General features: G+C 36.6%; 5 protein-coding genes across 5 annotated transcripts; 1 reads left to right on the top strand and 4 right to left on the bottom strand.

The window, feature by feature from the left end:
• Positions 1 to 703: 703 nt before the first annotated feature.
• Positions 704 to 4,171, bottom strand: LOC143560143 (zinc finger CCCH domain-containing protein 14-like). Its single transcript, XM_077048516.1, has 3 exons — positions 3,995 to 4,171; positions 2,193 to 2,250; positions 704 to 1,642 (listed from the first exon to the last, which is right to left on the bottom strand). Exons 1-3 carry the CDS (start codon positions 4,053 to 4,055, stop codon positions 832 to 834), a joined length of 930 nt encoding a protein of 309 aa, XP_076904631.1. The 5' UTR covers positions 4,056 to 4,171; the 3' UTR covers positions 704 to 831.
• A 1,447-nt stretch (positions 4,172 to 5,618) lies between these two features.
• Positions 5,619 to 9,229, bottom strand: LOC143560141 (non-structural maintenance of chromosomes element 4 homolog A-like). Its single transcript, XM_077048514.1, has 7 exons — positions 8,979 to 9,229; positions 8,812 to 8,892; positions 7,628 to 7,862; positions 7,442 to 7,532; positions 6,832 to 7,045; positions 6,659 to 6,750; positions 5,619 to 6,094 (listed from the first exon to the last, which is right to left on the bottom strand). The coding sequence occupies exons 1-7, from the start codon at positions 9,121 to 9,123 to the stop codon at positions 5,852 to 5,854; spliced, it is 1,101 nt and encodes a 366-aa protein (XP_076904629.1). The 5' UTR covers positions 9,124 to 9,229; the 3' UTR covers positions 5,619 to 5,851.
• Positions 9,230 to 10,568: 1,339 nt separating this feature from the next.
• LOC143560142 (uncharacterized) lies at positions 10,569 to 12,461 on the bottom strand. Its single transcript, XM_077048515.1, has 2 exons — positions 11,946 to 12,461; positions 10,569 to 11,275 (listed from the first exon to the last, which is right to left on the bottom strand). Exons 1-2 carry the CDS (start codon positions 12,232 to 12,234, stop codon positions 10,605 to 10,607), a joined length of 960 nt encoding a protein of 319 aa, XP_076904630.1. The 5' UTR covers positions 12,235 to 12,461; the 3' UTR covers positions 10,569 to 10,604.
• A 28,851-nt stretch (positions 12,462 to 41,312) lies between these two features.
• Positions 41,313 to 44,386, top strand: LOC143560133 (uncharacterized). Its single transcript, XM_077048510.1, has 3 exons — positions 41,313 to 41,635; positions 41,717 to 42,200; positions 43,482 to 44,386. Exons 1-3 carry the CDS (start codon positions 41,313 to 41,315, stop codon positions 44,220 to 44,222), a joined length of 1,548 nt encoding a protein of 515 aa, XP_076904625.1. The 3' UTR covers positions 44,223 to 44,386.
• Positions 44,387 to 53,184: 8,798 nt separating this feature from the next.
• Positions 53,185 to 53,676, bottom strand: LOC143560132 (uncharacterized). The gene has a single exon (XM_077048509.1). The coding sequence runs from the start codon at positions 53,674 to 53,676 to the stop codon at positions 53,185 to 53,187; it is 492 nt and encodes a 163-aa protein (XP_076904624.1).
• Positions 53,677 to 60,948: the final 7,272 nt, after the last annotated feature.

Below are 60,948 nucleotides of genomic sequence, written 5' to 3'. Positions count from 1 at the left end.
AAGTGAAAGCTTTTTAAAAGGTAACCGGAATAACTCTCACGCAAACATGCTTAATCACGAAGTTCTCCTTTTACCGTAGCCGAATCCAAATAATTATCCAATGCATCCAAAAGCATTTGTGGTATGAGACTGGACTTTATAATTAACTCAACACCTCTTCTACTATGGGGGAATGTGGGATTTGCCCATCATTACAATCATCCCTTGTTGATTTCCGTCGCTTTTGATGTTTGCTACGGATTCACCTAAAGGTTCCCCCAAACACCCTCGAGGACTTCTCGATGGGCTTATTATCCTCGATGAGGATTGCTATACCGTCTTGATAACTCGTAAAATGTGTCCAACCATTACATGGGCTGATACATGGGTAAAAACAACTTATTGTAGTTTTTAAAGACAGCATTCTAAAAAATAATGGGTACATATCACTTGCACTTAATTCAGAAAGATTAACTTACATACCAAAACAAACAAAACAGTGTTTGCCGGTCCATCAAACCTAAAGTTACCTATTTTGACCCGTTAAACACAATCCATTTTACCATCTATGCATAATTATAACAAGTGATAGGTACACACTACCAATCAATTGCGAATTCATACCACTTGTATGCTTGAATTTGACTGTTGCATAAGCATCCTTTCTGCACTAAATGAATACAATTCAACAAACCTAATAGTTTCATAACAAAAACCGCAAACATTGTACCAATATAGAGTGTTTGCACCAATATAGAGTTCGGTTATCACATACCACTAATTCTTGATAAAACAGTTTATAAAAAAACAGGAATCTTCACTACAAGGAAAAACCAAAATTTTGTTAGCATCTCACACACCCGTTTTCCTTAACTCGGTCTCACCATGTGCAAAATGACACTTGTCGCCAAATGTGCAAGACCCCTTTGCGAAATTCTCACACAGTTTCGTCTTTATGCTGTCTGTTCGTTTAGCTTGTGGTGGTTGGGCCCCATGATGCATGGCCAATGGTGGTCTCAGTGTGGTTGATCTGAGACTGATATTAGATATAAGCTCTCGAACCATAGCACTCGCTTCCTTAATTTGATCAAACGTGCCTTCAAGTTCGATATTTCTAAGATTTGTATCACTTTCATGATCCCGAATTGACAATTTTGCCCCCGTTACTCGGCTTATTTGTTTGGAGTTAACGCCACCATGTCCAATTATACCACCGGCAAGGGAGGCATCGACGCTGATTTTGGCAGTGGCTGAGGCGCCAAAGCTGGCGGCAGCGGCGGGTGGTACGTGGCGGTTAGCCAGTGGCAGTAGGGCTCGTGGGTCCTCATTGAAAGGATTACCAAAGGCGCCAAAGCTGGTGGCAGCGGGCGGTATGCGGCGGTTAGGGAGTGGCGGTGGAGCTCGTGGGTCTTCATTTACATTCTTACTAAGCTCGTGATCTCCATGTGCGAAGTGACACTGGTCACCAAATTTGCAGCCTTCAGCAGTGGTGTAGTTTTTGCAGAGTTTAGATTTGGCGGTGACGGTTGAGAATAATCCGGTTTGAGTGACAGCTGGGGCGGTTGAGATTGGCGTGAGATTCATTAACTGGGCAACCGCGTTGTAACCGCCAGGAAAGTAATGAAGAAAGTGACAGCTTTCCCCATATTGGCAGCCATCCATGCTATAAAAAAGACAAATTCATTGGTTATAAATTAACTAACTATGAAAATTCAAAATTCAAAAGAATAGTAACATGGTTTCATTTGTTTGCAAAAAACAAGAACTTTTTGCATGGTTAGTGATTTGTGTTTTTCTGATGTTATAGTGTCATCCAACTACAAGTTGACACGTGGAATACTTTATCAAATCAAATAGTAAAATAAGCGATTAGGCAATTTACACCATGTTTGGTATAACTGAGTAAAACGTAAGGGGACTCCTCTCACAATTTTTGTAGCTTGGTGACAGTGTGACACATTTAAGACCTTTTCATACATCACTCGAATTGTTGTATATTATCGCTTAAATATATATGCAAACGATGAACTCTTAAATTACTCGTCCCAGATTATGCAAACTTATAAGTTATAAAAGTGTATCATATTTAAGGTAATAACTTGTCGAATCATTTTACTTATAGGTTCCAACTAAATTTGAAATAATAAATGTTGTTCTTGACATAATATAATTAATTATAGAATTTGTTAACTGAGAAAAGGAAGAATTTAAACCTGAAATACTTCATGCAAGGCTTCGTTTTGCCTCTTACACCACCTGATAACTCTGATTCTGTTACAAGACATTAGGTGTTTTCTCTTAGTTGGACTTCTCTATAATATGCAATTAATCATAGGAAGTTTTAACTGGAATATGCAGTTTGATATAAATTTGTGAGGCTCTCTATTTGGCCCATTATCACAAGCTTATGTAAGGGATACATGTTGCAAGTGACTAGAGTATAGCGTTTGAAATGCTCAAGTTACATTAAAGATTTTTAAAAGTTATATCTGCATTATTACCATTCAGTAAACATATTAAATGAAGAAAAGGTCCACAAATTTTTACGATTCAGTGCCTTTTTTTTACTTTACAGTATATAAAGGTTAACAAGGGTTGGTTTTGTTTTTTACAAAATTTTAAAGGTTATATTCGCAATCCAGCTTGTTCTTTTTTTTTCTTTTGAATTTGGTATTACGAAACCAGATACATATTTGGATGGCATATAAAGTAGTTTTAAAAGTTGGGTGGATTCCTTATACATTAACCCTTTGCTTCCAAACAAACCACAGGCAATTCAAAACAACTGGTTTCTTATAAAAATAAAGTCAAAAAAAGAACTTGAAGCAAAATTAAAACTTGGGTTGTTATCGGTTAAAAGTTGAAACTCTTACAAAAAATTTAATCTACACATGTAAAAATGGTAAAACTTGGTTAAATTTAGTGGTATTCTAGCTATTAAAGACACAAGACTAAACTTCACACGCACACGCACGCCATTGAGTTGCACATGTTTTGTTTGAGCTTTGGTATGAGTCCTTGTACATGAAAAAACCCTTTTTAATTTTATGAATTATCCATATAGGACAGATGGACTATTGACAATGTTTGTAGTCGTTGAGACATTAATTTCAGTTATCTAAGATTTTCATCTAACTGAAGCATGTTTATGTTCTTTAAGCATGGTTTTGTTTGCAGACACTACTTTTCTAATAACTCATGATGTTTCGTTTGTATAAACTCGATATAAACGTTTAAAGTCACAGAGTTGGTAAAGAACTGTAAAGAAGCTAAACACAAATCCACAGAAATTTTCTTTTAAGGGGGTGTTTGGCCTAGCTTTTTTAACAACGCCTATAGCTTTTTTAGCTTTTTTTTTACAAAATAAGCTTAACTTGGTGTTTGGTTTAGCTTTTAAAGCTTATGCTTATGAGCTTTTATATAAGCTAATTTGAAGAAACTTATTTAAAGATGGTTTTTTAGCTTATTTGAAGAAGCTTATTTGTGTAAGGGTGTAGGTTACTCATTTGCCCTCGAATGGTGATGGATTAATAATTATTGAAGCAACTTATTACTATAACATATTAAAAAATGGTGGATTTAACAAGTTATTAAGACGCATAATCAACTTGTAGAATATAAGCTAAAGAGCTAATCAAATAATAAAAAATAAGCTATAAGCTATTTTAAAATATTAAAGCATAAGCCAAAAAAATAAAAGTGAACAACTTTTTATATTATAATTTCTCAACAACAGAACAGAAAGCAACCAGAAATAACAGAGATAATATGAACTTAGAAACCTAACAAGCCGAGCTCGAGCCTAATCGGCTCGTTTTACACCGCTACGTAAATGCTAACTTTCTCACTGATAAATGACCAAATTGTAAACCCTAATTCATAAGGCAGCTACTATAACACAATAATACTACAAGATATGAACCTAATTTTATAAAATTAATCCATAAATCAAACAAAATAGACGAAATTCAACCGTACAGAATGAATTGACGAATAAACAACTAAATTAACTAACCTGACTTGAACTTCTTGGCGGTGCCGTTAACATGAGGTCTTCCTCTCTTTCGATAATCCATTGATCGATTCAATTAACCAAATGGTGAAACCCTAATTTGCGAGTGAATGAAAGAATGAAACAGATTTAGACAACAAAGGGTTTTGGCGTAACTCAAAGTCTGAAAGGACTATTTAGATTATTAACACTTTTAACGAGGCGCGTAGGGGAGAAAATGAGCCGAGCTGCTAAACGACGGTTGGTGAAAAAATTTGGTCGAGTTGAGGTTAATCGAGCCCGAGCTTGAGCTTGAGCTGAAAACTAAGCTCATTTAATAAACGAGCCCGAGTCCAAGTTTCACTTATCGAGCTCGAGCCGGCACATGGGCCTAAACGAGCCTGACATTTTTTTTTATAATTTCAATATATATAATGTTATAAAAAGTAACAAAATAACATATATTATTTTATATATTAAATTATAATTGAAAATAAATATAAAAATATAATTATAAATTAATAAATAGTAACGAGTCGAATTCAAGCCGAGCTCGAGCTTGAAAATCTACTCACGAGGCAAGCCGGGGCTCGGCTCGGCTCGGCTCGTTTGCACCCCTGGAGGCAATTGTTCTCAAACGTGAATCCTTAAATATACGATTCTATACGCCAATAAGTTGTCGACACATACATGAGTGATCGTTTGAAAAGTAGAGGGCTATGATTTGACATATAGAACACGTGCAAATGGTCATTCAAAAATTACGCAAAGGTTGTGTGAAAAAGTATGTAAACAAGCATCTGGTGAAACCTTAAATAATCGTCAGATAGCGCTGTGAGATTATATGTCAAACTGCGTAGGTATAATCGGGCCCTTTAAAAATTGCTCAAGATCCCAACTTCTATTGTTGTCTCTACTCTCTAAGGCTATAAGCCTATCATAGTTGAGCAATGCACATAACCATATTAGCTCAAAAACACACGTACACCATTACGGGTGCGCGTTTTAAGCACACCCATAGGTCAAAACAATGGTGTGGAACAGAAACGGGTTTTCTTTTTTTAATTAGTTCATTTTACAAGGCCAATTTAACTGAAGCACATCACCCTTGATTAAATTTTATTTTTCATGTAAAACCGATACACACTTAGGTAATTCTGGACATTTTTCTAAACAAAACATCCCAATAACATGACAATGTGCTTTTCACCTTTTAGTGAAATTATTATGGATATCCTAACAATCTCTAAGGTGCACAGTCCTTTCTTTGTGATTTTATCGGTTGCATGTTACAATTTTTTTCTATTTAACAAGTGAGTTTACACATCTGTCTGTATTTGTACATTGTAGTTTTTGTTATTAGGAAGTACCGAAGGTTAGAACCATCGTATCTAGATCAAAAGACGACACGACAAAGAGAAATGGCATGCTTGATACATGTATGAATGAGCGAGCCTTATAACAATTAAACATTTGAATCACCCATAGAATATAGCATAAAAGTAACTTCACGTCGCTCTTATGACGTGACATAAGACATGTAAGTAAAATCGCCTGCGATTTTTGCCTCAAGTTCAAAATCCAAGTGTCAACTGTCATTATTTGACAAAGTGGCATCACAAGCAAAATGTCAAGCTAATCATCAGCCTCATTTTAAATAAAACTACCATAAATAAAATGACATATCAGCTGATTATAACCACCATAGTGTCTTCACATAAGCCACATCTGAACATGATCTAATCCAACAAGCCGCTGAACGTAATCAAAATACAAAATTCGCAATATCCCTACAAATCTAGTTAGCAAGTTAATCCTAAATTATACATATACTAATATTACATTACTCAATAAAACACCATTTTCCAAAGAATAATCCCCTTACCTAAACTTCCGCTTCCGACGAACCCCGCCACCTCGTGAACTAGAGTCACCACTTTCAGGAGAGTCCTCGACAACCGTTTGTTCTTGTAAAACCAGACCACGGTTCCTCGATAGCTTTCTAATCGGTGTTGTAGGCAACACCGTTTCATTCTCGGTTCGTTGAAAGTTGGCGGACATGTCACCAGGTGGAGTCCTATGTGGCATGAGTTCATCTCCTTCGGTAACAGATTCCAACATCAACTGTAGAAAAACAAAACATTAGAAGTGTTGTTGAAGATATTACAAAGTTTCAAATTACTTTTTGTACGATATATACTGTCTTACTTTATTTTAAAGAAATGATCCACAATTTTTAATTAATATATGAGATACTGCTTTTAGACCAGTTAAAAGTATACTGCTTTCTATGCCCATCACATTGTTCTTCACATTACTTTTAACTGGTTTCAGCTCAGTTTTACTCTCTCCATGTTCAATTAATTTTGTCCGTTTACATTCGTGAAAGTTTCATTTATATTAACAAGCTTAAACAAAGACAAACATGCTCATTTTCTTGACAGCAAACAAGAAAACCCTGTTCGCTTAATTGTTCGTATATGCTCGTGTGTTCAATTAAAGTTAAACAGAAACACAAACATGCTCCTTTGGTGTTCGCTTGGTTCGTTTGCATGCCTAGCTGCTTTAAATAAGCAATTTGAAGCTTGCATTTCCAAGCAACAAATAAGCAGATATATAATTAATCCAAACAACCAGTAATAGATATTATATTTAACATATAATTTCAAATTATATTTAAAAAATAACCTTCCAATCTCGAAAATCAAATCGAAAGATAAAATGTGTGTATGCCACCTCCTTTGAAGCTACTGCATTTGCAGCCGGAGCATTTCTTGGCGCTAAAAAATTATACAAACAAAAAGTGTTAATAATAAATTAATGATTTTTTTAAAAACAAAAGTTAATTTGAAATGACTTACAAACTAAATGATGTCCTTCGTTGACTTTGACTTCAGCTCGGCCATCTTTAACAAGAAAAGACAATGCAAACAGATTTTCAACAGTTTGTGCGAAAGAGCTTCGGTTCAATACTAAGTTTTCTAGCTTGGCATTTCTGTTCTTTCTCAAAACACTAAACATGGTTGCCATGTTTTTATCCGTGTCTGTTTTTTCTTCTGTAGAGCTTGCAGCAAGCTGCAAAAGTCAATGAGATTGTATTAGCTAAAATAATAAATTAGTTTATTGATTTTTGAAACAACATATATTCAGCTTGGCGGTAGTAAAAAACAGGTTAAACAAGACCTGTTTAACCCATTTATCTAAACATGTCAAACGGGAACGTGGGTAATAATCAAGTATAGACATGTTAATCAGCTTGGAGGGTTGTAAAAAGCGATAACACGGGCCACAAATGGGTTTAGCGGGATCCCCGTTCAACTAAACAGGTCAAACATATCAACCGAATCACGACCATTTTAACACTTTAATATGCCAACCCAACATCTCTTTTTTCTTTCATGTTCAGGGCACCGTGTTGAAATCGCCAATTTGACCAATAACAAAAAATAGACCAAATAAATGCAACATTACCTCTTCAGGACGAGCCTTTTCAGTTGGTCTCGATTGCTTTCTTTGCACAGTAACCTTTCTTTGCTTGAGTTCAGACTTCATTGGCCCGATCCTACAATCAAAATTGATTAATTCAAACATAATGAACATCTAAAGCTACAATATTACAGCACACAGGTATATATAAAGTTGTAAAACAGTATTTACATTGTACAACAGCCATCACCCTTGAGAAACACGTGAGACACAACAGAACCAATATCCTTCCACTTAACAGAATTCCTTTCATCACCGCCAAGCTGACCAAAGTTCTTTAGTAAACAAGACACAAAATCACCAGATGTCAGCCCTTCACCACTTTGTGCCTTGACAGAAGTCATTAACGTGTTAGTGATATCTAACAATGCTTCTGCATCTGCTACTTGCTCTCTAGGCTTCTGCACTGTAAACCCCAAAAAGATCACTTGTTAGCAAGTCTGTAAATGAACCAAACATCAAACAATAGATTTTGTCCGATTAACTAAATGAACTAACATGCACAAGGAATATGTACACGTTCAATTGCGTCCATTTACATTCATTAATTTTGTTTGTTCATAAAAGGTTCTTAGTCGTTTTAATGACTTTTCTAAACTATCAATTAGTCTTTAGCAAAATTAATAACCATAAATCTGAAACGATTGTAATCTTTACGTGATTTATTTATATGTAAAATTAACATTTGAATATGAATGGTAAAAAACACTAATAGAAACTTGGTAGTTGCAGAAAACCATAGACACTAACCATTCTCGATTAGCCAAATCAAATAAAACATAGCGTTTGTTCATGACAAGCATGAAGACAAACAAGAAATTCCTTTAAGTAAGGTGTTCATATACAGTTTGCTTCTTCGATAAAAGCTTAACGAACAAACATGAACAAGACCTTGTTTGGTTATCTATCATCACAAAATCATGTTTTATATCCAAGATTATAACTATCACCATATATCCAGTAAATAAACCGAAGTTTCAGTGAACTGTTTGTTAGCCATTCAACATGAACTGTTTAAAATTCGGGCCTATCGGGGTTGGTTGGCCACCCCGATAGGCCCGAATTTTAAATTTTTTAAAAATTATATATATAACTTTCCAATTCGCCGATCTTTTTTTGAAAAAAAAATTTGTATCTTTAATTTAAACCCAATTACTCAACTAATTTAAAAAACAAACAAAAATGAGCATACTTCACTGAGCTACTTCAGTTCATTTACAGGCTTAAAAATTGTTAGTACTTTTCAAATTAAAAAAAACTATAATAATTTCTTAAAAAATTACAAATTCAAAATTGAACACAATAACAACACAATCAACAACCATAGAAAACCATAAGCATCAAAACTAAATTACCTAGCTGATGCAATGACTCAACTTCATCAACAATAGTCATAAACTTATCCAAATCATTCTTCGCAATATCATCTCTCTTAACTGCACAACCAAACAAACACAAATCCATCAAACACAACCAATAATTATTAACCAAAACCCTAACAAATTATTAACCAACACATTACCACTAATCAAATTCTTCACGGCAAGATACCGTGACCGAAGAACCCGACGCTCGGCTCCATTTCCGTGAATCACGTCATCACCGTCGTTAACGCCGTTAACGTTGGCGTTACTACTGCTCGGTTCGCCCTTAACGGTTCGAACCATGGTTGAATTGAATGAAAGTAAACCCTAGGGTTTGTGATTTAGGGGTGTATTGAATTGAATTGAATTTAATGGAAATGAACTGGGAGGAAATTAGGGTAATTGAGAAAGTAAGAATTGGGGGAAATATTATTATTATTAATATTATTAAAGTATTTATGGAATTGGGTCGAAATTGAAATTCGGGCTCGAAGATTTCAAAAATTTTGATGAATATTTGGGCTCTAAATATTTCACCCCCTCAAAGTTTGCTTTATTATTATTTTTGTTTACTTTACCGCATGCTTCAAACCACCTGCTAGAAAACTCTCACCTAAAGTTAATGTTCGTGAACACTCGCCCAAAGGATCGGAATTGCAATAAAATAACATTTGTTCAGTTCAAATATCTAACTAGTGAATGTCACATACTCGTCTAGTTTCCAATCTTCACTCTGGCGCCGCTAAAATTAAATGTTAGGGACATGTTAGGATCGAACCTAGGTCACATGGAACACCAAGTTTTTGTTTTCTTATTGCTCCATCACCAGCTCATTGTCGATAATAACAATAATAATGAATATATTTGAAAGTTGTAATTTGCATGTTTTAGCAAATTAACGAATATACCTGATATTTGATGGCTGTTGGACGGATCCTAGAGTATGAGATACGATTTTACAATCGAATATAAAATTATATTACCAGTAATCCATGTCTTTGGTTTAATTGCGACTGTTGTATAAGAGGGATTAACACATGAAAAGAAAAAAAAGGCTAAAATGCTCTAGACCCAAAAACATTTTGCCCAATAAAGATTGAATACAAGCATATCGCATCTTAAAAGGTCTGCTTTAAAAATATATGTAGCTATGAACTTATAAGCCTAATGATGTTTTATAAATAGGTTGTGGTTTTTTTATTTAGTTGTTCTCTATATAGAACAAAAAACATTTTGCCAACAAAGATTGAATACAAGCATTGTCTAGTTTTACACTTGATTTTCATTGAATTTATTTGTAATCAACATTAGGTTCATAACCAAACCAAGTTACATGACGCTTCTTAGGGTCTCAATCACTCAAAGACTCTATCACTCGATCCGATTTCAACACACTAAATAAAAATGAATTAGAAATTTTAAAAAGATACATTATAGTGACATTAGCATAATCAACTTCAACAATGCCAAATTTTTAACTCATATCATAATCAATCAAAACCTCCAATTATGCTTAATTTAATCAAACATAATGAGACACGATTCCAACAATTATCAACCCGGTTTTAAAAACCCTCAAGAAAAACAAGATCGGAACAAATTCATATTCATAATTTACTAAATAATTTGAAAAATACATTCAAAAGTGACCTTACTATATAACCACATCAACAATTCAAAACTTAACTTATTAATCAACCAAAACCTAAATTTTGATTAATTTAACTTAATTTAATTTAATCAAAACATAATATAGCCAACCCTTCAAAGTTCAAACCATTCAACTATTCATCCTTCACCACCTCATCCTCATTATTATTACCATTAAATTTAACGACGTTAGTCCCAGACTTAACCGCGGTAAATTCACCCTTCAAATTATCCAAAGCTTTCCTTAACATCCCATTCTCCGTTTGTATAATCTCCAACTGTTTCTTAACCCCTAAAAACGCATCCGCCACGTCACCAGATATCGGACCCACTTTACTCACACCCCTACAATCCCCGCGCGCCACATGTTCGATCCCAATCTTGTTAATCAGCAAAACCGGAAGCTTCGGGAACGGAACGTCAACCATCGATTTATTACTGTTACTACTACTACTATTACTCTTTTTCATCAAAAACATCGATGTTTCATCCGTCTCATTCGCCGGAAGTCTAACTCCCCACCGAAGATTCAACCGAGCGTTTTTCCGCAACGGCACACCAGTCGTGGCGGCCAATTCCACGTCGGATAACACGCTCTTAACAACTCCGGCAGCCGGAGAAGTTAACGGTGAGTGTGTAAACTTCTTACTAGAACCAAACATATCCACAACGACCGGAGCGTCGTCATCAGAACCACCTCCGGTGCCATTAACTTGCTTTCTAAACACCGACGATTGAGTTTTTTTAACCGAGAAGTCACCAAACCGCGGTTTAAAGTGGACGAAGAAGCTAGGGTTTTGACTTCCTGTAAGATAATGAAAAATACCCATTTCATTCAATAGTGTGATTAAAACATATAAACATGAATTGCAAACTTTAAAAACCTAAGATGGGCGCATATGGGCTCACACTAATAATACATAATGATATAATCTAATACTCCCCTGTAATTAGGAGAAAGGAAACCAAAAAACAGGAGGTGCGGTTTCGTTGCGGTTCTAGGCTAAAATCAAACCGAAAATCAAAACTTCGGTTTTTGAATTTTTCAAACCGTTAGTTTTTGGTTTTCTGGTTTTCGTTTTAGTTTCGATTAGGTTTCGGTTTTTCAATTTTGCTATTTAAGCTTGAAAATTTCAGACCGAAAATAATGAATTTAGATATGAATAATTTGGTTAATTGTTAACTAATAAATTATTATATATTTGAACAAAAATCTTTAAGTTACACATTTATTTAAATCTTATAAATTATATAAAAATAAAAAAAATTGGAATTCAATTCAATTCGGTTTTTCGGTTTTAAAAAAAACATAAACCGCATTGTCGGTTATGGTCGGTTTTTGTTTAGGTTCGATTTTTGAGGGTTCGGATCGGTTTTTTCAATTTCCTGCACACACATAGTGCTTCAATCGACTTAACAACCCAAAATTTTGCCAACAAATCCATCTTTTACTTGATTAATAATAATAATAATACCTCCGATATAACTAAACTCAGCACTCATATTTAAAGCACTCGAAACCGGAGACCCAAAGCTTCCAATTCCGGTTTTGAACACGAGACTAAACGGATTGGACGCATCATTCGGACGATACGCGACCTTCACGGATGGACCGGATTCGAAGAACGTTGCGAGGTTCAACGACAGCTCTTTTGATTCTCCGGCAACGATGCCGGATTGGAACGGCAAGCCGAGAATGTTGACCGGCACTTTTGCTCTCAACAGTGGCTTCTGATCTTCTCGAAACTTCATTGAAGCTTTCATGGCTGCCGGAATGTATTCAAATTGATCGGAATTTAAGGTTTTGACGGTGGTTAGGGTTTCTGTTATTTTTCCGGCGATTGTTTGGGGCTTATTATAATTTATATAAAACACCTATGGGAAATATGTTGTATATTTTGTCATTATGTTAAATGTTTATTGACTATAAACACCTTTGGAGTTGTATTGGTATGGAAAGATGGGTTATGATATTTTGGGGGTATATGTGTAATTGTGTGATGAGGTGGCAAATTATAATTTTTGAAGTTTTGAATTTTGTTAACGTTTTGGTAGGTTTAAATTTAAATATTTGGTTAATGAAACTGTAGATTTGGAAGGAGAGTTTGAGGAAGTATTTTGTATATTTTGTCATTATGTTAAATGTTTATTGACTTTAAACACCTTTGTATTGGTATGGTGGATGTGAGATGATGTTAAATGGTTATGATATTCTGGGGGTAAAAGTGTAATTTTGTGGGTTGAGGTGGCAAATCAATTTTCTTTTAAATTTTGAGTTTTGTTAACGTTTTGGTAGGTTTAAATTTAAATATTTGATTAGTGAAACTGTAGATTTGGAAGGGGGAGTTTGGGGAAATATGTTGTATATTTTCTCATTATATTAAATGTTTATCGACTAAAAACACCTTTGGATTTGTTACTTATTTGTTATAGAAAATGTTTTATGATATTTTGGGGGTATAAGTGTAATTGCGTGGTATGAGGTAGCTAATCAGAAATTTTAAATTTTGAATTTTGGTAAGGTTTTGAAGCTTGGTGATTTGGGGTATTATAATTTTTGAATTGTAATTTTTCACAATTTCGTTTTGGTGACACCGGGTAATGATGACATATTAGGTGATTAGGTGGCATTCACTAGTTGAATTGTTGAATTTAATAGTTTTATTTCACTGCAATTTTGTGTCTTCGGGCGAAAATTCACATGTGTTGGCCATAGGTAAGGGTTTTTCCCAGATCGAAATGCGAGTAGCCAGTAACTCATTTGAAATAATCGTTGGACGTTAAAAAAATAATGTTTTTTAATTGTGCTGAATTTGTTAACGTTTTGATTGGTTTTCATTTAAATATTTGATTAAAGAAAGTGTAGATTTGGAATGGGAGTTTCAACTAAAAATTCAAATTCATAAAAGACTTTTTCTTTTGTTAGGTTCAAAATTCAAATACCACTTTGAAAGAAACGTTTTTGATGGTATTTTTATTTGGTTTTATAGATCATGTGTATGGGTAGATCATGATAGGCATGCATTGATTTAAAACGATTGTGACAAATAATATGCTTAAGGTAGATCATGCTTATGGGTGCATCATAGATGCGTGATTTAAAACGTGAATGAACAACAATAGATTGAAATTAGGATAAATATAGAACGAGAATAATATTGTTACTAGTCATAATAAGTTTGTCTTAATTTAATCGGATTGATCAAGTCTAGTATGGGTTTGTGCGCAGCAGTTAGGTATTTTTCATTGTTTTATACATTTTGGGTTGTGGTTATGTTTGGTTGGTTTGGTTGTTTTTTTTAATATTTTTGGGTGGATTGGGGGCACAATTATACGTGGATGAGGAGGGTTGGTTTGCTCGTGTTGTGATCCTATCACAACGTATTTTTAGAGGCTTTTCGTCGTCATATCTATTGCATCAATTATAGTTCCTCCTTGTAATATGGTTTGTGTTGCCACAAGAATTCCTTCATCACTAGTTCTTGCTCAATATATGTCAATTTCAGCACATACTTAAGTTTTATTAGTTTCCCATCATTTACTTACATACGTATAATGAGGCATCTGTGGGGGTATTTTTTGCCCATAAGAAACCCGACAAATATTTATCCTATATGGGTTATTACTATTTATTAATAATAAGAAAAGAAATAAAAATAAAAAGTAAATGGTTTTGCTGCATACGTAAGCAAATACCAACTTTGGGTTGGTAGGTTTTTCTTTGGCCCATGACCACAGTTTGGTGTGGTAATATTTTCTGGATGGGCTTGGCTTTGGAGATACGTAACAAAAGAAATATATATGGTTTTATGTTTCTTTTGTTTTGGAATCCAATTCTGCCAACAATACATACATACATTACGAATTATATATTGTGGGGTATTTTGGGTTCTTTTTGCTACTGTCGACATCAGAGACGAAGGAAACAAGAAAGTTTTGGTGTTTTATTTCTTTGGTGTTTTGAGAAGATAAGAGATGTTCCAGAGGTCGATTTATTATCTCGTTGGTGACACCTCTTATTCGTATTCCTTTGTAGTTTGGTTCCATATACTTGATGTTAGTCTGTACCAAGTATATGATGATTTGTGTATGCCTCTAGTTTTACCTAGAGAAAGAACTTTTGTATTGCTCAATATTGGTGATAGTGAATTTGAAGCGGCTCTAGTAGTCCCGTGGTTTTTACTCTCGTCTTGAGAGGTTTTCCACGCTAAAATTTATTGTGTCATATTTACTTTTAGATTACCCTATTTGTTTGCATCCTCATTGGTTCATTCGGGTCGGGAAAAGTTTAGCCAAACGAAGTTTAATTCCGCATTTTTGTTTACCGTTCATGGCTAGGTGGTCGTTTTTCCCAACAGAGTGGTATCAGAGCTTCGACTCTTGTTCTTGGGTTTAGACTTGTTTGAACGATGGAAGCTAATACAGGTAGGATGGTGAGTTTGAATGGTTCTAATTATCATGTTTGGAAAGGCAAGGTGGAAGACCTTCTTTATGTGAAGGACTATTATTTGCCTGTTTTTAGTACCGATAAACCTGAAAATAAAACTGATGAAGAATTAAATATTTTGCATCGGAATGTTTGCGGGTATATTCGGCAATGGGTTGATGATAATGTTTTGAACCATATTAGCGGGGAGAGTCATGCTCGTACTCTATGGACCAAGCTTGAAGAGTTGTATGCTCGGAAGACTAGGAACAATAAGTTGTTCTTGATTAAACAGTTGATAAACTTGAAATACCGTGATGGAACTCCTGTTACTGATCATTTGAATGTTTTTCAGGGTGTTATTAATCAGCTTGCAGGTATGGGTATTAAGTTTGAAGACGTGATACAAGGTTTATGGCTTCTTGGTACTTTACCGGATTCTTGGGAGACTTTTAGGACATCGTTGTCCAACTCCACAGCTAACGGTATTATTACTATGGAATTGGCTAAATGTAATATTATAAATGAAGATATGAGAAGAAAGTCACAAGGTTCTTCTTCACAGTCAGATGCCTTAGTTACCGAAAGTAGGGGGAAAAGCCATAGCAGAGGTCCGAGTAATAGAGCAAAGCATCGCAGTAAGTCCAAAGGGAAGTTTGAAGAATATGAGTGTCATCATTGTGGTAGAAAAGGACACACAATAAAATATTGTAGACAACTGAAAAGGGAGAACAAGAAGGCTAATTACAACAATAAAAAGAATAACTACAAGAAAGATGACGGTGATGAAGGTACTTCTGAAACTAACTCTGCCACCGAAGAGTTTTATATTTGTTGTGATTATGATACGGTGAACATTGCACGTGATGATTCGAGTTGGGTTGTTAACAGTGGTGCTACTTGTCATGTGACATCACAAGGGGATTTTTATTCGTCTTATACTCCTGGTGATTTTGGGAATGTCAAGATGGATAATAATGGGCTATCAAAGATCGTTGGTGTTGGGGATGTTTGTTTGAAGTTTGATAATGGGATGGATTTGGTTTTACACAATGTGAAACATGTTCCGGATATTAGACTTAATTTGATCTCCGCGGGCACATTAGATGATGATGGTTTCCACAGTACCTTTGGTGGTGGAATTTGGAAACTCACTCGTGGTTCGTTGATCGTGGCAAGAGGTGAAAGAACTTCAAAGTTGTACATGGCACATCCAAAGATTTCCAGAGACTCGATTAATTCATTGACGAATTCTGATGCGACTGATGTGTGGCATAAGAGACTTGCTCACGTGAGTGAAAATGGGATGTCTATTTTATTGAAGAAAGATGCCTTGTCCGGTGTGAAAAATGTTCATTTGAATGAGTGTTCTCATATGAAGGGTAAGCAAAAGAGAGTTTCTTTTCATAATCATCCGCCTCATAGAAAAGAAAGTATACTTGACTTTGTGCATTCAGACGTATGTAGTCCTATGAAGACTAGAACACTTGGGGGCTGCTTATATTTTGTCGTATTTATAGACGATCATTCAAGGAAGGTATGAGTTTATACTTTAAAGTCTAAATATCAAGTATTTGATGTGTTTAAGCAGTTTCATGCCCTAGTTGAGAGACAGACTGGGAAGAAGCTCAAGTGTGTTCGTACAGATAATGGAGGTGAATACATTGGTCCTTTTAATGCTTATTGTAGAGAGAAGGGTATTCGACACCAAAGGCCACCTCCTAATACACCACAGTTGAATGGTTTAGCAGAACGGATGAACAGAACTTTGGTTGAAAGGTTTAAGTGTTTGCTCTCACATGCTGGGTTACCTAATTCTTTTTGGGGAGAAGCCTTACTTACAGCGGTACATGTTATTAATCTTACTCCTTGTATTCCTTTGCATAATGATGTTCTATACAGGGTTTGGAGTGGCAAAGAAGTTTCGTATAGTCATTTGCGGGTCTTTGGATGCAAAGCATTTGTGCATATTCCCAAAGATGAAAGATCAAAGCTTGATGTGAAGTCTAGACAGTGTATATTCCTTGGTTATGGACAAGATGAGTTTTGATACAGGCTATATGATCCGGTTTCAAAGAAGCTTGTTAGAAGTCTTGATGTTGTGTTTGTGGAAGACGAGAGTTTGAAAGATATTGAGAAGACACAGGTAGTTCCTCAGTATATTGATGATCTCTTTGATTTGGATCCTATTCCTACTCAGCAATCTGAGCCACAACACGAAGATGATATTCAAAATGACGAACAACATGGCACTGAAAATGTTGATAATCAAGAGTAGGTGGATTTGGATGAGGATATTCATCCCGAGTTACCAGTAGATATGCCTGCATTTGTCCCACTCAGGCGGTCTACGAGAGATCGTCAACCTTCTACTCGTTATTCGGCTGGTGAGTATGTCTTACTCACTGATGGGGGAGAGCCCGAGTATTATAAAGAGGCCATGGAACATAAGCATAAAAGAGAGTGGTTTGAAGCCATGCACGATGAGATGAATTCCTTGTATGAGAACAATACCTTTGAGTTGGTGAAGTTGCCCAAGGGCAAAAGAGCTTTGAAGAACAAGTGGGTCTACAAATTGAAGACTGAAGAGCATACCTCACGGCCTAGGTACAAGGAAAGATTGGTGGTCAAAGGGTTCAGTCAAAGAGAGGGTATTGATTTTGATGAGATTTTTTCTCCAGTTGTGAAGATGAGTTCCATCAGGGTGATCCTTGGTTTAGCTGCTAGTCTTGATCTTGAGGTTGAGCAAATGGATGTCAAGACAACATTCATTCACGGTGATCTCGATAAGGAGATCTATATGGAGCAACCTGAAGGTTTTCTGGTTAAAGGTAAGAAGATTATGTTTGTAAACTTCATAAAAGCCTTTATGGGTTGAAGCAAGCACCGAGACAGTGGTACAAGAAATTTGAGTCAGTTACGGGGAAGCAAGGCTACCGAAAGACTGCGTCTGATCACTGTGTTTTCTTTAAGAGGTTTGGTGATGATGATTTCATCATTTTATTGCTTTATGTTGATGATATGTTGATTGTTGGCAAGAATGCAGAAAGAATTATCCAGCTGAAGAAAGAATTAAGCAAGTCGTTTTCTATGAAAGACTTGGGACCAACTAAGAATATTATTGGCATTCGGATTACTAGAGATAGAGCTTCTGTGACACCCGGTAAATTCCCAATCCCTTAAACTAAGTAATCAACCTAATAATCAGGTGATTGTAAATATTATGCGCGCCATGTTAGTCAGCGCGTGCATTTGTTATGTGCGCCCTGCGCGAGCGCGCCATGTTAGTCAGCGCGTGCATTTGTTATGTGCGCCCTGCGCGAGCGCGCCATGTTAGTCAGCGCGTGCATTTGTTATGTGCGCCCTGCGCGAGCGCACCATGTTAAGAACCAGCGTGAGCATATGTTATATGCGCCATGCGCGAATGTTTTGGCTTTATGTTTTCATGTAACTTAACGTTATGTTGTCTATGGGTTGACCATCCCGCATGATGCTAAGGCGGGTGCATCCTAAATCGTTTATGCGCGTGCGGAAGGGAACTAACCTCCCCGCATGGCGGGAACATTGAGAGCCAGTTTGTCTGAAGCTCCAAGTAGGGATGGCAAAAAAACCCAAACCCGATGGGGAAAACCGAAACCCGCCCCGAACGGGGCGGGTTCGGGGACACTTAATCGGGGACGGGTCCGGGTTCGGGTTTTCCCCGTTTAAGTTAATCGGGTTCGGGGCGGGTATGGTATAGCCTGTACCCGCCCCGTATACCCGCCCCGTATACCCGTTTAAAACCCGTTTAATTAAATATAATTTTTATATTTATATATAATATATTATTTATTTTCCCAATAAGGCTGCCTAACCCATTTTCCCGTATACCCGTTTAAAACCAGTTTCCTACTTTCCCATTTGGCCATTTACCCTAACCCTAGAACAACCTCCGAGGCATATTGCCAAACTATTGAATATGATTGTGACGATGGTATTGAGGTAATACATATATATATGGTTTATCGTTTACATTTTAATATGGTTTAACATTGATTCTTATATAGTTTCCAATTAATATGTTAATGTTTGATTATCATAGCAATCCGGCGTGACAAGTGTTTGAATGGTTGAATGGGTGCGGTATGGACGTGTAAGAAGGATCAATCATGAAGTTAATTTCCGTTGTGATGGGAGAAATAAACATTTTTATGTATTAATAATGTCTTTTGTATGTGTAATGTGTTTGGATATTGAACTTTTTGTGTATTAATATTGTATTGTAATTTTGTATCATTTTCTTACAATCGGGTTTTAAACGGTGAACCCGACGGTTAAATGGGGATCCCCACGGGGAATTTAGCCCGTTTAAAAACCATTTATGCTAGACGGGTTCCCCGAATACCCGCGGTTTTCCCCGAATCCCCGATGGGGATTCCCCGTTTAGTCCCCGCGGGTTTTTAGACGGTTTTGGTAATGGGTTTTATAAACCGGGGCGGGTATGGGATTGGCATTCCCCGCCCCGAAACCGCCCCGTTGCCATCCCTAGCTCCAAGATGGAATTGACTTCAACATAACTGATCACTATGTTGAAATACCAAGACCACCTGGAGAATCTACAAATGAAACTCAATGTCCCTAACTGCGAGAAGGTTACGCACCTACCCGCAGCAAAGAAATGTCCTTCACGCAGAAAGCTATGCGCACAAAGTGATGCGCACAGAACACTTAGTCTATTCTCCAGACATAAGGAGATTACTCCCGCCCAAAAGGAAACAGTGGCGTGTTTCAGAGATTTTCCACTTTTTACTGTACACTGACAAAAGTACCTGAAAAAGCACACTGTAACATGAAAAGTCAACTGTCAGCCACCCTATTCTCACCAACCCCAGACCTGCATGTCCTGTTCAAATCAATTCAAGATCTTTTGTCCACTCCTCCACTTTTAAGTAAACAATAAACAATAATAATTTCCATACTTTATCATCATTACACCTAGATATGAAAAGATTTCAATCCCCTAAAGCAAGGGATTGTGTTCCCTTGAGTTTGCCTATAAATATGTAACCTAAATTATCACTCAAAACACACTCCAAAGAACTGCAAACTTGCACTAATCATCTCCCGAGCATCCGTTATTTTCGATTCCGTTCCAGTTACTAGGTAAGCCGAGGTTATAAACTTGAGATCTACTTTCCAAACCTTATATTCTCCTATTTCTCGATCTTAATATATATACTTCTTGTTATTTAATCGTATTCTAGACCTTCGATTCCGGGGCTAACACCAAGAAAACCCGAATCTCGATTAATCCCTTAACAAGAACCACAGGTGAGTCTCACAGCCCCTATTTTCACTATTTTCACTATTTTTAAACTGTTTTCGGGGCGAGGGACACGTACTTAAATAATGTTTTATCACGGTATACTTACAAGCTATGCAAGCGATTATGTGTTTAAGTTATGTTTCATGATGAGCAATGCAAACGGTTATCTCAGGTTTACGATGTATGTGCGCTAGAACTCGAGTAAGTGATCACTTTACCATTGGAACTCTAAGGGTAGGGACTGCTGGTTTGATCCACCCACTCGTAGGGGTCGCACCTCTTTGCATGGACGAGTGCCTAGTATGGTCATGGGGCAGTACTATGGGTTTGAACCCGCTCGTAGGGGTCGCGCCTCTTTGCATGGACGAGCGCCTTGTTTTCCGGCACAACGTCCGCGCGTAACCCGCGGGACGGAATTATTATTTTAGCTCGTAGTGGCAGCGCCACTTTGCATGGACGAGCACATGTTCCTGAAACGTTCGCGCGTAACCCGCGGGACGGTATTACTTATTTTAGCTCGTAGTGGCAGCGCCACTTTGCATAGACGAGCACGGTTCCCAGAAATGTTCGCGCGTAACCCGCGGAACGATTTTATCAGAATATGTTGATATAACTATGTCTTACCAAGCATGTGTTTTAATGATGCTATCAGAATTATGTTTCAGAATGATTTGTATCAAGATTATGATGCAATACGATTTATCAAGTTACTAAGACTTGTGAACTCACTCAGTTTATACTGATTCAAATGTTTTTACGTGTCTTTCAGGAGATAACTAGGTAGCGCATGGAGTCACACTTAGAGCACCTCACGCTGAACATCTAAACTAGCTTTTTGGAAGATTTTAGTTCTATCCCTTCGATGCGCGTGGTTGTTCCCGCCGCGCATGGGGATATGGCGTGGAAATCTTCAACAATTTTTATACTTGGATGTTTTTATGTAAATTTTAAACAATGTAATGTATTTGTATTAAACTTTTCATGCGCAATGAAAATCTTACTTTGAATGTTTGCAATGGCCCGTGCTTAAGTATCAATCCCCACTCGCGCGCGCCCGGCTGTTTCCGCCGCTCAGGGCCGGGTGTGACAGATTGGTATCAGAGCACTGGTTATAGCGAACTAGGAAAAGAAGTTTTAACCTAGACTATAACCGTTGGGGAATCGCATGAAATATTTTTCAAAGAAAATACTTTCAAAAAAAACTATACACACACTTAGGAACACGGGTCACACTGTCTAGTAAATAATGATAACATTATGTGCTCAGAGTACATGCGCTAAGTCTGATATTTTCACTCTTTTAAAGCGAGAATGCCTCCAACTAAAGCCAAAGGAATTACCATGACACCCGAGGAACTCGCGAAAATAATCGCGCAAGCGATCGCAACACATGAGGCCAGCAAGGCCGAATCAAGTCAGGGTCGTCAGAATGAGACCCCAGAACCCGAATCAGGAGCCTTGGACAAAGGATGCTCCTATAAGACATTCATGGCCTGTAAGCCTTGGCCATTCAAGGGAACCGAAGGGGCCATTGGGCTCTACAACTGGATTGACAAGATGGAGACAGTTCTCTCCATTAGCGGATGTAGTGAGAACCAGAAGGTCCTTTACGCGACCTGCATGTTCCAAGAGGCAGCTTCGTCTTGGTGGAAGCTTCAAACGAAAACATTGGGGCGAGAAGTTGCTCTCCACAAGACCTGGGAGGAACTGAAGGAGATGATGATGAGAAAGTTCTGCTCTCGCGCAGAAATCCAGAATCTACAACAGGAATTCTGGAACCACACAATGGTAGGAACGGATATCGACGCCTACAACAACCGGTTCAACGAACTTTGCCAGTTGGTGCCAGACATGGCAAACACGGAGGAAAAGAAGATCGAGAGGTATATTTTTGGGTTACCTCCTGTTGTTAGGGTTCCGCTCAACGCCGCAGCGCCTCCAACCTTTGATGAGGCGGTAGCGCGGGCCATTACCCTTACAAGGGATACGATCCGTGCGGGTATGTTGACTACGCGCGGAATCGAGCAGCGAACCTCTGATCCCAAGAGGAAATGGAACTCTCACCACCGAGGGTCCGACTCCAAGCAGCCACCGTTCAAGAAGCAGGAAAGCGCAAGGGTTTACGCGATTCAGGCCGCGGAGCCACCACGAAAAGGATACAGCGGGCCTCGCCCATGGTGCAACAAATGCAAGTATCACCACGAGGGTGAATGCGCAAGAATCGAATGTGCCAAAAGTGGCAGACCAGGGCACAAGACGATGAATTGCCGTGTCAGAGAAGCTGGAGCAAGCGACAACTGCTACGCATGCGGGAAGCCAGGGCATTTTAGTCGGGATTGCCCGCAAAAGGGGAACCAAGCTCGCGGGAGAGCTTTTGTGATCGGCGCAGGCGAAGCTAAAGAAGAGCCGAATGTGGTAACCGGTACGTTTTTGCTTAACGGACATTTTGCATCTGTCTTATTTGATACTGGCGCTGACCTAAGTTTTATATCCGCTGAGTTTAAAGACTCCCTAGGCCTAGCAACCAGTAGACTAGACACGCCTTATACTATAGAACTAGCCAATGGTAGGCAGTTATGCGCGAACGAAAGAACTGAACAATGTGTTATAGTCATGGGAGGTCACGGGTTCAATATTAACTTGTTGCCAATAGACTTGGGAAGTTTTGACATTGTGGTAGGTATGGATTGGTTAGTCGAGAACCGCGCGGAAGTTATTTGCCATGAGAAGCAGGTTCGGATCCCACTGTTGAACGGAGAAACCTTGGTAATTCAAGGGGAAAGAAGGGGAGTTGCGACGAAACTGATTTCGTGCCTAAAGGCGCGAAAGTGCCTAAGGAAAGGGTGCTACGCCTTCCTGGCGCATGTCGTAGAGAAGAAAGGAGATGAGCGAAGAATTGAAGACTTACCAGTAGTGCGCGAATTTCCAGAAGTTTTTCCTGAAGATTTGCCCGGGTTACCGCCGCCGCGACAAGTCGAGTTTCGTATTGATTTAGTCCCAGGAGCTGCGCCAGTAGCTCGAGCGCCTTATCGACTAGCTCCATCTGAGATGCAAGAGCTATCCAATCAGTTACAGGAACTATTGGATAAGGGTTTCATACGCCCAAGCTTTTCACCTTGGGGAGCTCCAGTACTGTTTGTTAAGAAGAAGGATGGTTCGTTCAGAATGTGTATTGACTACAGGGAACTGAACAAGCTGACAGTCAAAAATCGGTACCCCTTACCGAGGATTGACGACTTATTTGACCAGTTGCAAGGATCCAGTTATTATTCGAAGATAGATCTACGGTCAGGATACCACCAACTTAGGGTCCATGAGGAAGATGTGCTGAAAACAGCCTTCCGAACTAGATACGGCCATTATGAGTTCTTAGTAATGCCTTTCGGGCTAACTAATGCGCCGGCTGTGTTCATGGATCTGATGAACCGCGTGTGCAAACCATACTTGGACAAGTTTGTGATTGTGTTTATAGATGATATTCTGATTTACTCACGGACCAAGGCCGAGCATGAGCAACACCTGAGATTGATTTTGGAATTATTGAGGAAAGAAAAGTTGTATGCGAAGTTTTCCAAGTGCGAGTTTTGGCTTAGAGAAGTTCACTTTCTCGGTCACGTTGTAAACGAGAAAGGAATTCACGTTGATCCTTCCAAAGTCAAGGCCATCGAAAACTGGGAAGAGCCAAAAACCCCAACTGAGGTGAGGCAATTCCTAGGACTAGCTGGCTACTATCGACGCTTCATTGAGAATTTCTCCAAAATAGCTCTACCTCTGACCGCGCTAACTCAGAAAGACAAGAAGTTTGTTTGGGGCGAAAATCAGGAAACAGCATTTCAAATGTTGAAACAGAAGTTATGTAGTGCGCCAATTTTGTCTTTGCCCGAGGGGATGGATGACATTGTTGTTTACTGCGACGCTTCACATCAGGGACTTGGATGTGTCCTTATGCAGCGAGACAAAGTCATAGCGTATGCCTCACGCCAACTCAAGACCAATGAAAAGAACTACACAACGCATGATTTAGAACTTGGAGCGGTTGTCTTCGCGCTAAAGATTTGGCGCCATTACCTCTATGGTACAAAGTGTATAATCTTTACGGATCACAAGAGCCTTCAACATATATTTGATCAAAAGGATTTAAACATGAGGCAACGAAGATGGGTGGAGTTGTTGAACGATTATGATTGTGAAATTAAGTACCACCCTGGAAAGGCGAATGTGGTAGCAGACGCGCTAAGTAGGAAGGAGCGAATAAAAACGCTACGAGTCAAGGCTCTAAGGTTGACCATTCACGCAGATCTCTCTACCCGCATCCGAGTAGCTCAACAAGAAGCCTTGAAACCAGAGTTTGTTAAAAACGAATGCCTTGGGGGTATGGTTAAGAATTTGGAACTTAAAGAGAACGGCAATCTATATTTCGCTAACCGCATATGGGTCCCTCTCAAGGGAGGATTGCGCGAGCAGGTATTGAACGAAGCTCACAAGACGCGGTATTCCGTACATCCTGGCGCAGACAAGATGTACCAAGATGTTAAAACGCTGTATTGGTGGCCCAATCTTAAAGGCGCCATCGCGACGTATGTCAGTAAGTGCCTGACGTGTTCGAAGGTGAAGGCTGAATACCAGAAACCATCAGGGTTGCTTCAGCAGCCAGAGATTCCCATGTGGAAGTGGGAACAAATCTCTATGGACTTCATCACCAAACTGCCAAGGACACCTGGGGGTTATGACACAATATGGGTTATTGTGGATCGGCTAACTAAGACAGCGCACTTCCTGCCGATCAAGGAAACCGATAAGATGGAAAAGTTAGCCCGACTGTATATTCGAGAAGTAGTTTCAAAACATGGAGTCCCAGTGTCCATCATTTCTGATAGAGATAGTCGGTTCACATCAAGGTTTTGGAGATCGTTACAAGGGGCTTTAGGTACTCGTCTTGACATGAGTACGGCATATCATCCTCAAACGGATGGGCAAAGCGAGCGAACAATCCAGACATTGGAAGACATGCTACGCGCGTGCGCAATCGATTTCGAAGGTAGCTGGGATACTCATCTCCCATTGGTTGAATTTTCTTACAACAGCTATCACACAAGCATTAAGGCTGCGCCGTTCGAAGCTTTGTATGGGCGCAAGTGTAGATCCCCACTGTGCTGGGCTGAAGTAGGTGACAAGCAAATGACTGGTCCAGAATTGATCCAAGAAACAACAGACAAGATTTTTCAGATAAGGGATCGCCTTAAGACAGCACGCGACAGACAGAAGAGCTACGCAGATGTGCGAAGGAAACCATTGGAATTTCAAGTAGGGGATAAAGTACTTTTGAAAGTCTCTCCATGGAAAGGAGTCCCCCGTTTCGGCAAGCGAGGAAAGTTGAATCCGCGCTTCATTGGACCATTCGAGATCCTGGAAAGGATCGGTCCGGTTGCTTATAAACTCCGTTTACCCGCCGAACTCAGTGGAGTTCATGATACGTTTCATGTGTCCAACCTCAAAAAGTGCTTATCTGACGAAACGTTGATTTTGCCGATGGAAGAGATTCACATCGACAAACAGCTGCACTTCATAGAAGAACCTATAGCAGTAACCGATTGGAAAGAACAAAAGTTACGCAGGAGCAAAATCAAGTTAGTAAAGGTTCAATGGAACTCGAGGCGTGGGCCTGAATTCACTTGGGAAAGAGAAGACCAAATGCGCAAGAAATACCCACACCTCTTTCAGAACATGGCTTCTGCCAGCAACGTCTCCTAAATTTCGGGACGAAATTTCGTTTAACGAGGGGAGAATGTGACACCCGGTAAATTCCCAATCCCTTAAACTAAGTAATCAACCTAATAATTAGGTGATTGTAAATATTATGCGCGCCATGTTAGTCAGCGCGTGCATTTGTTATGTGCGCCCTGCGCGAGCGCGCCATGTTAGTCAGCGCGTGCATTTGTTATGTGCGCCCTGCGCGAGCGCGCCATGTTAGTCAGCGCGTGCATTTGTTATGTGCGCCCTGCGCGAGCGCACCATGTTAAGAACCAGCGTGAGCATATGTTATATGCGCCATGCGCGAATGTTTTGGCTTTATGTTTTCATGTAACTTAACGTTATGTTGTCTATGGGTTGACCATCCCGCATGATGCTAAGGCGGGTGCATCCTAAATCGTTTATGCGCGTGCGGAAGGGAACTATCCTCCCCGCATGGCGGGAACATTGAGAGCCAGTTTGTCTGAAGCTCCAAGATGGAATTGACTTCAACATAACTGATCACTATGTTGAAATACCAAGACCACCTGGAGAATCTACAAATGAAACTCAATGTCCCTAACTGCGAGAAGGTTACGCACCTACCCGCAGCAAAGAAATGTCCTTCACGCAGAAAGCTATGCGCACAAAGTGATGCGCACAGAACACTTAGTCTATTCTCCAGACATAAGGAGATTACTCCCGCCCAAAAGGAAACAGTGGCGTGTTTCAGAGATTTTCCACTTTTTACTGTACACTGACAAAAGTACCTGAAAAAGCACACTGTAACATGAAAAGTCAACTGTCAGCCACCCTATTCTCACCAACCCCAGACCTGCATGTCCTGTTCAAATCAATTCAAGATCTTTTGTCCACTCCTCCACTTTTAAGTAAACAATAAACAATAATAATTTCCATACTTTATCATCATTACACCTAGATATGAAAAGATTTCAATCCCCTAAAGCAAGGGATTGTGTTCCCTTGAGTTTGCCTATAAATATGTAACCTAAATTATCACTCAAAACACACTCCAAAGAACTGCAAACTTGCACTAATCATCTCCCGAGCATCCGTTATTTTCGATTCCGTTCCAGTTACTAGGTAAGCCGAGGTTATAAACTTGAGATCTACTTTCCAAACCTTATATTCTCCTATTTCTCGATCTTAATATATATACTTCTTGTTATTTAATCGTATTCTAGACCTTCGATTCCGGGGCTAACACCAAGAAAACCCGAATCTCGATTAATCCCTTAACAAGAACCACAGGTGAGTCTCACAGCCCCTATTTTCACTATTTTCACTATTTTTAAACTGTTTTCGGGGCGAGGGACACGTACTTAAATAATGTTTTATCACGGTATACTTACAAGCTATGCAAGCGATTATGTGTTTAAGTTATGTTTCATGATGAGCAATGCAAACGGTTATCTCAGGTTTACGATGTATGTGCGCTAGAACTCGAGTAAGTGATCACTTTACCATTGGAACTCTAAGGGTAGGGACTGCTGGTTTGATCCACCCACTCGTAGGGGTCGCACCTCTTTGCATGGACGAGTGCCTAGTATGGTCATGGGGCAGTACTATGGGTTTGAACCCGCTCGTAGGGGTCGCGCCTCTTTGCATGGACGAGCGCCTTGTTTTCCGGCACAACGTCCGCGCGTAACCCGCGGGACGGAATTATTATTTTAGCTCGTAGTGGCAGCGCCACTTTGCATGGACGAGCACATGTTCCTGAAACGTTCGCGCGTAACCCGCGGGACGGTATTACTTATTTTAGCTCGTAGTGGCAGCGCCACTTTGCATAGACGAGCACGGTTCCCAGAAATGTTCGCGCGTAACCCGCGGAACGATTTTATCAGAATATGTTGATATAACTATGTCTTACCAAGCATGTGTTTTAATGATGCTATCAGAATTATGTTTCAGAATGATTTGTATCAAGATTATGATGCAATACGATTTATCAAGTTACTAAGACTTGTGAACTCACTCAGTTTATACTGATTCAAATGTTTTTACGTGTCTTTCAGGAGATAACTAGGTAGCGCATGGAGTCACACTTAGAGCACCTCACGCTGAACATCTAAACTAGCTTTTTGGAAGATTTTAGTTCTATCCCTTCGATGCGCGTGGTTGTTCCCGCCGCGCATGGGGATATGGCGTGGAAATCTTCAACAATTTTTATACTTGGATGTTTTTATGTAAATTTTAAACAATGTAATGTATTTGTATTAAACTTTTCATGCGCAATGAAAATCTTACTTTGAATGTTTGCAATGGCCCGTGCTTAAGTATCAATCCCCACTCGCGCGCGCCCGGCTGTTTCCGCCGCTCAGGGCCGGGTGTGACAGCTTCAAAGAAGTTGCACATGTCACAAGAGCAATACATTGAAAAGATGCTTAGCAGATTCAAGATGTCTAAAGTTAATGTGGTTAGTACACCTCTTACTCCCAATTTTAAGTTAAAGATTGCCCTATTTCTGAGAAAGAGATTAAAGAGATTGATGGTGTTCCATATGCATCAGCGGTTGGAAGCTTGATGTATGCAATGGTATGTACACGGCCTGATATTGCCCATGCAGTTGGTGTTGTTAGTCGGTTCTTGTCAAATCCGGGTAAGAAGCATTGGGAAGCAGTTAAGTGGATTCTTAGATATCTACGTGGTACTTCCAAATTGGGTATAACATTTGGAAATGGGGAGCCGATGCTTGTTGGCTACACGGATTCTGATATGGCAGGAAATAAGGACAACATGAAATCCACTTCTGGATATTTGATGTTATTTGTAGGGGGAGCCGTGTCATGGCAGTCAAGACTGCAAAAGTGTGTTGCTTTGTCTACTACCGAGGCAGAGTATATGACAGCAACAGAAGCATGCAAAGAATTATTGTGGTTGAAAAGATTTATGCAAGAGCTTGGCTTTATGCAACAGCGCTACGTGGTTCTTTGTGATAATCAAAGTGTTATTCACCTTGCTAAGAACTCTATGTTTCATAAGAGAACAAAATATATTGATGTGAAGTATCATTGGATTAGAAATGCTATTGAAGACAAGTTGTTAGAACTTGATAAAGTCCATACCAATGATAATTGTTCCGATATGCTGACCAAAGCTTTGGCAAGGGAGAAACTGAAGATTTGTTGCTCGCTCGCCGGGGTGGTGAGTTCTTTCTTATAGACAAAAAGGGGGAGATTTGTTGGGTATTTTTTGCCCCTGAGAAACCCAATAAATATTTATCCTATATGGGTTATTATTATTTATTAATAATAAGAAAAGAAATAAAAAAAAAAGTAAATGGTTTTACTGCATACGTAAGCAAATACCAACTTTGGGTTGGTAGGTTTTTCTTTGGCCCATGACCACAATTTGGTGTGGTAATATTTTCTGGATGGGCTTGGCTTTGGAGATACGTAACATAAGAAATATATATGGTTTTATGTTTCTTTTGATTTGGAATTCAATTCTGCCGACAATACATACATACATTACGAATTATATATTGTGGGGGTATTTTGGGTTCTTTTTGCTACTGTCGACATCAGAGACGAAGGAAACAAGAAAGTTTTGGTGGTTTATTCCTTTGGTGTTTTGAGAAGATAAGTGACGTGTCAGAGGTCGATTTATTCTCTTGTTGGTGATACCTCTTACTCGTATTCCTTTGTAGTCTGGTTCCATACACTTGATGTTAGTCTGTACCAAGTATATGATGATTTGTGTATGCCTCTAGTTTTACCTAGAGAAAGAACTTTTGTATTGCTCATTATTGGTGATAGTGAATTTGAAGCGGCTCTAGTAGTCCCGTGGTTTTACTCTCGCCTTGAGAGGTTTTCCACGCTAAAATTTATTGTGTCATATTTACTTTTAGATTACCCTATTTGTTTGCATCCTCATTGGTTCATTCGGGTCGGAAAAAAGTTTAGCCAAACGAAGTTTAATTCCGCATTTTTGTTTACCGTTCGTGGTTAGGTGGTCGTTTTTCCCAACAGCATCAAGAGGTTCAATTCATTTAATTATAAGAATTCTTAAGACTTTTATTAATAAGACGTCAAAAGGTTCAATTCATTTATTGGAAACCCTACCCAGTAAAACTTAAACTTTCTAACATCAACCGAAGACCGAAACAAAGTAACAACGATAAAAGAAATTTTTAGAACCACCACTACATAAACTTTTTTTATATTCAGAAAACATAAACTAGACCAAACCAAGTCACATAAAATATATAGCATGTATGGTAAGTTTATCATCACCCATCCAAAAGTTAAAAAAGAGCTTAAAATATTAAGTGACAACACTGTCAAAATAGTTAATATCATGAATAAAGCTATAATTATTTTACCTAAATTTTCATGAGAAAATAGCAAAATGAGCTGGAAACCCACTTTAGTACTTTTTATTTATTTATTAAAAGCTATCCTTAAAACTTGATTTGTCAATAATACGTGGTTATGAACAGACAAGGCTGTCGAGGTCCCACTATATATATATTTCCGTGATATCGGGATCTAAAGACCGAATTAGTTAGGGTATGTATGTATGTTAATGAACTTAATATAGGTCAACACTATATGTTAATAATGTAGGCTTTCAAGTTTCAAACATCAAATTGAATATGGGCTGATTGGTTAATCAGAAATATATTTCTTGGCCTTTTTTCTTTACATCATGGCCAAAGTCCATTCTCAATCTGGGTTATTTATGTTTAGAGGTGCACAAATTAGGATTTTTTAATATCCGTATCCGAATCGGGTTGGGATATGACCAAGTATTAGAATATCAGGTTTGGCCATATCTGGGTCGAGTGTGTCTCGAGGTATTTTCTCTAAAAACCATATCTTATGCATCGGGTTCGGACCGTGTATTCTAAAACCAGGTATTTGTATACCCTGTTTCCGGGTATTGAAAATCCTATTTATGTGTTTTTTATGTATTTTTCAGGTATAGTTTGTGTCACACCCCGACCAAAGGCGGCGGAAGAGTTTGGGCTTGTTGTGGTGGTTGAGGTTGGGTGACGACAAAGTTTCGGTAATTAGTCTTGGGTTTCTTCTTGTTGTTGTTGTGTCGGGAGGAGTTGGAGTAGTTTATAGCTTGGGTGCGGGTTCAATTTTGGCTTGGGGAGCGGGCTCGGTTTTGGATTTCTCGATTGTTTTCTTGAGGGTTAGGGTACCCTCCTTCACGTGATTTTCCGATAGCCAACCGGTTAACGTGATGGCTTTCTCAAGGTTCGCAGGTTTGCTACTCATGACTGAGTCCCGGATTTTCATCGGTAAACCCCTAATATATTTGTCAATTTCACGTTCGGTTGGGGTGACCAAGTGAGGTACAAGAACGCTTAGCTCGTGGAAATGGAGCGAGTAAGCGGCGTTATCACCGCCTTCTTGTTTTAGGTCCCAAAATTCTACCTCAAGCTTTTGGAGCTCGTGTTTATGACAGAATTTCTTCTTCATCAGCGCCTTGTGCTCGGCCCATGGAAGAGCCATGGCCACATCCGTACCTTGGAGGTGCATGACACTACCCCACCATGTTAGGACGGTTCTCCTAAACATGCTTGAAGCGAAGTTTGTCTTTTTCGCTTCAGGGCATTCGCTGTGTAAAAACACATTCTCCACAGATTCGAACCACTGCAACAACGTAGTCGCACAGTTGGTTCCATAGAATTCGGACGGGTTGGCACTAGTAAATTGTTTAAGCAGGTAGGATGCGGGTTTGGGCTCAATAGGTGCAACAACGGGTGCGGGTTGGTTTGCTTGTATTTGGGTTATTAGTTCGAGAATCACAGCGGCCATTTGCTTGGCGATGATGGCGGCCATACGACGAGTGGAGTTCTTGCGCGGTTGGTGTCTTAGCGGAGGCATGCTAAAAAATTATAAAGAAAATGGGATAAGTTGGGTAAAAAGGAAACGAATATAAAGGTGTATAAAATAAAATAAGATTTCGATTTTTGATTTGTGAATCCTAGAATTAGTATGGAGAAGATGTTAGTGTTAGATAAAATATAAAACTTTGTTTATAAATAACAAAACCGAAAACAATAGTAAATGGTTTTTTTTTTTTGAGAATTTAAAGCTTAAAAATTTGAGATTTTGAGATTTATAGAGTTGGAAAAATCGTGCATGAACCCCCATGACTTGATATTCTAACACTAAAAATTTTTATAAAACAACATATTTGAGTCTAAACATGTGTACGAACCACCGAAACTTTTTCATGTTTTCGACTCAAATAACGATAATAACACAATAAATCGAGATACAACGTCATGTCAAAACATTAGTCCACGAAATCACCGTAGTTCTATTGTTTTAACACCGAAAATTAGGATGGCGACCGGAATGCTCGCATTCGACTACTTAAAGTATTGACATTTATAACACGATTTATGGCCTAGAAAACGAGCATTATAACTCAACCATCCCAGGTAAGTAAATCACCTTCGATTATTGGAATCTTTTTGTCAAATTGTCATTTTATAATTTCTCGTTTCCTATGATGGCTACAAACCCGAAATAAACGCAACCTTTAAGGGATTTGAAACAACGGGATCCAAGTTAATCTTGTAATCCATAAAACACAATGAAAATCTACTTTTTGCGTTTTAAGGTAAGGATACCTTGGAAATACTATGAAAGTGTGTGTATGTGATCATTTAGGATATTGATGAATTTTAAACAAGTTAATAAATAAACATGCGATATGAACAATTAGATAGAGTAAACACGTATGAACACACGTATAGGACCCTAAGCATAACAATTCTAGGTCGTTACGTCTAACCACCTATCTTAATTGTCATGGCTCTGATACCAATCTGTCACACCCCGACCAGAGGCGGCGGAACATGCCGGGGTGCAACGATTGCTCATAAGCGCATGACACTATTTAAAGCGACAATATTTAACAAACTCATTTCATTTCACAACATCGAAAATGTAACATAACCAAATATTCATAACTCAAATACAACAAAATATAACAAAATATAGCAAATCAAATATTGTTCATTTTTGCTAATATCCTAACGGTATTTGTGACATTTTATTCACCGAACTCCATAATCAACCTAGATGCAAACCTGTAACATTTCATAAAATAAAGTTTATCAACACAAAGGTTGGTGAGCAATTCATAAGTTTGAACAATAGATATATAGTATGAAAAGCCACAAAACTAGTATACAAAAACCATAAATAATAGCTATAAACTTGGATAAATAGTTATCGCTAACAAGTTAGCGACACCCAACTATAAGGGGTTGCCAAATAGTTTAGGATTTTATAGTTATCGTTAATTGCATTACGTTAACGACACCTTGCCATGAGGGGTTGCCAAATGGTCTAGGATTTATAGTTCCACCATCCAAAAGCGATAAACACATAGTCAAATAAGCATAGAACACCAAATCGAGCAATTATTCAAGTAAGGTATACAACAACGTTTGTGGTTTAAGACCCAAGTATAAAACATTTAGTTTATATAAGTTGAAATGTCACCCCCAAAATAAAAGATAGAAAACGGGGTATGAAGTTACTCACGTTCAAGTAATAAACTTGAAAGATTGATTATTTGGAGATTTGCCGGAACGACGAGTTTAACGTATGAAGCCTAAATAAAAGAAAGTCTTGGATTTAGAAAGGTTGTCTTGAAGATCTTTAAATAAAATAATTGTTGCAAAAAACTAATCAATTAAAGTTCAAGGTTTAAAATGTAACCATTTAAGAATTTATAATAATAACACTTTAAAAAAATGTAAGTTTGCTCAAAACCGGGTTAAAGTATCTAACCTTAATATTTACTTAACCAATGTTAAGTAATAAGGTGGGGAAAATTCTAAAATGCAAGTTCCATTAGGCTAAAGATACTAAAACGGTTTTTTAACGACTGTTCGGGTTGTCGGTTCGGGTCTTGACAAATGGTCAAACCCAAAGTCAACTTTCCAAAATATTATTTGTTATGATATAACTCATTAAAACATACTAACACTTAACCAAGTACGTAGATCTGTTGTTTAGAACTAACAACGCACGTTAAGCGAGTGTTCGGTTTTGTCGGTCCAAACTATGTTATGAGATCAAGTTGGATCCAACTATTCCAAGTAGTTAAGAAAATAATTAAAATCAGTTTGTAAACTATTTTTTAAAGAAATATACAAGTCTTGATAACTAAAAACACACTTGTGTGTCTTAAGCGAGTAAAAGTCGGTATAGTTCGGTCTCCATCTCACAAATAGTTCATAGATGGTTTCTACATGCCCAAATATCATAGAACTTGTATATTGGTTTATAAATGAAGAAAACTTAAATTTTACAACAAAAAAAGTTAACTACAAGCCTTTTAAGCAAAAGTTTCGGTTTAGTTCGGTTTCCATCTCCCAACGAGTTCATAGATGGATTCCATATGCTTAATATCAAAGAACTTGTAAAAATGATTTTTGAAACTCAAATCTAGCAATAAACATGATTAAACAACTATTTTAACAAAACTAGTAAACAAAAGTTCGGTTTCCGGCTTGGACTAGTTTCGGTTAAACCGAGGTTAGTCTTATACAAACCCACACCATGGAACTTGTAAATAAGATGAACAAACTAAAGGGTTAGAAGTTAGTCATAAGTGATATGTATAATAAGTTATGTGTGTGTAAATATATATCAAGAACACGAAGTCCTCCATGAAGCCTTGCCTTATGACATTCGAAACTTAACTAGCCAAAGTCGGTGAGGTAACAAATAAAGGAAACAAGGGGTGTGTAACACCCCGACCAAAGGCGGATTATACATCGGGGCGCCACGTATTGTTTCATTACTCGTGACACTATTGGGTGTCAATATTTAATAAATATATTCATTCGCGCACGCGCAAAGTAAACATAAGATAACATAAATCATCATAAATCAATATATTATAAATCATAGTATTCGAACAGCAATAACTTGTCTTGATACATTTTAATCTAGGTCCAAAATAAAGAAAACTTCCTACGTGTCCTCAAGCTCCAAAACAGCTACTGCAAACCTGAACATGTGTTAAAATAAACGTCAAACACTTGCGTGTTGGTGAGAAATCAAGTTTAATACAATACATAGATAACAATAAATCTGCGCGCAACATGTGTATGTCTGGTTTTCAACAAGGGTGTAATCCGATCGGGACCAACTCTAAGATTCATAGACTGCCAGTGCTCACAATTGAGCTCACAAACAAGAAAGACTGTGCAAGTGTAAACAAAAGAGAAAATCATAAACGATAGTTCTCCCGTGTTCATCTAATGGTACCATGAGAACTGCGGAATAGACCGACAAGACGGTTAATGATCCACACATACAAATAAACAGCCAAGTCTACGTCCTCAACACATGGGATACTGCGCGACTAAAGTTCATAAACAGTTTAAGACTCTAAGTTTGTATGAACACATGAACATCCCAAAACATTAAAAGTAAAAAGGGATTAGGTACGAGATTACTCACTTGATAAACGATGCGGTGTAAGATAAAGCAAGAACCAACTTTAAACAAGCACAAGTTAACCTATAAATAAGATTATTGTTTTAATGATTTGTTTTTAGTCTTGATTACAAGTTAGCATAGTAAATTATTATATATATATTACCGGAAAAGCAGGGCAGAACAGGAAGGAAGACGGAGGCAGAGAGAGGAGACGGCAGAGGAAGAACAACGGCAAGGAGCAAGAGAGAACAGGAGAATTTAAGTGCTTTGTGTGGGTAGTGTTAGGAAATTAACATTATTATTTATAGGGAAACCCTAGGGAACACAATCCCTAGAAAAGGGGAAAAGATCTCCAAAAAGTAAAAGATTCCAAAAGCAAAAGATATCAAAAGATATGGCAGCTGCAGGGGACAAGAGAAAAGCTGACAGGTAACAGTAAACAGGCATGGGCGGGTCAGATAAAGGTACTGGTCAAGCATGGAAAAGCAGATCTCAAAAGATAATGTCAGTCACTTTTTCTGTCAACAAATGGGGTTGGTGCGCATGCTGCGCCAAAAGTGGCTTTTCAGACATAAGATAGGTCAGGTCAACAGCACAGAAGATAAGACAACACAAAAGCAAACGGCTGGACAAAACAGAAGAAAAGACTCAAAGGGTTAGCGCGAGAAGGCTGAGCGCGAAGGCAGACACAGAAGGTCAAGAGTGCGCGAGCGCGAAGGCAGACAGAACCAACCTTAACGCGTCGCGGGAAGAACTACATTTCTAAGCGCGCCGCGGGAAGAACTTCAATTCTAAGCGCGTCGCGAGAAGAACTATATTCCTTAGCGCGTCGCGGGAAGAACGGTATCCATAGCGCGCCGCGGGAAGAACTAAAATCCTTAGCGCGCTGCGGGGACAGTTCGTCTCGCGTATCGCAGTAACAGGTGGTCTTCACGCAGGCTTCCTTGCAAGGAGTCTAGCGCGTGGAACTGCGCAGACAACCTTAGGCGGGAAGAAACAAAGGACAAGGAGAGAGTAAGGAGAAAAAGAAGGAAACAAGGCTGAGGGGTTAAACAGGAGGGCGGGACGGCGACAAGAGAAAAGAAGGCGGAAAGAAAAGAGGAAGAAGGAAGAGGGACGGGACGGCGGAAAGGAAGAGAGAGAAAGAGGCGGGAAGGAAAATATATTATTATTATTAAAAGTAAAATTAAATCATAAAAGAAAGAGATCGGGTCAGAGAAACGGGTACCTGGGTCGGGTCGGATCGGGGCAGATGTCACAGGGTGTGTATTATATATATGTTGTACCACCATATTCAATAGTTAGTAATGTTAGATGAACAAGTTAGAATGAAAGACTATAGTTAGTTTGACTTGAGAAGTCAAAACTTCAAGAATACATAAGAAATAACAACCTTGAATCTATGGAGTTTGAGAGAGTTTTTGGAGATGTAGCAAGAGTAAAATGAAGAAGATGGGTGTGTATATATAGGGAATGAGTGAAGGGTTGGGTATAAAGATTCTTTTATGATTTGCATAAAAATGGGTATGTTTAAATGGTCAAACAATGCATAATATAAAAAAACAATATTTTATATATTTTAAATGACAAGATCCAATATTTTATATATTTGAAATGTTCGGGTTACAAACGGGTCGGGTTTACATAACAAAAGTGACCCGAAATTGACGAATGTCACAATTTGAGTTTTTGAACACACTGCACTTTTTTTTTTGGTTTTTTTCGGGTAATTCGGGTATAGATTGGGTATTTGAAAAACCTGGTTTCGAGTATTGGAAAAACCCAGTTCCGATTTTTGGGTATAACCGGGTACAAGTTGGGTCCAGTTCCGGATACAACTTTTGGTACTGAAATGTATACCATATCCATACCCTACCAGGTATTCCAGGTTGGGTTTTTGTGGATCCGGTTCTAGATTCGGTTTTTTTTTCACCTCTATATATGCTAATGTATAGTTTTCATGTATGTATGTGGATGCTTCCGTTAAAAATTAAAAACTAATATAGTTCAAAAATAAATGGTCTCTAAAGTCTAAACAAATCTCTTTGTAATGGAATTGTTTATTACGATATATTCAAGGCTTGTCAACTTAACAATATAAGAGTACGTTAATTCTTAGACCATGAGTAGTTATAAATTCTGTGACCCAGACATTATACGTCACGTGACACCCAGTTAAAGTTATGACTTTTTACAAAAACATGGTGTAGTCAAAAAGCCCCATCCTGGACGTTATGCGTCATGTGGCGCCCAGTAACTTTTACATTTTTTTTAATTTTATTTTCACAAATCAATAATAATAATAATAATAATAATAATAATAATAATAATAATAATAATAATAATAATATCTTTCAACTGGGTTGGGCTCAACCGGGTCAAGGCCCAAATAATAATAATAACAACATCACAAATTTAGGGTATTTGTTATTATATCCTCCGTTTGTTTAATTTCACCTTCTTCACCGCCTCCATCTGCTGCAGATTTCAGATCCCTAAGGTTTGCTTTCATTCTCTTTGTAAACAAATCTTCAGATACATGGCATCATCAATTGGCTAAAGAGATCCATACTGCATCTAATCGCGCGTTATATACAAAACGCCGGGAAAAATGAAAAACCCAAAACGCCCGGGGGGGGGGGGGTGCCCCCGACGTTATACTCCAAAACGCCCGGTATAACGTCTGACTACGGATGGTCTTATATCGGTTACAATTTCACAAATATACAAGTGTTAATTTAATGTGATAAAAATTTGTAGTGAAAATATGCAAGAATAGATACCGACAATGACAAGTTTTATTTTTGTTTTCTACTCTGTTTCAAGTGTTTTAGTGGTAAAAAGAGATGATTGGGTGGGTCAGTGTTAGTCATTTATCCAAATTGACCGTTAAAAATAAAAATTTATTTTGTTAAAGGCAAATTTTTTAAAACAACAGATATTTTCACTTTGTCTCAAATGATAAAACTCACAATATTTTGGTCAAGAGTCATACATTTTGGTCACTACAACAAACTAATGATTATATCATACAGTTTATTAGTAAAAGACTTTAATTTATAATTCGTAACCACTAATTTTTAGAAAGTTAAAAATCATTTTTTTAATTTTTTTTTTATTTTGAACGACCAACTAAGTAACGCCGTATATTCCGTAGGCGGTTCCCATTGGCTAAAGGTAGCCCGAGCCGACCATTGTATTAGGTTGAGTACATGTGTACAAGAATTTCAAGTCACGTGTTTCGCACGGGGAATTTTTATGACGTACCCTAGACCTGCATTAATTTATAAAACATTTTTTTTTATTTTTGCAATATCATAGATAAAAAAAGGTTATAAGTTTCAGACTATGATATGTTAAAACAAATTTTCACATAAAAAAATCTATTTAAAAATATTCATAAAATAATCTTCATCAATCTATTTTATTTTAACAATAGGGTTGGTGGTTTATGAGTGAAGAAAACACTTTTAAACACCCTGGACAGGGATGGTTTAGGAGGTCTTTGGTAAGTTGGGTTAAAGTCCCGTAAGTTTCCAAAAAAAAAAAATGAAAAAAGAAAATCACAAAAGAATTACCATTAGATAATAAATACATAGGGTTAAGTACAAAGCATTGCATAAATTAGATGTGGTTCAATGGTAAAACACTCATTTTATTAGTTAGAGTTAGGGGGTTCAAATCTCTATCACCAATTTATATGAGAGATATGAGGGATGCCCTTGTTTGCCAGAGTTCGAGTCCTGATCTCACCCGGTTTTACCAGCTCCTCACTGTCGTGCCATTTGGCGGACGTGGGGGTCAAATCTCTATCACCAATTTATATGAGAGATATGAGGGATGCCCTTGTTTGCCAGAGTTCGAGTCCTGATCTCACCCGGTTTTACCAGCTCCTCACTGTCGTGCCATTTGGCGGACGTGGGGGTCGGGTTTTATCCGGTGAATCCCTCAATAGGTGGACCGCTAGGGGCTCCGTCTGTCCAGACTAGTGGCCGGCTCGAGTTACCTTTAGCCAATGGGGGGCCGCATACAAAATACCCGACGTTACTTAGTTGGTTGTTCAAAATAAGGATAAAGCATTGCTTATTTGGTAACTGGTACAACCAAACCCATTTCCCTCACGCCTGTTTGCGTGACCATAACTCTATTTATTACTGGATTATATTGAATTTCAATAATATAAGAGATTACATTACATTATATTCAATAATATAAGTATTTTATGTGGTTTTTATACTTAATTGTCTTTAATCTATATCTATATCCTTTACACCTAATAATTCAGTTGTCACCAATCATTGAACATATGAACAGTAGTAATCTTTTAACTATGGATCGTAATATATCCATTCGGCTTAACTGTACTTCAATAAAAATTTTATGATCAAATTACAAGAAAATGATTAATTTTATAAATCTGAAGAATGAACTACGGACCCATTCTAGTTTCGCCCATCACTGTCGTCTCTCGTCCCAAATACAAACATAAACCGCAAACCTCAGCTAGAAACGGAGAATCGAAACTCTAAATTGTAATAGATAGAAAGGTGTTAAGTAAAAGGAACTCGTAACAGTTAAATTTGAAATAAATATTAAATCGCTAAAAGTTGAAAAGTGCCTAACGATCCTTTTTCCATGTAAACTTTTTGTTAGATGTTATTTGGTTTGTGACATTAGAATGGGCATCTAGCATCTTTCGTTGACTTATAAAATTCATATAACCATGATAACAAATGAAATACTATATATAAAGGCTAAAAAAATAAGAACATAACTATGATAACGTTCCAAAATACAGCAACACAGATGAGCAAATCGGAAGTTCAATATGATATTTCAAAAACGGGTCCAGCTGTAATAGAGAGACACACAAGCGGGTAACAAATTGCGCTGTAACTTTTTTTAATAGTAAAAAACGTTCCTACTAAAACACAAGAACATTCGTTGGTTTGACAATGCCGTCTTTAAGAATCGCTAAAATTTTTGGGTCTTAAATAAAACATTTTTTGTGGGGTTTAAACACTTAAAATTTTCAAATATTCTTACTTAGTTATTCTTTAGGTTGTGCAAAAAATATATATACATATTTTAAAAAAATTGACTTAAATAAGTTGATAATTAGGTTTAAACATTAAAAAATACATATTTTTTTAAAAAGAAATTCGGGGCTACCGGGGTGATCGGGTCGAGACTGTCAATCACCCTGCCCTCTTATATAGTTAGCCATGTCGCTAGAGAGTAGACCTCCCATCAAGTGTATTCGACAAGAAATTCACATAATCCTATTATTTTTATCGCAATATCTACTCGGTTTAACACATAGTGAAAGTATACTACATGTTAAGAAATAAGATTTTATTATCTATAACAAATTATTAAGTAACTCAAGTGTCACATTACACATGTTATTGAAGCTTTATAAAACAAAAACCAAATTAAATTATTATTAATAATTACTTTATCCGTCCTATTAAAATTGTCATCGTTTGAAAAACATAAAGTTTAAGGTATATTTAATGATTTTTATTTTTTTCTTACTAACTAACAATAATGCTTTTAAAATTTTGATACATTAAATATTATTTTATTATATTAGTTGTGTGTGTTTAAAGATAAACCTAAAATTGTCTAAATTAGATATTTATAATGTGACAAACAAAAAAATATTAAAAAATTTAACGGAGAGGGTAATAATAAATAATTTATAATCCTAGATAAACATTAATTATTCCCGATTCTTCACCATGGCAACACCGCAAAACTCCCAAAAAGCAAAGGGCAAAATCGTAATCACACCCCTGTTCACAACACATTCATCTCCATTCACAAAACCGGTACCTTGTTATATAATCAAACCCAAACCCATTACAAACAAATACAAATAATAAAACAAAACATAATAAACAAAAACAAATATCAAATCAACCAACACATGAACCCTTCAATAACCAAACCATCACCGGACGACACTCCGGTTCCGGCGGTTCCATCTCCGGTTCCGGCATGGGGCACATGGGAGGACCTGTTACTAGCCTACGCCGTTAACCGCTACGGCTCCAAAAACTGGGACTCCATATCGTTAGAGTTACGTAAACGTAGCTCTGTTGTGAACATCACTCCGGTTTATTGTGAACAGAAATACGAACAACTTAAACTCCGGTTCAATGACCAAAACGACGTCGTTATGGACGAATTGAGAAAGTTACGAGTCACCGAACTGGAGCGTGAGCTTCGGAATTACGATCTGTACATCACGTAATTATTATTATTATTATTATTATTATTACAGATCTGTTATGAATCTAAATATCTAATGTTATGATGAATTGATTTTAGGTCTTTACAGACGAAGGTGAAGAGATTGACGGAGGAGAGTGAGAAAACCGGTGACTGGAAAACGACGGACGCGGCGGAGGACACGGCGGTTTCCGGCGAGGAGAATGATTCCGATAGGGAGAATCAATCGGTGAACGGATCTAACGGAAACCTAGAAATCGGTAACGGAAACGTTAACGGTAACGGAGGGGTAACGGAGAATGAAAGGAATGACGTGGAAGCGGTTTTAATACCGGTTCGGGATGGTAATGGTAATGTTGGTGTTGGACCGGATGGGAGTGAACCGGTGAAGAGTGAACCGGAGTCGGATTTGCAAAGCTCGGCTAGTGTTAAGTCGATTAATGATAGGGTGCCACGTGGCACCAAGGAGGATGAAGATCAGTCTACTGATAGTGTCCCGGTTCGATCCGTGCCGTTGGTTGATTTTTTGCATAAGGTTCAGAAAGTCGGCTCGGTCGCGTTTGAGCGGCGGCTTGATCGACAGGTTCGATATTATGCAACGTTTTTGAAAGTGTTTGGTTTAAAGTACGGGTTAATAGGAGCATTTAATCTGAGTAGATTGCAACATTAGTCGTTAAAGAATAAAAATAAAAATAATTATTAAAAGTAATAAAAAAACGGAAGAATGTTATGTACGGTTTGTTTTAATGTCACGTCAAAAGAATGAGCTTTCCGGAAATATCTAAAAAAATAGGTAATTTGTTGTTTATTATATTATTTTAGGTTAATATAATATTTTTTCTCTTAAATATATAAAAAAAGTGCTTAACATAATTTTTGACATATCTCCGTCTTGGTGATAGTCGTTGGTTGTGTCTGTTTTTAATGAAAGTCAATTTTCAAAAAAAAAATATAATAATATTGAAAAGACATAAAAAGTTCAGTCAACCAAGTTTTCAACATATCTATTTTAGGGTTAATGTAATAAAAAAACAACATATTTTCTGGTGTGTTTTTAAAATACTTTTGATGTATCAAAGTTTATGAAAATCTAAATAAGACATGTTAATAACAGGAAAAAATATATATTAAAACCGTACACTTTTTTAAAGTAGTTGTATTTGTGATTTATTTTCCTAATAAATAACAACATATTACTTTTTTAGTTAAAGTTTAGTAGAGTGACACCCAGCTTTTAACACAATGTATATAATCTTATTTTGGTCGCAATAAGTTATGACGAGTCATTATTTTAAATATTTACATAGCTAGATCGAAAGATATTTTCTCCTTTTTTTAATGTTTTCGGAATTTAATATATAAAAAATTATATTTATTTACTTTTATAAAATATCAAATTCATGTTGGTTTTTTTTAGATATTTAACTCTTTATTTTATTGAAATGATATTAAAGTACATTAGGTTTTTATAAATAACAACACACTTTGTCATAAATATAAACACATAAATTATAACTTTTGAAAACACTAGAAAAAAAACGTACATCATGTGGTTAACCACGAGTCACATTATTACTATTTAAAATTTTAAAAGTTACATGCATAATATTTAAAACCAAAAACAATCATACGCAGTAAATTCTATAAATAGCCGGCTATTATATATAGACAAGCCTAACCTCCATCCTTGAAGACATAGAAATTGCCTCCAGAAAACCCCTCGACTTTAAAAACACAAAAAAAGGCTACCAATAACAAAAGAAGTAAAAAAGAGTAACATCACAAGTATAGACATAAATAACATAACAAAACAATATATAGACATAAATTATACTCTCTAAAAACAAATATACTATGTTTGCAGGAAAAGCTAAGGTACAAGAACTTAATAAAACAACACATTGATTACGAGACATTACAAACCAGACTCAAACAAGGCCAATATTCGGACGGTAACGATAAATTCTTCCGAGACCTTCTTCTTCTCGTCGCCAACACTCGCGTATTCTTCCCCAAACAATCCCTAGAATCGACTGCAGCCGATGACCTTCGACGCCTTATTCTAACCGAAATGACCTCCAAGAAAAAACACAAAACCGACCCAAAACGACCCGATTCATCCCTTCTCAAACCCAAGTTAACCGGCTCGATTGTAGTTTGTAGAAAACGAAGCTCGATAACCGCTAAACAAACAGCCTCAAAGGGTTCGGGTTCGGGTTCAAACCCCGAGAAGTTAAGTGAACAAACGGGCTCGGGCTCGGGCTCGTTTACGTTAAATAACAAAAAGAAAGGGAAAACACCCGTTAACGAACCCGAACCCGACACAAAACCCGAGAAGAAAAAGAAGTTAACCGAGGCCGAAGAGAAGAAACAAAGTGCCGCGAAGTTTTTGAACCGTATGAAACGGTCCAACGAGTCACCGGATCAAGCGGGCAAGAAGAGTTCTGGTGAAAGGCAGGTTAAAGAACAAGGGAGTCCCGGGAAGAGGAGCGTCGGTCGGCCGCCGAAGAGGGCCGCGGCTCCGCCAGTGTCGGGAAAACGCAACCGGGAATCGTTGGATTCGGAGTCGGGTTCGAAACAGACCAAGAAAAGATCAAAGAGGTGATGTAGTTATGCTAGTATTATATGTTTTCAGGTTATTTGTTTTTAGGTATGATTTTAAAGTTAGTCTAACCTTGTTGGTTTTTTCTTTTTAATGTTGTGTTACATTTGACATGTTGGTTGTTTTGGTAATTGATATTTAAGAAATTAGCAGCTTTTTGTTTTTTAATCTGTACTATTTGTTAGGGAGATGAAGCGATTAACACAAATATCAAACATGAAAACGACTTGTTTAAGGCTTGGTTTCGGTAGTTTGAACGTGTTAGTTATATGTCTTACGTTTCAAAGCTAATAAATAATGAACACCAGGCTTCTAATTTTAACCACTTTAAAAAAGTATAAAATTACGAAGGGTACCTTTTTACTCAACAAGTTTTATCATGTCTAAATATTTACCTAATTTGTCAGTCTTACAAACATGTTACATCTTACAATGAAGGAACAGAGTAGGTAATATGTATTTGTTTATATGTCTTTAATCACACCAAAACCATGTTAATAATTAATAACATATATTTCAACTTAAAAACTTATAAAAATGAAGGTCATAATATATTGATTTTTAAATAAGGATACATATCATTTATATGCAATTTGCCTGTTAAGTAAGCTTACAACAACTGGCCACCTACTTTAATCCTAATCATTTTATTTTTTGACCATATAAAAGTCAAACAAATCTCAGAGTTAACTTTACAAACACATCAAACCACTTTAATGGAATCAATCGACATGATCAATGTCACATAAAGTCTTTGAAGGGATTGGATTATGCAATTTGGCAACTATTCTTCACTTCGTAAATACAGTCTCAACGATGATGGTCTAAGAATAGAAAATACGCAACGGTATAATAGTAAATAACTTTAAAACATGATGCTCAGTTGTTTTTGTATGTTTAAACATAAAATATCCAACCAATTTAAATTTTGATTCTAAAACATATAATAAAGATAATTGAGCATCATGTAGAGTAATTAGCAATTAGGATTAAACTATAAATATGATGCTCAATTATATGTATATTTAGACTCAGAATATTCAATTAATTTAATTTTTGACTTAAGACATTTTTTTCGAAAATTTATAAAAATAAGCAGGTTAAACTTAAACTGGTCAATCTGTAAACCAGTTAGGTCGACATGAGCATACCATCTTTAGCTAAACTTGTTAGCCCAAAGCATACCATTTTTTTTTTGTTATGATCATAGAAATTCAGCCAAAAATAATATGTTTTGCTAATTATTTTAACTTTTAAGTACTTCGTTAGTTCCTTTTAATATGTTTTCTTAGTTGTAGCTGGGTTGGGCCTGGTTTGAAAAAGTGGGGAAGTCCAGTCCAACTCATTTAGTAATGGTTTACTTAACAAGTCTTGTCACATGCTTGGAAGACCAAGGGTATGTTTGGCAAAACTAGCTGGTAGCTGGTGGCTGGAAGTTGAAAGCTGGTGGCTGGAAGCTATAGCTTTTAGATTTATTTAGGTGTTTGGCAAAGTAGCTGAAGCTTTTAATAAACTATATAAAATGACCAAAATGGGCATAACAAAAAAAAACATAATACTAAGCATAATCTCACACAAACACATACTAGCAGGAAGCCCGCGATTCGTGACGGATGTGAAGCACGATCACATTACTCTTGGGTTTAGTATTAGTTGATATCACAGGTTGATCTCGAGCATCTTTAATCTTGGATTCAAAACTTTTAAGTTTTAGCTAAGATTATATTCACTAAACTTGTGATCATGAGTATCATTTTTTACATAAACATGAGATGTAAAAAATGATACTCAGTATCAAAGGGATTTCGTTCAGGATAATCTTCAACTTGCATTATAACCAAAGTCATACACCATTTAATATAACAAAGCTGATCTAGTGTTCTTCCCTGTTGCAAAGAGAGATAACGGGAATTTCGGGCCCGCCTTTTTTGTTTCCTTCGTAAACTACACTATCCGATGATGAACCTATACTGTTGCAAAAATCTGCACATGCAACTTCGAGTGACTGTCAACTGTATCTCATCACATCCTTTAGCATATTAGCGTCTACACATCGAAAAAGAAATTTAATTTTTATATTCACGGTCCGATTTTGACGGTTTTTAGATCAAATCGTGAGTAAATGGTTTTGATAATCGGAAACCGAAACCGAACTATTGAAAAGTAAAACCGAACCAAACCGAATCGTTATTAACGGTTTGGTTCCGGTTTGGTTTAACGGTTAGAAAAATCGGAAACAGACTTACCGAAAACTTGAAAAGAAAACCGATCGTGAAACCAAACCGATGACCGGCTTGGTCGGTTTCACGGTTTCAAACCGAACCATGAACACCCCTAGATAATGGTTTCCGAATAAGAACTCAGTGTAAACTAAAATACAAATACTTTGCAAATTGTTGTATTAAGGGTTTTTTTTTTTTAAATTAATTGCTTATCTTAAATAGAAGCAATCTTGAATTCTGCAGTTTCTTAAAAACAAGCAATGTTAACAAACTGTTAAGTGTTAACTATGAATTGAATATCAATCATGTTACTTCTATAAAAACAAACAATGTTTTATTTCTTGAAGAGGCTTAAGTCAATCATACGCAGTACCAAGTGACATAATCGACATAATTGTTCGTATGGTTCATATTAATCACATAAATCCACAAAATTAATCACACAGATAACATTACCCACACACAAATACCGAAAATTAATCACACATCACACTCGTTTTCCACCCCACCTCCAACTTAATAATCAAATAAACCACCAATCAGAAACATGTAACAGTCAATTGAAACGTTTACATCGAAAGCACATAACAACTATATACATCGATTTTAATCTGTCCTAATTGTAACCGTGCTAATATAGAAACCGATTTTTATCTATAAGGAAAAACATTAGAGCACGAAAGATAAAAGCACAAGGGAGGGGAGGAGATAAAGCAAACAAGATTAGAAATTACCTGCAAAGTGGAAATCGATGGATGACTGCGGTGGTGGTTACCGTTTAACGTTGGTGTTGAGCTACAAGGTTATGTAACGTGGTTGTTGAGGCTGCAATTGTTGATGGATGAAAGGTTATTTAGGTAACTTTTTCTAGACGCTACTGGTAGGAGCGTTCTAATATGAAGCTTTTTCTCCACTTTAAAAGCTTCAAGCTCATTCAATCAAACAAGACTTTTTATTGGGTATGAGTTTTTTCTTAAAAGTTTGAAGCTATTAGCTCCTAAAAGCTCTTTAAAGCTCCTTGCCAAACATACCCCAAATATGCCCAAACCATGAAGCAAACGGATACCGAACAGTAGTAGTAGTTTGGTTTTTAACATTTCATTTTTATAATTTTGGTTTAAAATGATTAAAACAATTAGTAGGGGTTTTAACTTGTGAATTTACGATTTAAGTTTAAAAACTCTAAAATAAAAGTGTAGCTAAATGTATACTTGCTACACCCCTTGAACTTTTAAATCTTATTTTTCTTAAAATCTAGTTTTTTCTACTTATCATCACCACTAGTTTTCTTTCGATTATGTTTTCTCTTATAGTGCCAAATAAAAATGTTTCAAGGTTTTTTGTAAAACATTTTTACTTTTTTCGTCAAAAAATAATTGTCAATTTAAAAAAACCTTTTTATTTTTTAAAATGTTTTATTATTTATTTACAAAACCACTGGTTTCATCACTAAAAAAGATTTATTTATTTAGTTTTTCAATAAACTTTTTCTAATTTATTTAAAAACGTTTTTAACTTTAATGAAAACTTCTTAAATAATAATGATTTTTCTAGGGGGAATATGAAAATATTCTTACGATTTTTTAAGAGGAGTATGACAAATAAAAAATTAACACGGGTATGTCTTTTTTATTTAACTACTTTAGTGTAACTGGATCGAGGGACTCCGAAAGGCTTACCCCGCATAAACCCACTTTACCCGAGTTCGAATCCTAGAAGACGAGCCCTATTAGTGACATATATTTGTTGAAATCAAATTAGTACTCCCGGAAGGTTTCCACGAAATTTTAGTCACATACATAGTTTGAACCCCGATACATCCTCTTACATCACACTTAACTCACCTATCATTTGTAAATTGAGCCATTTATATTGATGGCTATGTCTATGTCCATGTCTAACCCATATGTATCATGTAACTGTGTAGTGTGTAGGACACTAGGACATAAAACACGTCTTTAATAAAATTATGATTGTTTGTATAAGAAAACATACATCGATATGTATCACATTAATAAAGACATGAAGTTATTATGATTGTTTATATTAAAAAACACACACTTACACTATTTTTCTCAAAACGTATTCATATATATATGACCGAATGAAATATCTACAAATCACTTTTTATAAAGCGAACACTAAAGTAATTTATAAAGAAATGTTAGAGTAAATTATTTTTATTTTAAAATATGCGTGTTGTAATTTAAACTTTCGAATTAAAAACAACCGTTATACAACGAAAGCTTTGTGTTTAAGGATCTTTAAAGACAACCCGATACCAACAACTATTCTTTGTCAATGATGATTAGATATTCGTCAAGTCGTTGATACTTGTCATCAATAGACAATTATATACAAGAAATACATACCTTTCGATCTTATATTATTTTATTACCGGGTGATTATCAAATACTTATCGACGAAGTATCCTTACGTTTAGTTGGAATCATCCTTGTCTCTTTGGGGACCATGCATGATGCAACACCTTTTTTTTCTTGCAACATGAAAGTGAAATGTGTTTTCCTTGATTACAACATTAAAGTCTTGGTAAACTACATTATAAAAACACACATACAATTTGTACAAATATATATATATATATATGTTTAAGTATTAAATACTTGTTATTTTAAGATGATAAAAACCAAGTGATTTGAATATAAGAGATTGATTGCTCCTTTAGCATTATAAATTTTCAGTTTTCCAACATTAAAGTCTTGGTAAATTACATTATACGTGTGTGGTTGTACATGACTTCAATTTTCTATCTACATATTATTATTATTATTATTATTATTATTATTATTATTATTTCATATATCGGAAGTCTTATAAAGTTGTTTTTTTACGGGGGTTTTCAAGGGACGATTGAAAGCTCATCACAACCTTACAAGTAGACTCAGAAAAAACATTGTAAAAAAATGAAAGAAAGTATACATGATACATCACTTTCTCTTAATTAGTTGTTTACCAATTTGTTATATTATGAGAACATAAATTACGATGACATAATATTTATTTATGTGACGTGCCCCGATCTGAATCAAAAATATTATTTAAACCTAATTAACAAAAATCCAAACACTAAAAGCCTAAAAGGTAATTGCCCTCATAAATTGTTCTTAAGGGTCTATCTCAAAGGTTAGTGAGATAAGTACTCCACATCAACTATTCTTACGCACACAAGAATTACTACTAACACAATAATGAGTCAATAGGAGAAATCTTGCATTATTATTTCCCTAAACATTATTAAATTTCCATTTGCAAGAACATAATAATAACAAAAGCTCAGTATTCGTTTTTTCAATAAGACTTGATCATATTTATTTATTTAACTTTAACTGAACAAAGAAATACAAATGAACACTATACCCATTAGGGGCCCATTATTTTTACTCATTCGGGGCTCTCGATTTTCATTATCTTTTTAATTATCGGGAACGGCCTTGGCCATTTAGTTTTCTTTTAAGATTGTGCCTTTTCATGCATATTTTCATGTGGTACAAGCTCTCACTACTTTTAACATTGATATCTTATTAGTGATTAGTCTGGGTTGTATGTATCTTAATCCTTTGTGAAACTCTTGACCGCACATAGTATTTTGTAATCATTATAAGGCTAAGGGTAATGGAGCTTGGTTGAGCCCCAAGTGAGCCAAGCAAAATCTGACACGTAGGCGTTGATGTGGTACAGGATCAAGCCCCTCAACCAATCCCCAGGGTGTAGTGGTCCAGGTGATCAGGGGCTTAATTGATTTTTTTTATATACACAAATATAAATTAAAATACTTCATTAAAACATAAATAAAAAGGAAAATAAAAAGGAAAATAAAAAAATACATATAAATAGCGCTTTTATTTTTGTGTTGCCAATTCCTTCTGAATACGTTCTTTTTCTTCCTCCATTAGCGCTTGGTCGTATGGTGATAGGTGGCTAAAGTCTTTGGCTAGAAAAGCCAAACTCTTGAAACGGTTTATTTTGTGTCGAGCTTCACCAATCGAGTGGATGCCACTTGACAATTCCTTAATTTCTTTTTTATAGTCGCCATCAGCAACCGTTTTTTTCCCACGATCCCTACCCGGAGGGCGGCTACAATCTTGGTCTTTCAAATGACCTTCGGACAAGTTTAGGTCGAAGTCAATTTGATTCTCCGACCCGCTTGAAGAGACGATGTGCCGGACGCACTAGTTTTTGTACGTTTTGCCCCATCGCCCATGTCCTCCGCACATAGTTCAATCCATTTCGAGCACTTTCTTAACACCTCCCACAAGTAGCCATCGTCAAACGTCTTCACCACCCCATACCTCCGCAACACCTCTTGTTTCCATTCATCACAAGTGAATTGGTAAACCGCGAGATCATCGGACCCACTCGGCCGCATTCGGTTAGCATTGCGGTTATGTATGTTGGTAAACAATCCTACATATTTACGAGTATCGGCCCACCGACCCGATATCATATTATCGGTACGAGCCCTACTCCCCACTTGTTCATAAAAACATTCCCGAACCTTGGCCCAAAAAACTCGAGCTTTTTGAAAGTCGGCTACAAAATAAATAACAAAAAATGTAATAAGTACACATAAAACTTAAAAGAAATATCAAACAATAAAATTCACGAAATAATTTACCCGCGTTCCGATCTTGGGATATTTCAATCCAAGCTTTCGCCAACGCAAGCTTCTCTTCTTTAGACCACAGAGTAGTCTTCCGCTTCTCCGGTGCCGAGGGACCATCCGCTTCGCCGGTCTTCTTCCCCTTCTTTTTGTGGGATCGTTTTGCCGGCTCCAGTTGTGTTTCCGGGACCGAAAAATCAGGTTGTGACATCCCAATGAACTCTTGAAACATATCGTCGTCCATGTAGTTACATTCCTCGGGAAATTGAGTGTCGTTGATGTTGCCCCAACCCGACATGGTTTGTAACTTGATAAATTCTTAAATTATTAGAGAGAAATGAAGTGAGAATTGTGTGTTATTGTTATAAAATGGGGTAGTTATTTATAATGTGTTATTTAGTAAAAAAAACAATTTAAACTAGCCAACGACTAGTTTTTTTAATCCCAAAGCCCAACGGCTAGTTTTTCTCCCGCGACCACAGTCACGCCGCCCAACCGCGCCCCGGCTCACCTGACCTGTGTAGCGGTGTTCGCGAGTCACATCATCGGCCACCTGGACCGCGCCCCCTTCTTCGCGAGCCACTACCCACAGTCTAATAGTTACATCCTTTGCGAAACCCTTTTTCACTTGTTTTTCCTATAAAAGGTTTTATTGAATTGCACTAAACTCGTCTCATATGCATTAATCATATGCTGGTTGGTTGAAATTAAAAAAAAGAGCACATGGATGACGGAGTAACTAAAGAGACCAATTCAAGGGTAAACATGTGTCACATGTATATATTAAGTTCAAAGGGTCCTACGTTACACTCCTACCTATTCATATATTTTAACTTTTTAAGGATCTTTTCTTTTTATTTATCAACACTTCTATTTCCTAAGTTCTATAGTAGGATCACACTTTTGCATTATATTTATTACTATTACTAATATATTCCTATTACTAAATATATATAAATGAGAACTTTGGTGTCGCAAAGTCTAACGAATGTAACGAAAACGATCAAATGCCAATTTTTTTAATTTAGATCTAATTACCGTAACAAATATCACGGAGACCAATCGAATTTGCGTAGACTCGCCACCTCAACGCCCAAGATTGACACCGCTTAGGTTCTACCAATGCCTGAGTTTTATCAACTGTCGCCACCCCATTGGCCAACCTCAACTTTTTTATGTTTTTTTTTGTTTTAGTTCCGATATATAAAACACATAAGCGAAATAGAAGGAATTCTCGTCGACTTGCCGTCTCAACACCCGGGACCGATAACGTTTGAGTTTTACCAATGCCTGGTTTTTACCGATGTGCTTGGTGCGACATGCCGGGTGACACACTAGTTTATAAGATAAAAATCATGTTTGGTGTTGCAAGTGTGATTTTGTTTTGGTGTTTTAATTCGACACCGAAAAAATTCACGTTGATTGTTTGTCGTCACAACGTGCTTGTTTTTTTAAATGTTAATTTTGTTGTATTTAGATATTTTTTTGCTTTAGTTCCGATGGCGTAACTCGCTACCGACTGGATTCGGTTAACTCGCACCCTTACTACACGGGTTTCAGCCTTGGTTTAAAAAGCTTGAGGCGCACCGAGGCAACAAGGCCCCAACCCAGGGGAGAAGAGCATAGTGCAAAAGCGTTAGGCTTTTGTACGTGAGACGCACAATATTATATAAGTTGTTTTTTTATATATTTTCCATAGTTTATAGCCACATTTATTCAATATTTAAACATAAATAAGCTATATATCTGATTTAATATATATATATAACATACAAGTACAGCCTAAAAAACTTGTTACACAACATCCGGATGCACAAAATACAGTGTACAAAAGGCACACCCCTCATGGTTTATTGTTGTTACTGTTACGAAGCTAACTTGTATCAATCGAGTTAACACCGTGGATTTTGTTACCTGGCTATAGTTATAAGATGTGATTGAAATCGATTGATTTATTATTCCCTGGAGCCTATATTTATAAGGTTACAATACAAGTTACACTAGGAATCATATTCTATATGTTACTAACTATAATCTATCTAATAGAATAAAACCCCATGTTGAGAAGCAAACCAAACCTACCATAACCAATTCACAAACTTCTAGCCATCATTTCTTGAAATCATCTATCAGATTCTTGTTTTTCCGATGCGAACTTCTCATGACAATTCGCTATAAATCTTTCCGCAAGATCATCAATCTCGACCTCAACGATTTCGCTATGGGTGTTCTTCTCTTCAAGCCAATGGAGGTACCCCGTGAGTTGTGACTCTTGTGCCACATCCTCTTCAAAAGAATCCCACTTGGGATCACAAACATAATCGATAAACGCGTCATAAATCGAACTTTTTGGGACACGATGGGATGATCTAGCGTTGTAACGAAACCTAAACGAACCAATATAGAGTTTCTTCTTGTGTTTGTTCTTCTTGAATAGCAAAGACACCAAGATTTGAATGTTTTTAAGACGCGCTTCTTCCACGATCTCAACAAGAACAGATTTAGCCTTCGTGAAAAGACGAGTGACACGAATTAGTTGGGAGAAGATGAATTTTTGGATTAGGGTTTTTGTTTTCATGGAGGTGGAAGAAGAAAATGGTGGTGAACTTTGCATGGAGCTAGATAACCATATATGGGAGAAAATTAAGCTAGGCTTGTTTTGAGAGCAAAAGTGAATTATTTATAAGGGGATCTTTAATGTCCAAATATATTTATTTATGTCATTACCTAACATCATGTATAGTGGATGGAGCCCCCCTATGAAGGTTTTTTTCGTCATATGATACCACACCATCATAGGTGTTTTTTAGTTAAAGGGTTGTAGTAGATGAAACTCATTCGAATCATTAACTCATTATTATTTTTTATTTTTTTATTTAAAAAACAATTAAATCAACGACTAATAAATAATCACTAAACTTCTCATATTCGGCGCTTTGTGGGAAACACTCCCCACCATCAAAGAGCCCTAGGGGCGGTGCTTCCGAACACTTTGGGGCTTTTTTAAGTGTGCAAGGTGCCCCAATACACCTCGTCTAAGTTTCTTTTGTTTGATATATGTTTTTAGATAATACTTAAAAACTCAAAATAAAATAAATTTACCTTCATTTATTTGTTTTTTTAATACTTAAAATAGCCTAGTTGCCTGATTGATTTGAGTTGTTTGAGACAAATATATCGTGAATGATGGTTGTAATTACTATAAACCGACTTAAAGTAGTTGACAAGCATCCAAAGACAAACCGTTCTATTATAAACCGTGTCGAGTTTGGGGGTTGAATCATTTATTTAGAATATAATGTTTGCTAGCTTTTATATGTTTTTTTTAAATGTGTAACCGACTCTATTGTTTAAGAATGTTTAGGTCGACAAGAATAGATAGTTTTAATCTGATAAAAAAAAGTGTAAAGAACATCGTTCTTGAACCTTTTGGTTCGTCTCTAACCATCTGATTAGATGAAGTCTATGAATAAATAAACTATGTGTTTATTTATCCATTTGGATATTATCATGGATTCGGTTTCTGGCTTATTCACTATTACTAATTGTTTTGTTAATTTATATACGTACATTAATAATTATATTAAGTATAAACAATTTTAATTATATTATTTAGTTATTTAATCATTATTTTTAATATAACAATAATAATTTTCATATAAAGTATGGCCAATAACTAAAACATTAAGTAAATATTTATAAATTATACACTCGCGAGGCTAATTGAGTTCAATAAGTGAAATGGGACTCGGCTTGTTTATTTATACGAATTTGTTTTTAGGCCCATGCTCGTTTAAGTAATTAAAGAATTGCTTATCTCAAGTTTCAACCCCTAGCTGGACTAGAGGTGCACAAAATACTTGGTTTCGGACCTGATCTGATGTATCTGACTCGGAACTGGTTCCTACTTGTACCCGACCCGTGGGTACAACATGGTATTGGGTTTCTACCCGGACCAGTATCCCAGACCCGACCCGGTCCCAAACCCGTTGGAACCGGTTCCCCCTTACCCGGTCAAAACTCGGCCCGAACAATCCCTACCCTAAACCCGAATAAACTCGGTCAAATAGCCAACTATACTCGGAACCGATTCCTATCCGACCCGGTTCTGACTTTTATTGATCATACTCGAAACCGGTTTCTAAAAATACTCTGTTTGTGCACCTCTAGCTTGCAATGCTCTGCATGCCTACATAGTTCTCATTTGAAGTTGAATCGGTAAGTTAACATTTAAAAGTGTTAAACCCAACATGTTATTACCGGGGGCCTAAGGCCCATTGTCTTGAATTTCGGTTATAAAAGTATATATCCAATTAAGCCCACAATCCAGTAACTATTTCATACAAATTGGTTTGGTTTGGGCCCCTCATGGCCCCATATATAAAAGCTCGATTTCAGATTGTTAGCAGTTTTACAAACTTGTACTTAATCGAATTTATATAATTATTTTTATGCTTATATATAGTATTCCTACCTATCATGTATTATAATACTATCTATTAAACGTGTAGGTTAGAAAATTGTGCCAGGTTTTTCTTTGATGTATAAGTATATTATTGGTGAAGCTGGTGGCCAAAGTATAAACTATAAAAGCGAGTTCGATGGTTTGTGACAAAAGTTGAATGCTTGTGGTCAAAGTATAATAGAAAAAAGTTTTGAAGTTGGTTTTTGTAAATAGGGTGGCCAAAGTACAAAAAATCAAAACCCATGTTTGGTGTCAAAAGTATATAATATAGTGTTAAAATTTTAATTATAATTATCATTCACCATTTACACTATTTTACTTATTATGATTTTATTGGCTATTTCAGATAATGTTACTATTGTTAATAATAATAATAATTATTATTATTAATATTATTAATATTATTACTCATACTATTTTAGTATTCTTACGACCATTTTTACGGTGATTAACACCCCCTACTCCATCCTTTCATTACCTAATATAGTGTTGTAAAACACGTATCGAGCATCGACGTCATTTTCGGCATGTTACGTTATCGGGTCAAATAAAATATATCTTTTATTTTTTTTATAGTTAAATTTGTTTCCTCGTTTCTTACACTCATTTTAACAACAATGTGATGTTTCTTTAACTCTAATTATATAGCTGAAACGTGCTTATTTGATCTACGTTCCTAAATAGAATTAAAATAACAAGCCACCTCAAGATGAATCACCTGCTAGTTGTTTAAAGACATTCTCATCGATTATTTTATTTGACCTATCCCAACTTTTTAGCCCTGCTTGCGGTTCGCACATATGATGTATATATGTGTGAACCCTCGGGTGGGCAAAAGTGAAATTGCACTAATTTTGACGTTATTTTACTAATCTCGTGAAAATAACGTTAAAAGTGACGGACGGTTAATCAGGCATCATGTAGTGGCGTTGATAGCTGAAAGATAAGGGTACATGCACCGATCAGCCGGTGTCCCGATGATTGAGTGCTATGTGCCTTATGTCCAAGGCTTGATGCAAAACTACTATCGAGCCGGGGGTCTCACCGGAAGCAGCCTCTCTATCCCTATGGGGTAGAGGTAAGGCTGCCTACATCTTACCCTCCTCAGACCCTACCATAGCTTTGCTATTGGTAGGATATACTGAGTACGATGATACATATCCCAACTTTTGCCCTTTCAAAACACCAATGGCCAAGAACTATATAAACAAATGTTTTCCTTTGATACAAGATTCTATTTATAAAAAAAAAATCATGTACACATTGATATATGAAAAGAAAAACATTAATGTATGAAATATATTTAAAAGAGAATATATTAATATTATTATTATTATATTTGAGACGAGAACATAAAAAAAAATCTTGTAATTATCAAACAATATGCCCCCACCAAGGTGTTTTGCCGCATAGGACCCAATTAGGCAATTAGTATGGTTTAAAATATGAAACAAAATTATTTAAAACGAATGCTTTGACTTCTATATAATATTACCTTTGGATGCAGATAATTATTATATTTAAACTACACCTAAATATAGGTATAATTTGTAATAATAAACAATTATAAGTTTAGTATTCAAACATAAATGCAAATGTGAAGTCTTTTATATACTCTATAATATTTTGCCTCTTTTTAGTTTTTACTACAACTGAATCCCTAAAATATCTTCTTTCCATTTAATTATTTGTTAATTGATAAATATTAAATACAAATTTGAATGACAGAAATAAATAAATACTTAAATTGTTACAAACATTACCGTGCAACGTGTCTTTTAATAATATACATAAGTTTATTGTTTTTCTATTTTACGTAATTATTAAATATTATATTTTTATCAATTATCCATGTAACAAATGACTCTCAACCTAGTTGTTAAAAAAAATATGGTGTACAAATTGCACTATAAAAACTATATAAAATAGACATATGTGGGGAAACTCCTATCTCTTGGTGTTGACATCATTTCCTTCTATGCAACTAAGATGTCGTCATCTAGATGATGAACAGTTCTCAGGCTCTTTATTTCTCCTTCTTATCCTCTTGCTCAATATGTCTCTCTCGCTCTCTATATATGAACAAACTTTTTCAAAACCGACATTATGTTTTGACAATTACGAAACCATATAATGTTCTTGTATCTTTTACTTCAAGTGTAATATATAAGGCAGTTGTTTTCATAATTATAAACATAATACTGGTTCTGAAAAGAACAAACGCATATAAAGAGACACATTCAATTTAAAACTAATGATATGTAGAGTAATTGTGAGCGCTTAGTCCAAACATTTGTGCCAAGGGAAATTCATAGTTGTGTTTTTTTTATACTTGGAATCTTAATAAAATACTCTTTCAAACTCCATAAAACTTCTAATGTCGACTTCTTCACTTTCGATTATGCATTGAACCTTCAATTTTGCACTGATCGAAAGTGATGAAGTCAATCTCACATGATTGACACAAGATATCATTTTTTCTTTAAAACTAACTAGGATTAGCGGTGGGACTTAACATATATGCACTACAAGATTGCACAAATGATTGTTACAATGTTTGTGGTCATTTGTAAGGATGACAACGGTCAGGTACGGGTCGAGTATTAGTAATCCTAGTCCCATACCCAGTTGTAAAATCATATCCTAAACACAGTCCAATACTTGTCAGGTAGTTGTTGATAATTACTAGTTTGGGTATTGGGCATACCTGAGGGTATCGGGTTTACATTTTTTTTACCATTAATATAACTATCGTATACTCTTTAATTTATATAGCAACTATTACAAATAAAATACGATACATTTTGATTTTTATACATTATTATATGTGCATACTTCACAATATATAAACTCTCAATAATATCAAAACAATAAGAAACTTTAATTTTTCACCTACTTAAATTATTATATGTACATACTATATACAAGTGAAGAGAAAATAAAATTACAATTTTTCTGGTATATAATTCGGATAAATAAGTATGTGGTTACGGGTAATTGAGTCGGTCATGACGTAATCTCATGCCTATCCTATACCCGCAATATTCTTTAAAACTAATCCCATATCCGACCATGTACCTATCAGGTTTCGCATCCCGTATGTTTCGGGTATACCCGTCGAGCTTAGATTTTTTTGCTATCCCTAGTCATTTGGCGATAAAACAAATTGAAAAAACAAATTGAAAAGCCGATTCAACTACAAATAACACAAACTTTAATCTCTTATTTTGCTTTGCAACTCTCCTATATTCTTCATGATTGTTAACCGATCGAAACAAGCCATGGATGATTTGAACATATATTGTACACATTGGAGGATCTACCTGTCCAAATAACCCACCATTTCAAGGGGAAACAAGTCTTACTAATATGGTGTAACAAAATTTGAAATTCATATAGGATTAGGCTAAATGTACTCCTTTCATTACTTGTCATACACCATCACTTAAGCTTTGAATTTCTTCAATAATCTTATTTGACATATCACTACCCTCTAACATTTTTAAATTTTATGGTATTCTTTTAAAAGTTTTACCCAACGTCCTGCCGACGTTCTTGTGTTTGGTTGGGCAGGGGGTAAGCGTGCGTGTGTCGACCTCACTGGGGTGTCCCCATTGGTGGGGCTGAGAGACAGTGGCTTCGTTCCGGGACAGGCGGTTTTGAGGGCGGAATCTAGAAAGGTTACTAAGCATGAGGCAACGTGTTTGGAGAATCAGCACGTGTTCATTCCATTTGCCTTCGACACATTTGGATCCCTAGCTCCCAAGGCGGTTCGCTTTTTGGAGCGGATACAGAAGGTGGTCAACAGTGACTCGCATAGCCCGATAAAACAAGGATTTATATTTAGTAGAATAGACTTTGCGATTCAAATGGGGATAGCGGCGCAACTTGTTGGTCGCTTACCCGTAATCCAGATGTAGCTCGGTTGGTGTTTATAATAAATAAACTATTGATATAAAAAAAAGTTTTACATTTTTATTTATATACAGTTGTTTTTATTGCTTCTCTACGTTTTTTTATTGTTCTTAATGTTGGCCCAGACGTATCAAACTAACTTATCAAACAAACGAACACGATATATTGGGGTGACAACCCTCGACTCTTTTCATATAATCAAACGAACATAACAAACGAACTTCACGAACTTATCAAACGTACATGGAGATGAGACTTCTTGACTCTTTCTTGTCTCTCTCTCAACTCTCACTAATAAAACTAATAAACTAGACCCTATTTATAGACCTACTAAACTTCCTCTCCAAGACATACCTTTCCTAAAACTACTACAATTCAAATAAGTAAAATAACATAATAAACCTTAACTTTACTAATATTCAAGATTAATCCTTCATTCACCCCCTTAATCTTGAATTGTATTTCTTCTTGCATTTGTTCCTCCTTTTCAACTGACTATAGCATACTTGTTTCACCGATTCTTCAAACTTAGCATTCGTTCCTTCCGTACTTAACTTTGAAACCACATTGTCATTTTCTTTCTTATCTCTCTTCTTCTCATCAATTCGTTCTTGACCAATGCTTTCATGAACTCCAAACAAATTATTCGGAATTGTTCCAAACCGAATATCCTTCACTTTCATAATCGATTTCACATCATAACTTTCTTTCTTTTCAACTTCAAAGTTATTAGGATTACAACATACCTGAAGCTTGATGTTGTACGTCATATTCAGATTTTTCTAAACCTTCATCAACAATCTCTCTTTCTTATCATATAGCCTCAATATACCATTGGCTATTTCAATCTTACATCCTTCTTCATCCAACTTTCCCAAGCTAAGAAGATTGGTCTTCAACTTAGGTATATAGAAAACATCACAAAACGTTTTCTTTTCACCAGTCTTACTTACCACAGTCACATTACCTTTACCTTTGATTTCGATCACGGATCCATCACCAAACTTCACTTGACCCGAAACTTGTTCATCTAAGGTAGTAAAGAACTCTTTCTTTCCTGACATATGATGACTTGCACCATTGTCTAAGTACCATGTACCTTCATCCATTTCAAACACACCAGGGATAACCCTTTCTTCATTCAAACTTACTTTCTTTATTGAACCAACTGCCATGAATAAAGAAGGATCAACATCATCATCTTTCTTTGTCAAATTAACTTCATCACTCCCTTTGCTTGGTTCTTTACATTCATTCGAGTAGTGCCCAATCTTATCACAGTTGTAGCACGTTACATACTTCCTTCTATCTTCCCATTCTTCAGGGTTCCTTTTTCGGTATTCACCCCGTTCATTCTTACGTTCAGCATTCCATCTTGGATTACCTCTTCCTCGCCCGTTGTATCTTCCACGGCCTCTACCATGTCCTCGGTAGTTTTCAACTTTCTTTTCGGTTTGGGTAAACATGAGCTGACTTTGGGATGAACTTCCATTCACATTCTTGAAC

Source organism: Bidens hawaiensis, unplaced genomic scaffold, assembly GCF_021521415.1.
Source record: "Bidens hawaiensis isolate Kalapana, Puna unplaced genomic scaffold, B.hawaiensis_p1.1 tig00020226_1, whole genome shotgun sequence".
NCBI classification, from domain to species: Eukaryota; Viridiplantae; Streptophyta; class Magnoliopsida; order Asterales; family Asteraceae; genus Bidens; species Bidens hawaiensis.
Note: the sequence above shows the minus strand (reverse complement) of the source record. Positions and strands in the feature narration are given on the sequence as shown.

Coding starts and splice junctions, on each gene's coding strand:
- LOC143560143 (XM_077048516.1), bottom strand. CDS start 4,055: ATGGATTATCGAAAGAGAGGAAGACCTCATGTTAACGGCACCGCCAAG. Junction 2,251..3,994: donor CGCCAAGAAGTTCAAGTCAG/GTTAGTTAATTT, acceptor GTCTTGTAACAG/AATCAGAGTTATCAGGTGGT. Junction 1,643..2,192: donor CCTTGCATGAAGTATTTCAG/GTTTAAATTCTT, acceptor TCTTTTTTATAG/CATGGATGGCTGCCAATATG.
- LOC143560133 (XM_077048510.1), top strand. CDS start 41,313: ATGAACCCTTCAATAACCAAACCATCACCGGACGACACTCCGGTTCCG. Junction 41,636..41,716: donor AATTACGATCTGTACATCAC/GTAATTATTATT, acceptor AATTGATTTTAG/GTCTTTACAGACGAAGGTGA. Junction 42,201..43,481: donor AGCGGCGGCTTGATCGACAG/GTTCGATATTAT, acceptor CTATGTTTGCAG/GAAAAGCTAAGGTACAAGAA.
- LOC143560141 (XM_077048514.1), bottom strand. CDS start 9,123: ATGGTTCGAACCGTTAAGGGCGAACCGAGCAGTAGTAACGCCAACGTT. Junction 7,863..8,811: donor TGAGTCATTGCATCAGCTAG/GTAATTTAGTTT, acceptor TGGGGTTTACAG/TGCAGAAGCCTAGAGAGCAA. Junction 7,046..7,441: donor AAAAGGCTCGTCCTGAAGAG/GTAATGTTGCAT, acceptor TGACTTTTGCAG/CTTGCTGCAAGCTCTACAGA.
- LOC143560142 (XM_077048515.1), bottom strand. CDS start 12,234: ATGAAAGCTTCAATGAAGTTTCGAGAAGATCAGAAGCCACTGTTGAGA. Junction 11,276..11,945: donor TGAGTTTAGTTATATCGGAG/GTATTATTATTA, acceptor ATTATCTTACAG/GAAGTCAAAACCCTAGCTTC.
- LOC143560132 (XM_077048509.1), bottom strand. CDS start 53,676: ATGCAAAGTTCACCACCATTTTCTTCTTCCACCTCCATGAAAACAAAA.